Source organism: Protomyctophum bolini (genome assembly GCF_963924005.1).
Source record: "Protomyctophum bolini genome assembly, chromosome: 8".
Lineage (NCBI taxonomy): Eukaryota > Metazoa > Chordata > Actinopteri > Myctophiformes > Myctophidae > Protomyctophum > Protomyctophum bolini.
Window position 1 is genome coordinate 35,608,566 of NC_137869.1, and position 72,089 is coordinate 35,680,654.

At 42.5% G+C, this 72,089-nt stretch overlaps 2 protein-coding genes across 3 annotated transcripts in view; both read left to right on the top strand.

The window, feature by feature from the left end:
• Nucleotides 1-16,774: 16,774 nt before the first annotated feature.
• Nucleotides 16,775-41,001, top strand: LOC308320602 (calcium-activated potassium channel subunit beta-2-like). Of its 2 annotated transcripts, none has more exons than XM_080771149.1 (5): nt 16,775-16,896; nt 35,873-36,043; nt 37,221-37,391; nt 37,895-38,090; nt 39,801-41,001. In XM_080771149.1, the coding sequence occupies exons 2-5, from the start codon at nt 35,994-35,996 to the stop codon at nt 40,083-40,085; spliced, it is 702 nt and encodes a 233-aa protein (XP_080627275.1). In that variant the 5' UTR covers nt 16,775-16,896; nt 35,873-35,993; the 3' UTR covers nt 40,086-41,001. The 2 variants fall into 2 exon arrangements, with proteins under 2 accessions (XP_080627275.1, XP_080627274.1); XM_080771148.1 differs by lacking the exon at nt 16,775-16,896 and adding an exon at nt 24,367-24,494.
• Nucleotides 41,002-67,837: 26,836 nt separating this feature from the next.
• LOC308320215 (leucine-rich repeat-containing protein 24-like) overlaps nt 67,838-72,089 on the top strand; it is a gene marked incomplete at both ends in the record, with an annotated part of 11,905 nt that continues 7,653 nt past the window's right edge. The window contains 2 exons of the mRNA XM_080770533.1: nt 67,838-68,005; nt 69,694-69,780. Coding sequence (XP_080626659.1) covers nt 67,838-68,005; nt 69,694-69,780 — 255 coding nt within the window. The remainder of the gene's footprint in view (nt 68,006-69,693; nt 69,781-72,089) is intronic.

A 72,089-nucleotide genomic window follows, 5' to 3' on the forward strand; every position in this document is an offset into this window, starting at 1 on the left:
TAGTTCACATTCTGTATGTCTCTGTACTTTGGTGGTCACATTGTGTGAAAGAGGACATGTGTGGCTACAAAATGACCAAAGAACATGCGTGTAAAATGAATACTTTGGCCGGGACGACAATTTGTTTGGTAAATTTTCAAGGAAAGAATTTCAGTCTCCACACTCTAGTCAAAGAAGGCCCGCACTCTAAAATGGCACTAATTACGCGAAACGGCCTGCGATTGAACTGCGATTTCGGAAAAACCGTTTAACGTATTCGAATACGGTTTGAACCACGAAAAAGTCCAGAGTCGTGTGAGCGTTCTAAAGTTTAAATCACGTTTCTACGACAAAGTATGCCAGAGTAATGAGGCTGCAAAAGTGAGGTTGATTTAGAGATAAATCCCATACAAAGTCAATGGCAGGAAAAAACTATAAATAAAGTTAAATATTTTAAAAAGTATAAACTTTTTCAAAAAAACTTTTTCACCAATGAAAGTTCAAAGATAGATGAACATTATAAAGTTTGAATGAAGTTTCAAAGTGAAAGTATGACGGAGTAATAAGAGCTCAAAAACGTTAACTGTGAAAAATGGGACCTTTCTTCCATCGACTCTCATTATAAAGGATGTAAAAAAAAGTTAAAAAGTTAAAAAGTATAAAAAGTATAAAACTTTGTAAAAAGTTGTATGCAAGCAAGCATAACTGCAAAGAGCTGAACAGTTTGAAGTTTGAACTAAAATTCTAGCATAAAGTATGTGGAAGTAGTAGGTGACCGAAAAAAGTGGCGGAAATTGGAATAAATAAATAAATATAAACTGGGGATACCTATTGTGTGCTCGCTGTGGCGAGCCCACAATTATTCTACAGTACCTTCTGTAATTGTGTAGACTTCTTGTAAATATTAAGTAATGCAGATCTTTAACAATATCATTTAACTCTTGAGAGTGTAAAATTAAACCTAATGGAAGCAACAGCTTAATTGATTACTATTATATTTTATTCATAAACTACTATGAACTAGTATTTAATTTGTAGCGCTGATCTTTGATTTGGCCTTGTATATATTTCCCTCTAGGTGTTTGTACTGCACTTGTATGAGTGGTTTTGGATTTGTAAATAAAACCAAAGAGGGGCTTATCTCTCTATGGATAACCATATTTTTTCCAGACCTTTATGTCAGAGCACGCACTCACGCACGCACGCACGCAAATGGCAATAAGCAATTAATAGATTTTATTAGCAGTGAATTGATGTTCCAGTTCTATTTCAAGCTTCTGCCGCAGTGAGAGACAGATAAGTTCCGTCATTAGTGTGTGAGCCTGAAATATTCAACAGGAGGTAAGCGGGGGCCGGAGAGAGCGAGAGCGAGAGCGAGAGCGAGAGAGAGAGAGAGAGAGAGAGAGAGAGAGAGAGAGAGAGACTATTGCTTAAATTGCTGTGCTGTGATGCAGGGCTTCACTGATGAACCATGGGGGACAACAGACCAAATAAGACATGAGTAAAGCATGAGGTAATCAAGGGGAATCCCTCTGGAAGGATCATTTGCAGACAAACTACTGTACATCCACAACAACATAATATATGCAGACAATGTTGACATCAGGCCTGGCTTGTTCTGAGTTATTTTGTGTGATATGCTCTCTATCTGTACATCTGTAATGCACGTAACTCGAGAACCAATTCGCCCCACCGACTTCAAATTCAACACATACGTTCGACACCGCAGGGAATGCAGTGCCCGGTGTTGAGTCGGTCGGACCCACGGTTGTCCAGAACCGCCACAAAAGGCCTCTTGCCCAGGCTCTGGACCTGATCTCCATATGGAGCTGTCCTGTTCTGACATCATTCTAACATCTGCATAGACTCCATATTTGGGCATGCCTGACAAAGAACTCCAACTTGCATCGGTCCAAGTAGGTCAGAGCCCAATGGGCACTGCTCTAGAGGCTCTGCAGGGCCCCTGCACAGGCTCTGGACAGGGCCCGATTTAGCCAATTGATCACTCCTGACCACCCCTAGATCTCCATATATGCAGCTGGCCTGTTCTGACATCTGCATAGACTCCATATTTGGCCAGATAAATAACTCCATATATGGGCATAAAAGGGACACAGACATAACTGTGGTGGGGCATGCATCTCCAAGAATGCCAGTGCCCAACGGGCACTGCTCTAGTTCTGTCTAAATAAGAAACCAGAGAGAGAGTGCACCAGGATTCTGTTGGGGTTCATTTGTTCAAGTTTATTCACGGTTGTTTGATTAAAGGAAGTGAGCCTATGTGTATTTCTGTGTTTTATAGTTGTAGACTGAATATTGATAGACAGTGACTCTGACCGTTGCCGTATAATGTCTAGAACATGTGCATATATTATTGTGAAAGATATCCCCCAAATGTAAATTATTAATTTATCATTACTAGTCCTTACCCGTTCTGAATATATGAACAGCAAATGATGTTCAGTGTGGGTAATGTGATGTAATTGCGAATGCAGTGAGCACTTACTATGAGACCTAGCAGATCATGTCTGTGTGTGTGTCTGTCTGTCTGTCCGTGTGTCTGTCCCGCTATCCAAATATGGAGTGTGTTGCATCAGCAATCACTCAGCTCCATATATGGGCACAAAAGGGGCCAGGTCCACTCAGCTCCCGCTTCCCGCGTTCGTGCGTCTTACTCTTACTCGTAGAGTACTGATAGGGGGGGAATTGTTTACAGATGGTCTTGGAAGTTGGGTTGGGCACAAAAGTAGGCTAAATTATGATCCAACAGATATAAAAGTGCACAGTATTGTAACTGTTGCCAAGGCAATGCCCCGTCCGGGTGGAGTTAAACCCTGTTGTTGTTGCGTGCTAGGTAGGCGGTTAAGAAAACGTCTTCATTTGGCCACCCCGAGTCCCCGACAGATAAGTATTCCGTTATGATGGAGCTGTTCAGTGTGTCACTGAGATGAGTTGTTTTTGACGCAAATTAATGTAATTAAGATGATTGTTAGAATGTTTGGTGTGTGTACTGCAGGACAGATTGAGGTTGGAGGACAGGGCTGCACGGCGCTAGGTTCCGTGAGGCTGTCCGTGCGTTGTGGTGTTGTGAGGAGGTGCTCTAGGCGAGCAGCTGTCTTGCTCTATGCTAGGGAAGGGACAGACTGACTGACAGACAGCGTTTCTTGAATTTAATAATGATTATTTTAATAATTATTATAAATGTGCATAAAATTTGCCTAAAACTTTTGGCAGGGGGCGCATATGTTGGTCCAAAGTACTACACCCGTGGCTCCTGACATGCGTTGCCAGTTACATACGTGGCAGGTTAAGACTCACCCGTGACTCCCGACATGTGTTGCCGGTTAAAACTGTGGCTTCCCTGTGAGATTAGGGTTTGGGGTATTATTGGGGTATAGAGGGTGTCGGACTAATGCCTGTGGGACTGTAAATACGTCTGACCAAACACATGCACCTCACTGGCAGTACAGCTGTATGGGATCTCGCTCTTCCTCACCGCACTAGGTTGTGCCGGTCACCAGTCATTCCATTATACCTGAGGTGTAAATCTATCTATTTTACATAGTCCACCTAAGAAAAAAATTACCATACGGTACATCCTGACAGAACTGTCCTACGGTCAACGTCAATTATGGCAATTTCAATCACGTTACAAAAGATCATACAGCTCCAAACACAGTTCAACATTTTAACTATACAAACAAAAGCAGAAATTAAGTTGCTTAAGACTTTAAGCCATGAGTCAAAATGTGTTTCTGGCTCAGCAAACCAGAGCCACATCTGCGTCCAGTCTTATTCCTATAGTATTAAATCGGTGTTGTTTACTGATCCAAAAATCATGAATTAAACATTTGCCAAATTTGACTCTGACATGTACTTCTGATTGCACTCAAGCCAGCTCAAACAGGGACGTGCAGAGGGATTTGGAGAGGCAGGGGCTCTACTTTTTTCTTTTCTTTTTACATTACTACCCAGATTTAGAGGAATACCTCATTTTAAATGAACATATGATTATACTGAATATACTGTCACTGATGATCTATGTATGAGCAATTTGCGATGCGACGCATTGTGAGCTTGTAGATCGGCTATTTTCAAATGACTGAAATGTATATGGAGCTGAAGTGGCTAATGTATGTTTTTTAATAATACTATATCTACAAATGTACAAAGTAACTAGTAACTAATGTTTTCAAATAAATATAGTGGAGGTAAAGTACAATATTTGGATCCGAGATGTAGTGGAGTAGAAGCCTATAGCGAGCAGTCCTTTTACCTGAGGTATCCAAAGTATATGTCATCATGCTGGCTTAGCCTTACGCAACCAATAACAACAAACATGTCAAGCTCAACACAAGTGTGTTTGAAAGCTTATTTTAGATATCTTGAGAAACATCCATCTTTACACTTGCTCTATAAAAGGCACAGCCTTGCTGGAAGGAAGAAACGTCAAGCTATAGCGCTCCCACTTCCCATGAGGGCTGCCCTTGTTCACGGAAGAGTTGGAGGGTGGTGTGTGTTTTATGCTGCCTTAAAACACTTCCAACATATAAAAGGACAAAAACACATGCAACTAGAAAAGAGTTCCACAGGGCTCATACATATCTCGGCCAGGCTGGGTTGCCTTCTCGCGGCATGAAGTGAAAGCGGGTGTGGAGCTGTGCCCTATCGAGGCCCCTCGATATACAAAGTATTTGTGGCATTTTTCGCATTTAGTAGTTAATCGTACAGTCAATTTGGGATGAAATGTGAATTATCTTGATTACATGACTTCAGAGACAATGGGCTGTATTTTGCGTGTCTTAAGTACCAGGTCTTATTACTTAACTTAAGACCTGGAGGCCATTTGGCTATTCTGAGTGGCCAAAGAGCATTGACCACGCCTCCAGGTCTTAAGTTAAGTAATAAGACCTGGTACTTAAGACACGCAAAATACAGCCCAATGTCTATAATAACTGATTTGAGTGAGTTTTATACCAAATCTGTAAGTGTGTGTTTTGAAGAAATGAACATCATGAAACAAGGAATCCAGTGATTATTATAGTTCAAGATTATAGTCCAAAACCTGACAACCTGATGCGAAGCGTCACATTGCGAGCTTGTAGATCTGCTATTTTCACTAGTTTGGGTCCTGGGCAAACATCTAATCTCTCTTTTGGTTCACAAACTAAAAATTCTAGAGTTTCCAGAGAATAAATCTGGAAACCCACTCATTCAGTTATTTTGCCTCCAGAGGTACCGTCTCTGTTTTGTGTAGAAACAGCAACTCGGTTTGGCTCCTCCCTTTTCTTAGTCTACTTCCTCCTGGGTGTTTCTTTGTTCATTCCTACTAACAACAACATTATATGTTTAGGGCAGTGGAACTGCGGTTATCAAAACGTGCCCACAGCTCACCGGTCCTTCTGAGGTGCCAGCCGACGGGATGAATACTAATAAATTAAAAAAGAAAACTGTATAGCCGCCAATGCCAAAAGTTTTATTGTGGACCCAGAGACGTGACCGTTGTTTCGGACAGACAAGCTGCCTTCATCAGGGTGCAAGAAGAATGGTATGTGTGACATAGAATACCCGGATGGCACCCAATGGTGATCAGCGGGGAGTGACACTCAATCAGCCCTTTGGTAGTGGAAAATTAGAGCAGTGTAGTGCAGGGTGATGACAACTTCTGCAGTCTGGGATAGCAGAATGCAACCCCCCCCCCCCCCCCCCCGGCGCGCACACACACACACACACACACACACACACACACACACACACATGTCACACACACACACACACACACACACGTGTTTGTATGGCACAGTGAGCTGTTTGCCCCCTGCATTGCGCTGCTGTCTTCTTGTACACAGGTGATGTCCTTGGTGAATTATTTGCATCACCAGATGGCTTCCTTATCAATAATTCATCATGTTTAGAATATACTTATTCTCACTCTTTTGCATCCGATGCTCCTTTGGAATACTTTGTCCCCAAAACCCTTGAAGTTTTGACGTAAATTAACTTTTGAACGTGCCATTTACAGTCACAAGGTGGTTTATTGTTCTGGGCTTGATGCAGGGCTCAGTCAATATTGAATTCATGACATTCTATTTTTAAGTATTTCATAGTCTAGTACTTTTTGTATTTTTGATGAATCTGTCATGGTTAAAATAGTAGTTTTGAAAATGTAGTTTGAAGTTACATGGGGGCATGTCTGATAAAGCGAATATATCAACAATCTAGTAAATACTGAATCTAGCAACGTAAAAGTGCTGAGGGTGTTCACAAAAGCCAGAGTAGACGATAAATTGAGCCCACTTTTTTTTAAGGGAAATATCCCTTTAAATTGGACAAATTATTCTATTATTATCTGGCTTAATCTGTTCATGCCTCGATGATGCCCTTGATTTATGGCGGGCGGATTAGAGCAAAGCGGTTCGCAGGTCACACATAAGATTTCACTGCCCTCACTAGAAAACACACAATGGCAAGACTAAATAGATCACCTGTCCTGACAAGACGGCCCGCAGTTATTTAGCAACATTCACGAATCTCACGCACGGCTGTCGGGACTCGGGAGATCTAACGCGAGACAAAGGGAACTCTGGGAATAAAAAAGAGAGAGAGAGCACTGGAAATACTACTCTCTCACTTGGAACACATGCAGCCTCTGGTCTCCTAGGCAACAAGCCAGGTTTTCCCGCTGCAAAAAACGAGGAAGCCCATTGGTTGGTTTGGGTGCGAGAGCTCTCTGCAGCATTCCCATGGCAACCAGGCCTGCGTGTGGTTTCTGGGAAACCATGGCGTTTTTGTTTTTTTCCTGCTGGTTTTTTTGCACTACGGTCGGACTATACCCGATATACCTGATAATATACTCTTATGTTACCACTCTAAATTTGCTTTCCTCGCTTTGACACACACATGCTCATATTCACGTATATCGCATGTACAGTACATCCCTCTCTGTCTCTCTCTCCACAGTCACTCACGCACGCACAGTCGCACACACACAATTTTTACACTTGCTTGATTTTTTTCCACCCATAATTGAGAAACATTTACCTGTTCGTGTTCACTGATGTCTACAAATGCATTACTTAATTTCTTGCCAGATTGAGGTCAAGCTGTGTTAAACCAATAGATGTCTGGTCCTCCCATTCATTTCATACTGTGTACCATTTTCAATTAAAACAAAAGAAAAACACGTCCAGTCTGCAAGGACTATGACGGTCGTATGACCTGAATCCATTAAGACCTGACGCCGATTCAACAAGTGTCTTCTAAAATCAGTTTTCTGGATAAACCTATATGTTTGATATAATCAGTGGTTCTCTAACTTCTTCATGTCAGCTAATGATATGTACTGTATGTGGTTGCGGATCCAAATATTTGAGATAAAGACGTTCGCTTTAAAAAATTATAATATATTCAAAGATTTGCACACACTTTCACGATTTCTTCAAAAAATAGCAGACCCTTACAGGTCCATTTGGTTTGATTTAGCCTGGCCTATAGGGGCCTAGAGGGGCCTAGAGGGGCGGGCGCATGGAGCTTGCAATGCGCTGGAGAATATTGGTTCACCGATCTGACAGAACGCCAACGTAAAATAAAAGCCTGGGTACAGAGGCTAGGTTTGATTGTACGCTCTCAAGACTTAAATTATTGTACTTGAGTAAAACTATCAATATACTGCAATATAGAAATACTTTCATAATTTACTTGAGTAACAGTACAAAAAGTATTTGTATCAAAATGTACTTAAAGTACCAAAAGTAGAAAGTACTCTTTATGCAGAATTTGTCCTATTTCAAGTATAAAAATCGTTTGAAAATAGCCGATCTACAAGCTCACAATGCTTGTAGACCATTTTCAAATAGCCGAAATGTATATAGAGCTGAAGTGGGTAATATATGTTTTGTAATAATAATCAAAGTAACTAGTAGCTAATGTTTTCAAATGAGTGTAGTGGAGTAAAAGCACAATATTTGCCTCTGAGATGTAGTGAAGTATCGTACTTAAGTAAATGTACTTTCTTTATTTACTTAAGTACATTTACTCCACCACTGCGGACATTGGTTTGAACGTCTGCTGGAATCACACCCACGCGATTTGAAAACATACAGTAGGCTACTGTACAGCTTCGATCATAACAATGTGAATGACATTAATGCAGCACAGTATTCATACGCACGGAGAGAGCTGGGGCGAAGCATGACAAACAAGTCATCCACACAACGACCCTATATAGCCAGTAGTGTCTCTCAATTTACAATTACAATGTATTTAGGCATTCAGCAGACGCTCTTAATCCAGAGCGATTTACAGTAAGCAAGAACAAAAACATGGTAATGCATCATACATATAAAAGATCACACCTCTGTGAAGTGAGGGGCGTTCTTATCATCGTGCATCATCATGACGTAACATGTCTATTTGCTCAGACACTATGACGTAAAGTTGTCCATTCATTGTCAATGGGAATTTAATGTTCGTGTAAGACGGAAATCTACACTAATAGCTGAATATACTGTAGGAGGGGCTAGTGCCCCTCAAAAATAGTCATCATGAATCATATGTAAGCTAAGTACCTATAACAGTGGAATATCTATATAATGAAACTATGCGTATATACTATAGAGTGCTATATATATGTCTACATAAAATGCTATCAAAGTTACATTAAATTGAGCCTTATTTGCATATGCCTGTAAGGTCGTCGAGGCTAGGGCAAGTGCCACAGCTAGTGTTACGGGCTAAGTGGGTCTGCAGTTCTGATTACAATGGGAAGTGCATGCCAGTTTTGGAGCCAGAAGAGAGAAGAGTTTGGGACGTGTGGAGCGTTGTCCCAGCATTTTGAGCCCTGACTCACACCTTCGCAAACCGATTGATGTATGCTTGTTGTATAGGGTGTGATACATCTTGCCCCAATGCATTTCCAATGGGAGTCACATGGTTTGACACATTTGTGTTGTATGAGGGGGAGGGGGGCAGTCAAGCCATAGGAACAGCTTGTACTCCTTGTAGTCCAACATTTTGTATCAAACCATGTGACTTCCATTGGAAATGCATTGGGGCGGCCATGACACTTACCTGTACATCTTGCTTACATCTAGCATGCATCAATGTTATATACTAGATCAAAAGGTGTGAGTGAGGCCTTAGGCCTCTACGTTGTAGATTATTAATATTACAAAACATACATTAACCACTTGTGACTTCAGCCATAAGGTCTAAATACATTTCGGCAATTTGAAAATATCGGCTATTTTCAAAGGATTTGTAAACTTAAAAATCACACCTGTGTGAACCAAGTGGTGCAACTCCCCCCTCTCTCTCTCTCTCTCATTAGAGACACAGCACTACCCCTCTCTCTGTTTCTGGCGCCCCCTACTGGTATAAATGAGTAACATACTCGTGCTCATAGACACAGGTACACAGGTACACGGACAAAGCTGGATGTAGAAGTGGTTGCACCACTTAAAAAATGTGACAATGGGATACTTTTACTCGTATAAGTAAAGCACATTTCTGAGGTCTGCCCCTCATGGTGATAGTCAGATATGTCGACTTCAACATCTAGGCTGTGTCTGCTGTCAACACAGCCCGCCGGATAGCAACCATGATGTCACTCTAAAAGCCTGATGCCTTGTTTGATAGCAAAACGACGCAGCACACGAGTCGACACAGTACAGTAGCTTGCATTGGTTATGCCTTGATGTGATGTGAGTAGTGGTACACAATGTATTCCACAACAATGTACTTTGAGTGAACACGCACACACGCAGTTACGCACGCACGCACACCAGAGGTAGACAGGGGCGTCTTTGATCATCACAGCAAATGGTTGATGGTTCCTATGCCAACAGGCAAGATGGCAGCTTTGAACTAGATTGTTAGTTTCTGACTGATGCAACATTTACCGAAAAGAAATTGACTCCACACACGCACGCACGCACAATGCAGAGCTGTGCTGTGCCGTGTTGCTGGCTTTCCTGATGAATTTTCCAATAGGTTGGCAGCATAGTATTTAGGTCACCTCTTTTTGGAGGAAAGAAAGGAGGAGGGGGAAGATTGAGAGAAGGAGCATCCCCCCAGTAATGCATGTCATCGACTTGTTGCCACACACACACACACACACACACACACACACACACACACGCACACACACACACACACACACACACACACACACACACACACACACACACACACTCGCTGTCAGGCAGGGACCTTGTATCTCAATGTTTTTTCTTTTTCCTTTTCATAAATCGAATGCCCTTCTTCATCATACAAGAGTGTCGCACAAACATAGTGAAAACAGAAGATCTACAAGCGGTCAAGCGCGCGAGCATTGTGAGCTATTTTCACAAACTAATTTCACGACTAATAAAAGATGGTTTTGGACACAGGCTGCCTGTATATACGAGGTTTCTCCGCCACGGCAGCAACAATATTAAAGATATCCATGATGGGTTCATTGATGCTATCTTTCCCCAGCGGAGTCTCTGAAGGTAAACAGACGAGGTCATGGGGGAAAATATTTACGAGGCATGTCTCCCGGTGGTGTGTATAAAGTAACTAAGTACATTTACTTATAAGTACCCTGCTTAAGTATTTTTAGGTATTTGTACTTTACTTGAGTATTTCCAATTACCAGTACTTTTACTTCTACTGCATTACATCTCAGAGGCAAATATTATTTGCTATTTTACTTTTTACTCCAGTACATTTATTTGAAACCTTTGATTAGTTACTTTGGAGATTTAGATTATTATTACAAAACATGCATTAACCTGTACTTCAGCCCTATACATTTCGGCCATTTGAAAATAGCCGATCTACAAGCTCACAATGCATCGCGATGCGCCGCATTGTGAGCTGGTAGGGCGGCTATTTTCAAAAAGATGTTTTAAAACATTTGAAAACTTGAAATGGGACATTCTGTATAATGAGTACTTTGTACTTTTGGTACTTTAAGTACATTTTGATACCAACACTTTTACTCAAGTACATTTTGAATTCCGGACTTTTACTTGTAATGGAGTAGCCTATAGTTCCACATTGAGTATTGATGCTTGTACTTAGGTAAAACACGCGGTACCTTTTCCACCACGTTAACAGACGTCTCCTAATTTGGCCATGTATGTATAGCTCATCTCCGCTGTGCTCTCCATTCTGCTCTCCACAATGATAACAATGGTAATGATTCCCGGGCACGGCACGGCTGCGGCTCACCGCCCCAAGAGATGGTCAAATGCGGAGAACAAATTTCACTGCGGTAAAGTGTGTGACAAATCGTACGACTTTGATCTTTGACATCATCTCCTATCCTCTCCACATTTAGAGGATTCGAATGCCATCAATGCATTAAAAAGGGACAACATCACGTTTAATCAGAGTATTGAATGCTCCAGGAGTTGACGCGTCTATACTGACCTACCGGAAACCGTCTCCAGCGCCACGGTGACTATACCGCCGATAGCAGGCGAACGGCCGCTAGTCGTGAAGTGGGCGGAGGAACGTCGCTCGAAAAGATACAAATAATTAATCTTTTCACCTGATGCTCGCCCGCTGTTAAAACACACTGTAACACTAAATCTAACCATAACATGACCCTAACCTCGGTCATGTAAGTCCCCTAACCTTTTTAACCAGCCACGTTAAGTCCCCTAACCGTATATCAGTCTTAAGTTAACCCTTAACCGGCCACGTAGTCAGTTGACGACACGCATCGTGGTTGGTATAGCCATGACCAACCGCACAGAATGCAGCCTATACTGAGATCTTGGTAAGTGAGTGGACGGCTACTGAGAGCATTGAATGCTCTGATTAAACGTCATTTTGTCCCTTTCAATGCATTGTGGCATTCGAAACGGGTGCTCCACATTGTCTCCTATATGTCCTCTCCACACTATCTCCTATCCTCTCCAACAACATGACCTACATTGCTTCTTTATGTCTGGGGCCCTTTGAACCCTCTCTTCCTGCTTCTTTTCCTAATTCTCCACTCTCCCTCTCTCTCTCTATTCCACACCAATCCTTTTAGCCCTTTGACAATCCCCCCCGCCCCCTTCCCCCTCCCTCCCTCCCACAAGCACACGCACACTCACGCACACACACACACGCACACACATGCACGCATGCACGCGCAGACACACACACGTGATCCACCAGAGTGGGGTGGGGTCTGCTGGGGTCAGTAAGTCCAGTTGAAGAGCTGTGAAGGGAGGGGTTTTAAAATAGAACGCCACCAAACTATAAGCCCTACAGTATACCTTGCTTTGTTGCTTCAAAACATGACCAGAAAACTGCAAGTTGTGTGTGTGTGTGTGTGTGTGTGTGTGTGTGTGTGTGTGTGTGTGTGTGTGTGCGTCATACAGCTTCTTTCTTGTTATGTATACAGTACCCCCTCATGGACAAACAGAATAATGTCCAGTCCTCTTGACAAATGCAACTCCACACTGCCCCCTGCACATGGAATAAAGGTACAGCAGCCAGGGTCCACTTGCTTCAATGGAAGGAACTGTTCCTGAGTGTATTCTACTCCCCTAGTGGTGAGTGACAGCACTAGTCAGTGGTAGAAAAAGTACTCAAATGTTTGCATTGTACTGATAAAATATAGAAATAGTAAAAGGTTTGGAATTCAACATGAACTTGAGTAAAAATACATATTGAAAACTTTTGGTAATTTATTCGTCTACTCAGGCTTATGTGAACACCACAGACAGTTTTTCATTTGCTTGATTCAGTATTTAGATTTTTGATATTCATTTTAGCTGCCCCGTCCCCTCCCTATACAAACCCTTTTTTCTGGTGAGGGGCTAGTGGTTTTTCATTTACTGTTTTCATTTATTTTTAATATTGTTTTGGAAAAGAATAATTATTAAAATTAAATGAAAACAGTAACTGAAAAAACATGGCCCCCTCACGCATTAGGAGGGCAGTATCAGTCACAATTGTTTTAGATGAATCTATTAGGGCTAAAATGGACTGTAACGCTCCACATCGTCGGCTCTGTGCCGTCAAACAAATGCTGTTTTGACAAAAATTCCAACTAACCCTAACCCTAACCTTAACCTCAGTAAAACTATACCTAAACCTAACCGTAACCTCAGTAAAACTATACCTAAACCTAACCCTAACCCTAACCTTAACCTCAGTAAAAACTATACCTAAACCTAACCTCAGTAAAACTATACCTAAACCTAACCTCAGTAAAACTAAACGCAGTGGCATGGGGGCGTTTCCAAGAACCCGGAAGAATGACGGAATCCGCGGAAGATCCGCTCCTCGTGTCTCTACAGGGGGGCATCTTTGTTTGTTGTTGGTGCTGCTGCATAATTGTAGCCTACTGTACTTGTAGCCTTTTTCAAGCATCACTTTGTTAATAGTAGACTATTTGTTATACTGTACATAGGGGGGGTTTGAAGAATTAAGTGCGCCCTTTGGAAAAAAGTATTCCCCCCTGCTGATTTGTGCCTGCAGACGGCACTGAGCTAAAATTAATATCAAATATCTAAATACTGAATGAAGCAAAAACCGTCCGGGGTGTTCACATAAGCCTGAGTAGACGATGGAATGGGCAAAAGGCCATGTTGGCCATGTTTCTCTGGTCGGTGCTGCTATATTTTCAGGCCGCAAAGTGTTGATTGTGTCATTCATTTAAAAGAGTACCATGTGAATCTGTCTCACAAAGACCCGCACAAGGTGCCTCAAAAAGAACCGGAGACGTGGTTGGGAACATTGCTGAGCATATTTTTCAATGATGCATTTCTGTAATCCGGTCAAAACAAACAGATGTTTGTTTCTGGCCCTGACCACAGATCTACAGGGAAAACACAGAACACACGCAGTCACCACCACTAGTGTTGGGCTCATTACACAGTATATTAAATATTCTCCGCTGGTTGTGTTTAGTTGGATTATGAGCCAAATATCCCCGGTCAGAGCGATTGTGACACCAGAGTAACTTATCAACAATGTGGCAGTTTATTTCCATTAAGCCTTGGTTTATTGGTCAAGGCTGCAGAGAAGTGAGGTGTTGTAGGGTACTCAGTGAGAGCTGCATGTTCTGCATGTTGCCTGTGTGAAGGCTGGAGACTGAGTGAGGAGTGTGGGGTGAGTTGCTGCTTATATATGGCACACGCACACCTAAACGGTGATTGGCTAGTGAGTTGAGTGGTGTGATGGCAAACAGGTGCCTCATTATGGGTGCAGGGAATGGGGAATGTCCACCAGAGGCTGCCATTCTGACAGCATGCAGATCATTCACAACACAGTACATGAAATTACACTAGAGGTTCAGGCCGCTACGTGGCCCTCACATATAGGGCTATATCTTGCGCCACCCCTTAACCCTTATCCCTAAACTTATTTGCCATTTTTTACTATTTAAACAAAACTTTTAAAATAGTTCAAATAGCTGATCCAAAAGCTCACAACATGTAGATTTTTGTTCGGCTAGTTGAACTATTTTAAAAGGATTTTCAAATCATTTTTATAGCCCCTAGAGTTTAGCTCTAGCTCTCACCTACGCTGCACCGCCAATCCGACCGATATGTCTGAGTCATTGTGTAGGGCAGGGGGGTCTGCAACCTTTTTGAAATGAAGTGCCATGTTTTCATTTTCTAGAGTCTGATGACACTACATAAAACATGTTTTGATTGCCCGGGAATATAACCTTTTCCCTTCTTGTTAAATATTTTCTTTCACATTGTTATAATGATCATTGGATCACCTATCTCCCAGACTGGTAGAACTACAAATCACAGCCTCCCCCCTCTCCACAAGGAGGGGCAGTGCAGCAAAGCATTATGGGCGTTGTATGAATTCAACAATCCAGTCAAATACACAGACTTCATTATTTTTCTGGCCATTGGGTGGAAATTTCTAATTGTGCTACTGTTATCTACTACAAATACTATTAACATTGATTTACTGTAGTTTCTTCCAGTGGTGAAATGTCCCTTTAAGTGGTTAATTGGTTTCTATGAGCTAGAGCAGTGGTTCCTAAAGTGTGGTCCAGGGACCCCCAGGGGTCCTTGAGGGAGTTCCAGGGGGTCCCCAGCTAAATGGTAGTTTGGAACCAAATGGATCCTCACAGGTCTGTAACTCTGTGAGTTAAATTAACATTGATTATACAATATAAATTGGGGGTCTCAGAAATAGAAATGCCATTAAATGGGGGACGGTAGCCTAATGCAGGTCCAACTGGGGGTACTTGAAATTAAATGGGTTGAGAATCACTGCTAGAGCCGTAAAAATCTTCTCTTATGCATGGGGGTCCCTGCTGTATCTTTTGAAATGGGGGTCCGCGGGTTAATACATGTCAATTTGGGGGTACATACTAGAGCTCCAAATAGGCTACAGTTGATATACCATGTATGAAACTAAACAAAACAAAAACACACCAGTGACATCAGGGAGAAACTAAAGTGCAAGCTAATCAAATTCTCCCAACTCCCCCCAACAGGAAAGTAAGCAAAGCCTTCACTTCCTTCAATTCTTCGTCCAAGTAGGTGCCGGTCCCACTTCAACCACAATGCTGTACCGGTCGCACTTCAACCACAGTTATGGAATGCTTGTACTAATATGTGTCTGCTGTCAGACAGACAGACAGACAGACAGAATTGGACATTGTTACAATGCAATTTCCTGAGTAATCTGCTTCTGCTTCATGATCTTAGGGGCTTTAAATCATTTTATAATAGTTTTGTCATTGCATCTCTTTGTCAAGTCGCATGACAGTAAACCTTTTCTTTTTGAAATACATAGCCTGGGTTGAAAATGTATGGACCAAAATAAATTGATAGTAAAATGTACACAATTTACAAAAAATTTAAGCGTGTCGGTGTATTAAGCTGCCCTTTAGACTCACAATGAAAGATGCGATGTATTAAAAGAGCGGTCCCAACAACACAACACAACAGCCCTGCATGTTTATTGAACATGCCGTCAGCTGACAGCTCTACTGCATGCACTGTGGCCTATATTCCACTAAAGGGAGACAGAGAATATACAATTGCCATCTGACATGGTAGAGCTTACATTTAGAATGGTACTGTAGACTAGACAGTATAGACAAATTCATCTTTTTAAAAGACCATGACCAAGACCATGGTGAGGAAAAGAGTGTGCCCACTCTTTCCTATTCTCGAGGATTCAAATCCAAGTGAGAGTAAATCTTTTTAATTTGCTTCTCAGACTCCTCTGTTGAAGCACATATGGTGCACTATTCAATAAGCTTTTCAGTAAAGCTTTTCTTGAAAATGTAGTTGAAAGCAGTACAATTATCTCAAGAACAGTCGACTTTATCCTATAAACTCCTGCCCGATATGTATAAGGAAGACACATTAAGGCAGTCATAAAGACAGTTTGAACGTCAAATTCAAATGACAAAATGCTACTTAAAAAATAAAAAAAATTGATTTTATAGAACATAATCCCCCCCCCCCCCCCCCCCCAACTTCTGAATAATCACTCTACTACAATATTAAATATTGTGGTTCTTCACTTAATTTATCTCAATTGTTCCTTACAACACGACCACCCCTCCAGAACACAGTGTACAGTAGGCACACATCCTCATCATCACCAACTCATTATTAGCACACGTGGTGACGGGGCAGTGTGGGAATGTGGTCAGTCTGCAACGCTTTGCTGCGCTGCTGGCAATGAAAAGCATCCTGAGAGCCCAGGCAGACACGCACACGCACACACGCACACACACACACACACACACACACACACACACACACACACAGCCTCGCCTATACGGGAAAGGAGGAAAAGTTACAACTCATGGACTGACAGTTGAGTTTCGTCAAAACATCAACCAGTGTTGCCATGCCTCAGCTAAGCTTGCAATGGGATCTAAAAATAAAAGAACAAACATGAGCGTGCATGCCAAGAAAGTTGTTGATTTCAGCAGAAATTAAGGTAAGATATTGATTTTCAATTTTGTATTTCATTTGGCAATATGGGACACGACACTGTGAATGCAGTAAATGTGAATGCAGTAAATGTGATTGCAGTAAATGTGATTCACATTTTCACATTATATTGTGGAGGCTGAAATTATTGAAAGTGCTTGATAATAATTTATATTAATAGACCATATCGTGCGATACATATTTGAGCTTTTCAGTGTGACCTTTTGGCATGAAAGTAAGTTCCCATGGTGATGCTCTTCTATCATGGTGTGATTGAGGAAAGAGAATATATTACTGAATACTCTGCAGAAGAAGTGGTTGTGTAAGAGGTGTAGCCAATCTCTGTTGAGGCTGAAGGTGACATGACCATAATGTGAGTAAGGGAGCAGGCATGTGTACACATAGAAATCGAAGGGGGGCTTCAGCCCCTGCCCTTTTAAAAACAACTGCCCTCTCCAGGTGCATGAATGCAGCATATACTATAACAAATGGCCTCCTCTCCTTTCCATGACATGCCCGAGAATTGCTTTTTTCTGAACTCTCCTGATCTTGAACGCAGCATTTTACGGTGAAAGACTTTGTTTACAAATCCATGTCATCGCAGCATCTCCAACGAGTGCGGGGTCGCGCACGGAAAATAGCAGATCTACAAGCTCTCAACGCGGCGCAGTGCGACGCGCTGAGTGGCCTATTACGGAATTTCAGCCACTGACTGCAAAAATTGCGGATACAAGCTCACAACGTGTCACGCTGCGACCCGTTGAGAGCTTGTAGATCCGATATTTGAGTCCATTGCCTCTGCAACACTCTCTGCAGGTCCCTGTAAGAGAGGCGTATTCCTACCAGTACACAGATAAGCACAACTGATGGGAACATCAGTTAAGAACTTCACAACATGTTCTCCTCAATGGCTAAATCTTCTTATTGCTGGGGTGGTGGACAGTAACTAAGTATATTTACTCACGTGCTGTACTTAAGTGCATGTACTTTTACTTTACTTGATTATGAAAATCTTTCTATACTTTTACATCTCAGAAGCAAATGTTGTATATTACATACTAGTTACTTTTCCGCTTTTGATTATCATTACGTTATCATTACGTTTATCATTATGATATTGCTACTTTTACTTAAGTAAAGAATATTAGTATTTCTTTCACCACCACTGCTTATTACTGTCGTCTGCTGCTATCCTATACTTTTCTTTCCTTTCCTCCTCTGCCCTCTCTCTCTCTCTCTCTCATTACCTCCTCCTCTTCTCCAGCCTTCCCTTCTTATCTCATTTCCTTTTCTGTCCATCAACACCTTTTGTGGGCCAATCCTCTTCCTCTCTTTCTCCTTCTGTATTCGCACCCACCCACCCGCGTGGGAGTGAGTGTGTGTGTGTGTGTGGGTGTGTCAATTTGGATCAGCCCATGGGAGGGGCCACCAACTTAAATGATTGACACCTAATTCAAAGTCATTAACTCTCCTCACAGTAGGACCTACTTAATACTTAATTCTATGTGTGTTTGTTTCTGCCAAACAAACACAAAATATCTCTTTCTTGGTCTGTCTGTCTGTCTGTCTGTCTGTCACACGCGCACACACACACACACACGCACACACACGTACACAAATACACACACACAGGGAAGGTGTGAAGTTAGTTATATATAAATTATTCCATAAATCAGTAGTTGTTGACTGACACTGACAGAGCATTCATTCATTCATGATCTCTGTGTCCTCAAGAGAACTCTACTGCAGGCAGCTGTGTGCCATATCGCCTCATCGTTGCTGCTGACACCAGAAACCTGACCGGAACGTTGTTCTTCATTAATTACAATTATTGTGTCTGCAGTGAAGACAGTGTAGTGTGCAGGACCTGCCTGGAAAGCAGACGAATCTGCCACAGAAAAAAAAAAGAAAAAAGAAGCTCCCTGGGGAGATTGGGTCTGGCACTCCAGACTCAGTTTGAATTACATTTCGCTGCCCCCCCATGCCATAAATCACTCAATAAACGCATCATCTGATGTACACCACCCACATTTGCGTCACACAATGTGAGGGACATCTAAACGGCAAACGCAGAGCCAAAAGTGATTTCACTTCCACCATAAGCGCGTCACAGATGGCTGCTACACAATGCTACACTGTTTGTTGCATGGACAGGATTTTCGTTCACGATTTATTTTTATTTTATTGCATAACGTTTTTCGCCTATTTATGTATATCATGAACGCAACATCCAATCATACCCAAATTAGAATCACACGTTGAAGGACCTCTATGCCCCAGCCCACAAAAAGTTGTCGTACAAACTCTATTTCCCCACGACTGACTCAGCCCTGGGTAGACAACCAGGCCTGGCGGAGATCGGCACACTTTTCTAGTTTAATTTATACAACAACAGTGCCCGTTGGGCGGTGATCAGGTGTGATCAATATCGTCTAATAAAGGGCGAGATTGTGCATCATTTTGATGTACTAAACACATTGTGATGTCAGAACAGACCAGCTCCATATATGGAGATCTAGGTGTGATCAGTGAACGTTGGGGGGTGATCAGGTGTGATCAATTGGTTAATAAAGGGCGAGGTCATGCATCATTGTGATGTCAAAACATCAGGTCAGCTCCATATATGAAGATCTAGGGGTGAGCTGGATTAGGGCCCTAGCTGTCCAGAGCCTGGGCAGAGGCTTTTGTGCTGGTTCTGGACAACTGTCGATCCGACGGCCTTGACACCGGGCACTGCACTCCCTGTGGTGGTGTGGAACGTGTGTGTCACATTTGAAGTCGGTAGGGCGAACGGTTCTCGAGTTACGTGGATTACACAGACGTACAGCCTGCCATCGGACCAGAGATTTATTAGCTCCTTTATAGCTACTAAATTAAAGACCCACTTTTATAGGAAAGCCTTTTTAAACCCATAAACAATGTAATTTTACTCTGCCTTGCTGTAAATTGATTGTTATGTAACACTGTTGTTTTTATATTGTTAAGCACTATATAAATAAAGTGTATTAGTACGTACACACAGAGATATATTAGGATTTATACATTTATATTCACTGAGCAACGTTTACTTGGCCATGCAGCTAATGAGACTGCAACTAGCCTGGCCCAGCCAGCGTGCGTTCTGGTCTAGAGGGGCGGGCGCGCTTGGAGCAAGCGCTGGAGAATATTGGTTCACCGATCAGAGCCAATACTTATTATTAATAATGCTGTATTACTTTAGCTTCATATTTGAAGCCAAGTTAGAGGCCATTGACTTCTAAATATACCTGACAAAACTATCTGCAACTCTCCTCTGCCGGGTCAGGTGGACAACTGTTGGACACGGACACACACACACACACACACACACACACACACACACACACACAGTATACCCCACAGACACATGCACACATGCCACCGAAATAACTTTCCAGAACGAGATCAATGACATCATGCCCAGACAGACTGGTGTGTGCGTGTGTGCGTGCGTGTGTGTAATGTATATGCGAGTGCTCTAACCCGGTCATAGCAGCCAACACCTGTGCTGTCAGCACGCATTTTCACCTGACGGTCGGTCAAGCCTTCCAGGAAAGCTGTGAAGCATTATGCATCAGACTGACACAGGTGGCTCACTGTTACATGTCCCTTAACTCACATCACACAAACCTTGTTTATGAGCGCGCACGAGCGTGTGTGTGTGTGTGTGTGCTCGCTGTGGAATGAAGAGAACAGAATTCCTTGCAACGCACACCGCTCCCTATGGTAACACATACACATTACACAGACTTACATACAGCATGCAGTACATACACACATGCTTACACAGCATGCAGTCTGCAAGTGTTTACTGTAGGCTACGTACAGCACAAGATCATTGAGGACCATTATGTACACTCATCATAACACACAAAGGATTTAGTGGTGTACAATATAATATATTGGAGAAATTGGAGAAATTTCTCCAACTTTTTTGGCTTCAGTACCCCCTTTTCCTGAGTACAGAAACCTCATAACTCATTTAAATCCTGAAAAGTAGCCATTTTCACATATGCACCCGATGCTATGAATGAACGAAAATAACCCAGCTTTTTAAGAATATATTGAAGAGTATAACATTACAAACAAGGAGTGAAAGACTTGAAATTAGACCATCCTGGGCAAATTTACTTCCATGTTTTTTCCATTTTCCACTTTCTCTCACGTAGGGGAGAACGGGTTAAGATGAACCACTTTTTGCTTAAGTTGTCCTGGAAGCAAGGCAAAATGAGATGGCAGTAAAATCTAATGATCTACCCATATTTCAGGATGTCTTCTATCAATTGAAATGATCAGTAAGCATCTATGACAAAGGGCCATGAAAATATTACCTTTTAAAAAAAAGTTGTCATGTGGCTCAACTTGCCCCAGGTAAGGGGTAAGTTGATCCAAGTCTATTTTCCACTTCTCTCACGTAGCCTACCCCCTGTAATACCTCAGTGTATCCCCCGTTTGAGAACCACTGCAGTATGTGACCAAACACATTTCAGACCACGGCACAGTAGTGCAGCCATTCAACGTTGTGGCACGTGCATAACAACACTGACACTGGCGCGCCTAACAGCGGTTATTTGCACAAGTCGCAGCCGTTGCAGTTTGCGCATGATTGTCCGTATACATTTGGCATTGTGTGCTAGCAGCTAGCCGACGGTGGCCTGACACTCAGCCTGGACTTTCATTTCTTTTCACTTCATACTGAAAGCCCTTCCCACAGTTTCTGGGTTAGGGTTCCGTGATTGATTCACACAGAGTCAGACCAATCAAAATAGTAGCAAAGCAGATGACGTTGTTGGCAATGTGGCTAACCCGGTTGATGCTAACCAAACAAACACGGTCAACGAGCACTATAGCATGTAAACAAACACGATAAAATATGTCGGGTGTTAAAAACCTGTCGTTTCTGTAAAGAAACTATTAATCATAGGGCGATTTAATAGCCAGAGCAGTACTGTAACGTTTAGCACCCTGAGCTGGAATCGAACCCCCATCTCCAACTCTTATCTCAACCGTCTGGGCACCTAGGCTGCTGAGCCAGCCTGACGGCGTGCCGCTGGTTCCACTCCTGATCCCGACGCCCTTTCAATAAAGGCAGAAAAAGTCAAAAAGATATCTTAAAAAAAGAGAGCTAGCTCCCTTGGAGGAGCAAGTTACGGCCGGGACTTTTGCAGGTGTCGTTACACTATGCTCGCAAGTTACCTCAGTGGGGTCAGCCATGTTTGTTGTTTGACATCATCTAGCTGAAACAGCACTGATCGCGGTATCAGATTTTCAACCGAGGCTGCCATAGAGTCACCCGACCTGAATCACCCAGAAGACATTTTTGAAGGGGCGATTCAGGAGCTGGAGCCACCCAGAAGACATTTTTGAAGGGGCGATTCAGGGGCTGGAGCCAGGCTAAGCCAACGACGCTGTGGGAAAATATAGAACAATGTCCTTGTTGTCTCAACAACAGTACAAGACGTGATATCTATATTTTTAACAGCTATATAAACAGGGGTGAAATAAATAGCTGTGTTATAATGTGTGTGCGTGTGTGTGTGCATGTGTGTGCGTGCGTGCGTGCGTGTGTGCGTGCATGCGTGCACGCAAGCACGTGTGCGGCGTGCGCATGTGAGATTCTAAGATTGGACATGGAGATGAAATGTTCCACATGGACATCTGATAGGAGAGTTGTCATATAAAGGTTGATAAATGGCAGTGAGGGAAGCCCAGAGCTGCCGGCTTGTGGTCATAAGGTTGCTGGTTCAAATGTCCACACTGGCTCAGAATCTTCAATCTCCAAGCCGCTTCTTTTCACCTGACAGGGGGGAGTTTCCCCGGTTCGACGTAACGCGTGGAAGGAACACGTTATTCCAACCAGTTCCTTTCCCCTCCATCAGGTGCCCCGGCTGGCCAGGGGGAGGCAGTTTAGAGACCAGGATTACTGCATGTTTTGTGTGGGGGTACCTATAGTACCTACCCTATAGGAGACACGGGGAGAACATGAAAAAGTAAACTAATAGTTGACCAGGGTCGGTTCGAGTCCGGTATGGAGTCGGTCGGACCCACGGTACTTCCAGAACCACCACAAAAGGCTCTGCTCAGGCTCTGCCAGGGCCTAATCAATTGATTGCCATGGCAACCAGTCCACTTTTCACAGTCAGTCAGTTTGCCCTCTTCAGACAGAGGCAGACAGGCTTGTACAACAGAGATCTCCATCTGGGACACGGACAGACAGTTAAAACGGGTGCTATGACAAGTTGACAACAGGTATTATTAGGTTCCAAAGTTGCATCGTTCTCAAGTAGGCCGGTGGCCGACGGGCACATACAGGTCTAGTAATAATAATGTGAGTAGCCTACGTTTTCCACTACGGACAAACAGGACAGAAGTCACTGACACAAATGATGTTCAGAGAATTCTGAGTGACAGGACAGGGGGACGTTCTGGTCATCATGCTATGATATGCAACCATTATAAGTGTGTGTGTGTATGTGTATGTGTATGTGCATGTGTGTGTGTGTGTGTGTGTGTGTGTGTGTGTGTCTCACGTTACCATTACCTTCAGAAATCACGATGCAAATGTATCCTTTTTCCTGTCCCTCTTCTCAACACATTGTTATTCTAGCTCTCTCAATTAAGTTCAATTAACTTTATTGGCATGACGTACACATTGCACACATTGCCAAAGCATAGATCTGAGCATACCGCGCACACACACACACACACACACACACACACACACACACACACACACACACACACACACACACACACACACACACACACACACACACACACACACACACACACACACACACACACACACACACACAGCCCCTCTCCCTCTCCTTTAGCCTCTCTCAACACCTACCAACAACCCACCCACCTCCCATATACACGCCGTCACACAGCAATGCCAACAGATGCTTGTGTGGCTGACGTATGCCTAGCGTTCAGTGGCAGACAGAAACCAGTGGCTACCACCAGGGCTACACCAGAGACCTCAGCGGAGCCTAGAGGTGACCTATGAAGCAGTCGCACAAGATTAATGCTTTATATTTTTGCTTCGCTGCAAACTTGTGCCTTGATTGGTATTTGGAGAATGGCTGCAATATTTTTCAGTGATTTATTTATTGGCTACCAAGAGAAGCAAAAGAACCACGTTTTATCTCTATAAAGGCAATCCAGCTGCTCCCTGGAACTAAAACAGCGACCTAACAATGTGAATAAAATGAAAGATTAGTGATTTATTTCTTTCCATTCAGAAAGCAGTGACACTTATTAAAAAGTATTTGAGAGAGAGACAGAGAGATACGGAGAGAGAGAGAGAGAGAGAGAGAGAGAGAGAGAGAGAGAGAGTGAGAGTGAGAGGGGGGGAAGGGAGAGAGAGAGAGAGAGAGAGAGAGAGAGAGAGAGTGAGAGTGAGAGGGGGGGGGAGGGAGAGAGAGAGAGAGAGAGAGAGAGAGAGAGAGTGAGAGGGGAGGGAGAGAGAGAGAGAGATGCCCATGGGTGGAGGTGGAGTAAACGTTCTAGGGCCATGCTAGAGGACAACTGCTCTGACAGTCTGACCATCGATACATGTCCAACACCACCATCAGTGATCAGGTAAGCTATATACTTCCTCATTGGTGTGCTGTGAGAATACGAGACGCATACGAAAATTAAATGCTTGAAGATCCATTCCATTCAATGTCGATGAAAAGCTGCGCACAAGCCATTTGTGCATCGTAATTTCACATATTCCAGTTGTATAGATGATGAAGGATGGGGAACAAAGTTATTGATAGTATACTATTACTACAGTATGTACAGAATGAAGACTGCAAAGTGCAAACCTCTACAGTATGTAGTGTGGTGATGGTCTGTATAGAGGCGTATATTTTCTGTTCAGTTTTCAAAATATATTCCCTTTAAAAGCTGTGAGCACAAATAATCTGACGCACGTGGTATCCGTTGTAACACTTTAGTGAAGTAAAGGCAAAAATACAAGTGATACAAAAAAGTCTTAGTAAGGTTACATGGTCTGTGGTAACTTGAGTGGTTAACTGTGGTAGAAATAATATGTGCTCTCTCTACTGCAACTTCACAGCTTCTGACAAGCTCAAACAGGAGGACAGGAGGGTAACTTAGACATCAAAGAAAAGGAGCACCAATCACAAGCATTCAATCAAGACTGACCAATCTAAGCAAGGCAGTAAAAAGAGTTCTCTGCTGCACTAATTAAGTGATCACACTGTTGCATAGAAAGGCAATCAACATCAAAGCAATTAAGGTCATCATGACATGACCTCATAAAGTGGCTCTTACAGTCTGTCTCCTTTGGCCGAATGGAAATAGTGATCTTATAATCTATACAAAACTACACAGATCGATGATCAACTATAGCCTGTGATACGACTTTGAGCCCCCGCTGCTGCACATCACCACAATCTGGCGTAGTCGGCAGGACGGGGATCCTTGCGTGAGGGACATGAGGGACGTTGTGTGCGGTAGGCCCGTGGTGTGAAGTGTGAAGCGCGAGAACACCCTCTAAAGACAGGGGGGGGATGGGGGGAGACTGGGGTTCAATCCCCGCCCCTGCACATCACTACACACGCATATAGCCAATAGACCCTTCACCTCTGCTAGTGGCTCCACTAGGCATAGTGAGCGTGTCCTCAATGTGCACAATACACTGACTTTGACCTAAATGTCTAAATGTAACCACTTTCGTCATAACTAAGTGATTCGTCATAACTAAGCAATATGTCCCGGTCTTCGGTAAAAGAAGTCTCTGGATCAACGGCCAACAACGAAAACGATATGTACGATGTGTACAAATGTTCATGCATACAGTATGTGTAACAGAGTGGCTCACAACCTCAACCTGATGGACTAAAAGTCTAATATCTCCCCAGAGTCATAGGGAATTCCCTATGGCTTAGTGGTTGGCTTTCCACGATCGTTCTGTCTGTCTGTCTGTCTGTCTGTCTGTCTGTCTGTCTGTTGGGCAGTTTAGGGGTGGCAAATGGCACCGGGTGACACTAGTAGTGACACCCTCAGGTGTAAATGTCAAGCTTTTCACACAAGATATACCTCATAATCTATTAGGTGCAGGATGAACCCTATATTAAGATAAGCTTTAGCCCCTTTCCTCTCAGTGGTTCACTGGTTGCCAAAGGTTTAGCTCAAAGACCCACAAGAGAGATTAGACGAAAATAGCAGATCTACATACAAGCTTACAACATGTCTTCACTATTTTCTAAATATTCAAACAACTTTCATTGAATTCCCATAGTAGCCATGAGACAACATCACTGATCGACTATCTTTGTGCAGTTAAAGATGGGGTGCCAGAATCTTGTCTATTGAGGTGACAATACTTCATTAGACCGCCTGTGTGCAATTTCTGTATCTATGGTTGAAACCTTGAGAGTGAAAAGTGCCAATCAAAAAAGTGCCCCTCTGGGCACAGGTCTCCAAGGAAGGTCAGGTTGTGGCCTCTGGTGGCACTATAAAAGGCCAATACGTGAAAAGGGTGCCATTTGTTATATGCCTTTGATGGCAATTGGATGATTTAATGCATTTTGTTCCAAAAATGTGTTTTGCAAAACTCCACCTGTTGGTGGCGCTATAACAGGCCAACGTGAAAAGGGTGGGATATATTCCGGAGCCTAGGAAAGTGCATGAAAGATTTCACGTAAATTGCACGCTGCGTTCATGATTTGAGGCTTTTTGTTCAAAACGGGCCAGTCCTGCAAAATTTGAAAGCCAATGTTCGGCCTCCTGGTGGCGCTATAACAGGCCGTTTTTTGGGGCAGAGGTTCATCGTTGGCATCTAGGGAGTGTGTAGGCTATGCAATGTTTGGCATGGATCGGGCCAACGGTACCGGAACCTGGAGATTATATTATAGATTATAGGTAACAGACGGAAAAACACTGCAAAACATACTCTCCCCACAATGACGTTCCAAAATCACACCCTCCCGCTCATTATCATACCACAACAGCAGGTGTGGGCTTGGCTAATACAAACGCACGTGTAGCAACCATTTTTTACAGTCTATGGTAGCAACGTAGCAACAGAGGAAAGAGGGGGGGGGGGATTGTGGAGAAAAAGTAAACACAGAGAGAGAGCAAGCAGCAAAACAATCCATGAGACTCACCACTACTGCAGTGGATGGTTGAAAGATCAGTAGTTTCCATATTGTTCACATTGGTAAAAAGATTAATATTGAGCAATCCTAAAACGTAATCCATATTCATTCAGCAAAGATTTCCCCTAGCAGCACAAACAAGTAACCAGGCCTAGTTATCAGACTTACTGTAGCATCTCTTCAAAATAAGACTCACTGGTATAAGAGGTTACAGGTTTTCAAGTTCATAGTTCATACTGGCAAGTTCCTTAATTTCTTAAAGAAGAAAAAACGAAACTAACTTTTGATGCGTATGCACGGTCCCAGCATATGACGTCAGGGTATAACTGGTATAATTAGCTCTCAATGATGACGTAATAAAGATGTGGATTAAAGGACCCAATGCCAGAGTGTAATTGGTTTTCGATGGTGACGTAATGACGATATGTTTTAGTGTCGGGAGGATTAAAGGTCCTATGCTCCTATGTATACATGTATGTAATATGGCACCACTGCCGTATCAGGCAAAAGTAGTCATTACGTCATTTGCTGGGACGGTTCATACGCATCAAATATCGTCCTGGGCGAAACTAGCTCCATATATGGAGATCTAAGGGTGGCAGCGGGGGCAGTGTCTTCAGTGTACAGGGTTTGAATAGGTATGGCCAAATATGGAGCGTGTCTTGAGTGTACAGCTAGGGTTTGATGAGGTCAGATCAACATAATGCAATGTCAGGTCAGCTCCATATATGGAGATCTAAGGGTGGCAGCAGGGGAAGTGTCTTGAGTGTACAGGGTTTGATGAGGCCAGATGAGGTCAGTCAGATCAAAATATGGAATAAATTCTGCATTGGCCATATATGGGGCGTGTAATGAGGGGTGACGGACAGATGGACGGACGGACTTAGCAGGTTTAGCAGAGGTCTTCATAGTAAAACTCAGTAACTCTGAGAGTGTACAAATGTAACATTTATTTCCAACTAAAATATTATGTATTATCCTTTTCCAACGAACAACAAACAGCCTGAAATATGGTCTCTGTCCAACATCATTCCAGTGCCTAAAGCTGGGGACCCAAAGCCAGACATCTACCGAGGTATCAGCCTGACTGAAAAGTTTACAACCGAATGATACTAAACAGGATACGGCATGCAATCGACCCTCACCTGAGGGAGAACCAAAATGGCTTCAGAGAGGGGAGAACTAGCGTAGCACAGATCTTGGCACTAAGGAGAATGATTGAGGAGGTGAAGAAGGATAACTTGACTGCTGTACTCTGCTTCATCCACAAAAGTAATCATTAACATGGTGAAACACATCTTGATGACATCATCAAGATGTGTTTCACCATGTTAATGATTATTATTTCAGACCTCCAGTTCTAGGAAACACAGAATGGGGGGATTTTAATGAAAAATATTGAAAATGAGCCTTTATGGCCCAAGGTGTACCTCCCAACTTGCTCCAGGCAATAGAGACCATGTATGCATGCAGGAACAAGGGCCAAGGTGGTGACCCCAGAGGGCAACAGCAAGGAGTTTGATATCCGAGCGAGGGTAATGCAGCCAGGGGGACACCCTAGCCCCCTTCCTCTTCATCATAGTCCTGGACTATGCACTCAAGAAAGCCATCAGTGGACGAGAGCAGAATCTTGGCTTCACTCTAACACCAAGGAGGTCGAGACGACATCCCAAAGTAGTCCTGACAGACCTGGACTATGCGGATGACATCAGCCTGCTCTCCGACAACGTGGAACAAGCTCAGGAACTCCTGAACAGAGTGGAGTTGGAGTGTGCCAATGTTGGCCTTAGGCTAAATGCCAAGAAAACTGAGGTTATCACCTACAACATCTCACCGGAAAATCCACCTCTCACAACAACAGGAGGCAGCTGTGCTGAGCCTGAAGGAAGTCAAGGATTTCAAGTACCTGGGCTCATGGGTCAACTCAACCGAGCAAGATCTGAAAGTGAGGAAGGCACTTGCATGGAGGGCCCTGAATGGCATGACCAGTATATGGAACTCCAATCTCCCCCGTCAAATCAAACTCAGCTTCTTCTACGCAACAGTGGAGTCTGTTCTCTTATACGGCAGTGAATGCTGGACCCTGAAGCCAACCCTGCAGAAGTCCCTTGACGGGTGGCTACACCAGAATGCTACTTAACATCAGCAAGACTCTACATGTTATAACAAGACTCTGTATGAGGGATTACTAAGGGTGAGCTAGAAAATAGCAGCCAGGAGAATGAGACTAGCAAGACACTGCCAAAGGCACCAGCCAGGAGAATGAGACTAGCAGGACACTGCCAAAGGCACCAGGAGAATGAGACTAGCAGGACACTGCCAAAGGCACCAGCCAGCAAACTGGTGCTCTGGGAACCAACACACGGGCATCGATCACGAGGACATCCACGCTAACATAGCCTGGCTAATAACTAATAAGCCAGACTAATATCACACAACACAGGCAATCTTTTTTGCCAACGGCTGATTCAGTCTGGCTTATTAGCAGGAGTGCAAAGTACCAACAAACTGGCCAGATGTATGGAGATGTATGGATAACCGGGATGACTGGGAGCAACGATGGAGGGCTCGTCTGAGGACGACCTAGAGAGAAGCTTTGTTGTTGTAGATGTCTAGTGCGCTGCAGTGCCATGTAAAGATTTGATTGCTCTCAGAGCTAGGAGAGAGCTTGCTCTATGTGTGTGTGTGTGTGTGTGTGTGTGTGTGTGTGTGTGTGTGTGTGTGTGTGTGTGTGTGTGTGTGTGTGTGTGTGTGTGTGTGTGTGTGTGTGCGTGCGTGCGTGCGTGCACCATGTTTTTATCATTCTCTACAATACATAACTACCAAGATAAATGTTACCTTCTTCTCCAAAAAGCCATCCTCCCTTATTACCCTTAATCATGCTTCCATACACTCTTCAACCTCCACACACCACATGCTCTTCAGGATCTATAATCAAGCATTTATTCCAGCAGATGTTGCTGGATGTTGACCACATAAAGTTTTGGTTTGATCTAAAAAGGCAATTTTCGCTATCATTGACAAAATGTCCAGGAGATAGATAGCCTGTTATCAAGCCTTCTACAGAACAGAAAAGAATGTGACAAAATGTGCCCAAAAGTGTCTGTGACTCTGTGTGCATATTAATCATTAAAGGGAGGAAGACTGTGCTTGACTCTCTCATGAGCTTTCTTAAGAAATTACCAAACGTGTGCAACAAAAACAAGCAATTCAAGCCAAGAACACACAAACATGCCCAGATGATGGACATACTTCCTTAGCAACCTCTTCCAACTGCTACTTAAATACACACAAATAGTATCAGCACCTGCCCTTCAACCACACCGCCTTCTTCCCCTGGCAACACAAAATTATACCCTCCAAATTGCACTCAGGCAGGTCCCTAAAAACTCCCCTACACCCACCCAAGCTTTCTCTATAGCAAGGATTATATGCATCTGCTACCCATTCAAGCCTTTTGGTAAAAAGAGTAAAAGTGAGCAAAACGTGAACGTTGAGAGATTCTGACCTCTCATAAAGGCCTGCAAGCTGCCTCTAACCTCTATCAATCAATTTTATTTGTCTAGACTCAGGGTCCATTAAAAAACAAAACATAAAACACTATACATTATATCCACCGATGAATCGGTCAATATCGGTATTGACAAAAAACAACTGACATTAACCGATGGCAGTAGCCGATATTTCTGTTGTGATAAGCATACATTTTGCGTTGGCTATGTCGGTGTGTTGGTTATCTGCAGTCTACCACGATGTAGATTCTGAACATGTATTTCTTGTATTGAAGATGCATTTGTTTCCGTGGCACAAAAGGGGGAAAATAAAAACAACAAAAACAAACATAATATCGGTATCAGTATCGGCTAAATTGTTATTTTAAGTGTCGGTATTTCCATATCAGTGCATCCACAACGGACGACAACGGAAACAAGCCTAGCCGCTTTCTTGTGTCTGTATCCTTTTGAATACATTTTCAATAAAGTTTTCAATCAATCAATGAATCCCTAAAAACATCAGTCAGTCTCATTCAGCGGTATATCTCCCACATAATAAATTATTTGAGCAGATACGGGATAGATAGTTACAGGAGCTATTGGACAGGCGATACTGTATGGCGGCTAGATAACTGTAGTTTAATGTCTGCTATACAGTACATGCCGGTAATCTTGTCGTACAGTTGCCCTGACCTTCACCATGTCACCTTTGACGTGCAGAGCATGTCTTCCATTGAACCAGGAGGTCTTAAACTGTAAAGGAATGTCTGGCATGTTTCTGTACGTCGTGGTGTGATGTCTGAGTGCATATATGTGTAGCATAGCTGCGCATGCAGTATGTACATGTGGCCATATAACATGTCAGCGCTGCATGCCACCACACCTTTGTTCCTTGTGTTACAACGATATCACACCTCCCATGCAGGCAGCACGTCGTGTGAGACACACACATGCACGCATACAAACATACATACACATATCATGCGAGCGCGCGCGCGCACACACACACACACAGACACCTTATTGATGGCTGCTGAAAGTTCCCGGTTCACTTTGGGCTGTAAACCATCCCGAGGCATGCTAGTCCTGCTCAGTGGTGACACATGTGTTCACCACAACGGCCAACTGGGATCATCTTTTATGTCAGCCACCACCACTTTAGCAAAACAGACATTTATAGCCTGATGACTTAGCATGTGTTGACTAACACGTGCTAAGTGAGCGTTATCAGTATTATTGTAAATTCATGGGTATTACAGTGATGCAGAATAAGGCTATAGGCATAGGGTATAGATGCAGGGTTTGAAAGATATTCTTAACTGTATATACTTTGTTGTATGACCAATAGTGAAGTCGATCACGCTGTCAGCTTGTAAATCGATCCGATTGCCTTTATTCACGGTATGTAAAAGATGTTTTAGAATTTGTACACATTTTAGATTTTTTTCCCCAAAAATATGGACGCCAGGGTTTACAGTATGTGGTTAAAAATACATTTTAAATTAAATTATTCAATTCTGATATTATCAAACATATACATCAACATGAGGAGGTGGTTCCCCCCCAGAGGCAAAAACAAGATGGAAGATTTCATGTTTTGCTTTTGTTTTACCAAATAGGTTCCCAGAATTTAATTGAGTTTGACCAAAAGCAGGGATAAAACAGCCACTGCATGGTGTTGAGACAACTCAAAGTTTAGTGCCAACTCAGCATCAGGTGATCGGTCACATGCACACGTCATCTGATTGGCTATTTAAACCAAGCTCTGCTTACTGGCCAGTGGTGGAAAAAGTAGGCTACTCAAATGTTTTACTTACTTAAAGTATCTTAAGTAAAAGTATCAATACTGCAGTACAAGATGTACCTTGAGTTCACTCGTGAACTCAGTGAATCTGCAATGAATGAAAGTGAGTCTGCCATAATGTGGCAGCCATGTCTGTGAACCTTTTGAGGGGCGCTAGCAGACACATGCAGCTTTGTGTGTCTGCATGTGTGAACCACATTTATTTGTGATTTTTGATGATTTGTGATGATTTGATTGGCTGAGCACAGAATGTGTTGATATGGTGATAAGAGCGCCCCTCACTTCACACAAGTGTGATTTCTTTCCTTTTTTGAGGGGCTCCTATGCACTGCTTTGTGTGTTTGTGTTGTGTGTTTGTAGCACGGAATTTGATGATTTGATTGGCTGAGCACAGAATGTATGTATGTATATATATATTTAAGATATACAGGTATTTTTTTCTGCCTTTAATACTTGCGCAAGCAGAGCGCGCAAGTACTAGTTTCGCCCTGACTACTTGTGCCTGATACGGCAGTGGTGTCCCAGCAAATAGCCAATCAGATGACGTGTGCGCAAAGTAACCACAGTATACCGCTAATCAACTTACAAATGACATATACATATACATAGAGACATTTCCCGACACTATTGACTTATACGTCACCATCGAAAGCCGTCGCTTTTACCATACTTAACAATACTAATTTTTTACCTCCAAAAACTAGGTACGTAGCAAATAGCTAAACCTAATAATTCAATATTTCAAACGTTCTTACACAGAGAAGCTGAGATTTGACAGTTTGTAGTGGTCGACAGTACAGTGCACTCTGCTTGTGCACTAGTAGGCCATTTAAGGCCTACTAGTGTGCAACAAGCAAGTAGGCACTCGACAGAGTTTGATATAGTTTACACTGCAGTAAACTGACAGGAAATGGGGGTAGAGAGATGGGGTAGAGATGCAGCAAAGGTCGTCGGGATGGGGAGTCGAACCCGCAGATTCACAGCCTATATATACTGTAGGTGCCCGGACAGCCGCCTTTATTGATAGATTGATAGTAGACTCACAGGAAATGGGGAGAGAGATGAGGGGGAAGACACGCGGCAAAGGCCGTCGGGATCGGGAGTCGAACCCGCGGCACGCCGTCAGGCTAACTCAGCAGCCTAGGTGCCCAGACGGTTGAGCCAACCGCCCGGGCCACGAGTGTGATTTTTGAGGGGTAATTATAGTGGCTTAGTAGCAGTGCTGGCATTCTTCATTGCTTCAATGAACCAATTTAGAGTCTGGATTGTGAGCCACATGCTCATGGCACATAAATTGTAGTGTATCTGGTGAGAGAAGATACTGTATATATTTAACCACATCTTCCCTTCAAGTATACCGACCAATATACTGTAATTATAGGTCAGACCGACAGAAGTAAGACATCAAAGGCTGTGATGATTAGCCTTTATTTTTCCCCGGGTGAGGGGAGTGATAAAGGGACAGAGAGACAGCGAGAGAGTGATATCCGATAACCCTTCGGGTTAGTAACAGATATAATCCCAAGGGCTGAATAACTAGTGCAAGTAAAACTGTCACATGCTGAACTGTCACCATGAACGACTTCACTGTGAACTCAGCATGTCAAACATGGCTGGCATGGCAGCTGTGTTTGAATGAATGCCATTTTCTCCTTGTCTTTGTGGGTAAACTTATGGGTATATAATAGGCTACTATATACACAGTATTAAGTAACCAGTAAGACGCCCTAAAGGGCGAGATTCACATGCACGCATCCGCCTGGGTGATGGCAGACTGCTGGGCAAGCGCTGGCGCTTTGGCATGGGGGGTCAGATCAACATATATGGAATGAATTATGTACTGGCCATATATGGAGCGTGTCTTGAGTGTACAGGGTTTGATGAACATATGGAATGTCAGAACAGGTCAGCTGCATATATGGATATCTAAGGGTGGCAGTGGGGGCTGTGTCTTGAGTGTACAGGGTTTGATGAGGTCTGGCCATATGGAATGTCAGAACAGGTCGGCCAGGAGATCTAAGGGTGGCAGTTTTTTACTAAAACACAAAGAAATCTGCCTAACGATGATGTCACTGGTGGACGGGTTTCTGAACTGCCCACAGCTCTCCTATGAGACACAGACCGAGTAGACCCCCCCCCTACCCTCCCCCGTAAAAGTAAAAGTAGAGAGTAAAAACAGAGAGAAGGGCTGGAGTGGTGGCCGTGGTTTGCTCTTCACCATGGCTCGTGATGTCATGCTGTAGTTCGGTGGTCACCCCACCACCGAAAATCCAGACTATGTATGAGCCTTTAAGGTCACAACAAAAACGTCATGACAGATATTTGTGACATAAAACAAAGGCTATAGTCTCAATTGCTGATGGGGATTGGCAAACCGCCACATTCATGTCAATGACATATTGTGCTATGACTGAAAATGGTCACTTTAATCTGCTTTGGATTCAGCAGCTGATGCAAAACTTATTTCAGTTAGTGAATTATTGTTGGGCCAAGATATAGACATAGAGGCTATGCGCATGACATCATCCTACATGCAAGTTATGTGGGAACGCCTACTGAGTGGCAAAAAAACTACTTTCTGGCCTTGACAGCCGAGCCCATACATCTAAAGAGAAATCAGATTGTATTACACAACGTTAAACTCACCAACATTGCAGCTGTACAGATTCTCATTCTATCTGCAGTTTTGGTTTCTTAAAAATAGACATATTAAAATTAGTTACTTTCGGTCTAGAAATTCCATGCGGGTGATTATTTTTCCAAGTTTTCAGAGTTGGTCGGAAGTGCTTGTTTTCAATAACGCTGCGTCCTGCTGCCTCCTGCATTGTGTGCAAGTTAGAAACAGGTGGTACGCAGGACCGCTGAGTGATTTCCAACAAGCGCTTCCAAACTCCAACATGCTGCTCAATGTGTTCAGGGGGGCGTGTCCTGGTGGAAAAGCCAGAAGAGATAGTGTTCAAATTGTCTCTCAACTATCTTTCAAATTTGACAAATTTATATAGTGCTTTTATCCAATGCGCTTTACATAGATTGTGCATTATCACATACACACATACACATTCACACACAGATGGCGGAGGAAACCATGCATGTATGGGAGCAGATGTTCCCAACCACTGGTACAAGTAGCACTGGTGGATACTTCAGCCCCCCCTGGTGGTACACAGATGAGTCTGATTGGTTCAGAAACATACAGCCTTCCGTTTCAGGCGAGCATTCCGGTTACCGGTTTGCATTATGGACATTTCCATGGAATCAAACGTAATATGAAAATGGTTTTAAGGGCAGGTGTGCAACAAACAAACCGAAGAGGAAGGAAGAGGGAAAGGAATAGTAGAGTACAGACTAGAGTTAATCATTTGGAGGATCTGCTATCATCAGGAAGGTTTTTTTATGTCCAGTATCACTATGTCAGCAGCAGCATGGGGGCGGGGGTGAGATGGCATTCAGTGAGTTAACTGCTGTGCTGCCTCCGGCAATTGAATTTCCCTGGAATCTTTAAAGGTCTAATTACTATGAACACTTAAAGTGTGTACATTCTCTTGGCAGGTGGTTTCCTCAGCCCAGTGTGACCCCTTCTGGCAGCAACGGAGGACTACAATACCAGCCCAGTGTGAGCACTTCTGGCAGCAGCAGTGGACTACAATACCCACAACAATCCTCTGAGAGCATGTTTCTATGGTCAGGAGGCAAGGCAACACAGGGAGGAAGTGAGCGGAGGTACATTCTTATCAACTTAAGCTTTCACTTACAATAGGAATTGACTAAAGCCATCTGCAAACCTGACTGAGCTTCAGATCCTGTTTACAAATCCTCCTGTGGTACACATTACTTAACCATTAACCTTGCACACTTAAAGCTGACAGAGCGGGAACAGTGCAGTTGGGAACAGATCAGACAAATAATTTAGTCCTAAATCTGCTCCACAGAGGATGGACCCTATACTGACTTTGCTGACCCCCAATAGGCCACAATTTTCACTTGGAAACAAACCACTTCAGTCTGGTTGGGTGTAAGTAGCAATGAAATGATCACTTTTCATTGCCAAAGAACAGTTCACTCTGTACAACTAGTCCAATTAAGGGCTTAAGGTCACAGGGCACACTGCTGTGTTTTTCGGATTTTTAGTAGCGTTTTTCCGTCTGGTTTCCGGATCAAGGGTACACGGATCAAGGGATTGTCACTAGTTCAAGTTGTAACTAAGCTAATAATCATATCAAGATGAAGCATGGTCTTTTGCACTCTTAATCAGAATGTCCAGAGTGCACTAGCTCTGATGCTCTGAATAAACCATTAGGAATTCTGATCGTGATCTGAATTTAGGAGCAGGGTATTTTGGTGACAGCGTGCACTCTGTCACCTGGAGTGTCAATTTATGAACGTTACCCTTACCCTGGCCTACACTCAATATTGCCTTGAACAAATGTGTTCTTTGAAAAACATATCCTCTTTAGGGGTGATGTGTAAACACAAAAAATGCCATACCCTCCCTCTCAGATTACTCATTAGTCATTTATTTATTTCAGATTTTTTCATATACCCAAGTGTCTTTATTTCTTTTTCAGCTTGTAGATCGGCTATTTTCAGCAAGTGTAAAATCTGTCATTACAACAGCATCAAGGCCCGCCAAAATACATTTTAGTCGACTGAATCAACTGTAGATTTAGTCGACTAAGATCGCATGACATTTAGTCGACTAAAACTAGCCTAACGCTAAGACATTCCAGATGACTAAAATATGACTAAAAAGTTTCAGGCCCAAAGACTATGACTAAACTAAAATAGAAATGTGCTGCCATAAACAACCCTGCTTGTAACAGAGTAGTTCCACATTATTGCAGTATTGATACGACGCCCCTGTCTGTGGTACAATGTGCTACATACACTCTCGTCTCAGGTCCATCTACCAGAAGATTCGTGAGTATGAGGTGCTGGACAAGAGGAAGACTGTGACCGCTCTGAGGGCAGGAGAGGACAGAGCCATACTACTAGGCCTCAGCATGGTGCTCATCTCTGTCATGATGTACTTTGTACTGGGAATCACCATCCTACGGTCATACTCTGACAGGTATAAGCCCAAGTTATCCTTAAAGATGGAGTGCCGTGATTTTTGTATTTATGTGTTCATGAGGTGACGGTACTTCATTAGACCCCTTGGTGTGGTTGTTGTGTGCAATGGTGTATTCCCTTTGTATTTAGGGTTTCTTCCTGGAGGCTGAAACCTTGACAGTCAAACGTGCCGATGAAGAAACAGTGATATGGTGACATCACAATATCATCCTCTCCCCTAACGGTTAGGTGCTCCGGACAAGTGACTTTTGTGCCCGGACAAGTGAATGGGAAATTTACTTGTGCCTCAAGTTAATGTCAAGAAGAAGAAGGCAACTTGTTTGTCAAAACGTTGGTAACAATAAAGGGATTTTTGGCATCGGGACTACGAGCTGTGCAACCTCTCCTTTCTATTTTAAAGTTTGTCTCCCGTGGCCAGCACCTCCCTACTCTTGGTGTGCGCTCCTACCATTTTGTTTAATTTGGTGTATAAGCAGACCCAATCTTCTCTCCGTGCACTAGTGTGTGGACAGAGGAGACCAGCTGCACGGTTCTGAACTCCACCATCGTGTGGGACGTGAACTGCTCGTACAGCTGTGGTGCCGAGTGCTGGAAGAGCTCTCGCTACCCGTGTCTTCAGGTATACGTTAGCCTGAACTCCTCGGGCAAGGTGGTCCGTCTGTCACACAACGAGGAAACACAAGACATCAGCATGGAGGTACAGTATATACCGTATTTTTCAGATTGTATCCTTGCACGTACACGGCACTATATAATTATTATTAAAACGATATTGGTTCTTCTGAGTGCATATCTCTGCCCAGAGGCATACTTTTTTAATAATAAAAAAATACTTTTGAAATATATATTTTTAAATGTAGTAAAAGAAAATGGGATTTTTACTCGAGTCCCATATAAATTGGTCCGTGACCCACAATTTGGGAAACAGTGCTGTGTAGATTACTGTAAGTCCCTCGATCTGTCAGTCTAGGCCTAGGCCCTAGGGCATCATGTGATGGTTTGGGGTTCTGTGTGTGTATAAAGGGCATGTGCTATATGGGGGGAGGATACAGTATTAAGCGTTGTTATCACAACATCATTACGGTGCAACCAAAGTAGGCTGGCTATATGTAGACAAAGCTTAGGACAGTGAACGGATGGACGCATCTAAAAGTAACGTGGCATGTTGTCATCACTATAGGACAGACATGATGTTAATGTTATAGCCCAAAAGCCACAGTCCAGACATTCATAGATCATATTAGGGGTCTGCATGGACTAAACAAAAGCAGAAAATGTATGTTTTATACTTAACCCATTCTGACCTGAGATCAGATTCTACATCCTGACAGTTTTCTGAAAAAGCTATGTTTCTATGGCAGTCAAAAATAGCAGACCTGCAAGCTCGTAGCGCGCCACTCGGTGGCGCGCTATGAGCTGTAGAGCTTGTAGATCTGCTATTTTTAAATAGCTAAAGCATGACATAATGCCAACACCAAAAGGGGTTCCCGCCCAAACTAACTTAACCACTTTTCAAATGATCTGATTATAATTGGTCACTAATAAAATACCACAATTGTTTTCGGTCTCTGTCTCATAGGAGGGATGTGAGCAGTTCAGAAACCCGTCCACCAGTGACATCATCGTTAGACAGATTTTTTTTTAACAAGATTTAAAATAATATATATTTAGATTTGTATTATCATGAGAACGATGGCTTCCATTATCGGCGTCGCATTGAAACTTTTCAGTTATAGAAAGCCTGCAGTTTCTATTAGCTTGGATTCCCCATCGATGAAGTCACTGGTGGACAGGTTTCTGAACTGCCCACAGCCCTCCTATGAGACACAGACCGGGTAGAAAAAAGATTCACAAGATGTCAAATGTATAAAATATATAAACATCAAATGGCCGAAATGTACATAGGGCTGAAGTGTATGTTTTGTGATAATCAAAATCTACAAAGTAACTAAAGTTTTCAAATAATTGTAGCGGATTATAGTACAATATGTCTCTGAGATGTAGTAAGTAAAAGTACTGAAAATGTGAAATACTCCAATAAAGTAAATACCTCAAAATTGTACTCAAGTACGTACTATGTAAATGTATTTAGTAACTTTTTTACACCACTGTTTTGTTTATACCTCCACCTGGGCATGTCCGCATCAAGCTCAATTATTGTGGCACATGCCCAAATATGGAGTATATGCAGCCAGCTTGTGGAGTTCTGTGTCAGGCATGCCCAAATATGGAGTGTCAGAACGGAAGTCGGTGGGGCTAACGGTTCTCGAGTTACGTGGATTACACAGACATACATACAGACAGAGACTTGGTGCATTTATAGATATAGATATATCAACAAAGCCAGGGGGCGCCGCACGTACTGTACGCTACACAACTTTCTCCTCTTCTTGTCTCCCTCTCACAGTGCTTCTTCATCCCAAAGTGCCGTAAGGACTACGCAGCCACGCACGCCATGGTCCAGAACATATCCACGCGCCTCACAACACAACAAATAGTTCTGTGTTTCGCGGACCCAAGGGACCACGTGGAGAGCGCCATCTTGACGCAGATCTACGGCCAGGTCGCCGTCTTCCACTCCCTCTTCTGGCCCACCTGCACCTTGATCTGCGGAACCATCATCGTTGCCCTGGTGAAGCTGACCCAGTACCTGTCCATAATGTGCGAGCAGATGAAGCCCCTCAAGAGGTGAGGGGTCTCACGATGTCAGAGCGAAGCGTTGTCGTCGGAAAGACGAAGTGGCGACTTTCCGGTGCGGCTTTATTGTTCTGAGACGACGAGAAGGGAGGGAACGCACCCTTCATACTGGAATAATGAGACTCATCTCAATGACTTAAACTCCACGTCAAAGGACGACTTTTGACGACTTTCTTCCAATGGCGTTCTCTGCCAAGGACGACTTGGGCGCCTTTTTTGTTGAGTCGCAGTCCCACAGAAATGGATTTATCTCCAGTGTGTTTCATCAAGCCATGGTGTTTTCAAATGGCAATAACTCGGGAACGCAAGTTCCAAATGGAATTATTGTTTTCCGTGAACACAGCACATGTGAAACACAACAAAACGTGCCAAGACTGGAAAACTGCAGTTGATGTAGATGTTTAGATAAAGTACTAAACTGTCTAAGCGTGACATTTTTGGTCTTTTTTTCTGTGAATTGCACAATGATGAAAGAAGATGGAATATGCTTGAAAGATAAAATAGCCATTGGTAGGTAGTAAATGGTGCAAAGCTGGTTATACTTAAGATTGTTGTGTTAAACTTAAGTGACAATTCATACTCATGACAACATGACGTCACGCTGTGGTGGTAAGCGACTCACCGCTCACCCAAACACTTCTCTACTAACCACCGAAACGGTGGTCACCTTATCACCTAAATGAATATGCCTTAAGTATTATTGGGAGCACCTTACATACTGTACTTAGCCTACTATGTAATATAACATACTGTACAGGTATGAAAATACTGCCCGATCTCCCCCTTCAGGGTACTGTAAACTTATTCATGGTGAAATATGTCTATTGGTGAAACGGAAAGTTATTTCATCTTATTGCAACGTTCTGCCAACAGAACGTGAAAAAACTATAGCCGCAATAACAATCCCCCCGCCCCCCCCCTCACGCAAACACACACACACACACACACACACACACACACACACACACACACACACACACACACACACACACACACACACACACACACACACACACACACACACACACACACACACACACACACACACTCTCTAAATCTTACACAATCTCTCCCTTCATGCCATGCCCACCCTCTCAGATTACCCATTAGTCACTTCTTTCATCACATACGCAAGTGGCATCCCGGAACCAGAGTAATATAGTAAGAGAGTGGCGACACTAGCGTTGACTCCCATTGTAACAATGGAATGCGGAAGTGCTCATTCTATCTCGATGGGATAGTTCCAACCATAGGATCAATGTTTGGAACTATAGCCCATAGGCACCCGCTTTGTGGCGAGATGAAAGCAAAGATGTCACTATTCTCCTACTCTATACTCTGCCCAGACCTAACTCTGATATCATTACTACGTTCAGTTATTGGCCACGAACTTGTGTGCAGTGAGTTTGTTAAGTGTCCGCACGTGTGTGCGTATAGCAGAGTGCCTGAAGCCCAGTAGCTATATAATTATTATTTTTTGCGGCTTTCGCCTTTATTTTCTATAAAAAAAATAATAGAGGGACAGACAGTAGGCTGACAGGAGGAAATGGGGGAGAGAGATGGGGGAGTGACATGCAGTGAAGGCCGTCGGGATTATATAAATGGAATGATGGTGTGTAAACAAACAAAATAATTGAATTAACACGGATGATAGTGCTCAGTCAGTGTGCCAGTCTATGAAGCCATCTATGGAATGTTTCTAATCTGCAACAAGGACAACGCGGTCCATGTGTCAACTCTCTCTCTCAGCTAAGGGGGTCCTTGGCCCAGCGATAAATACATCCTCATAGTGCATCCCCTAGTGCAGTGGTTCCCAAAGAGGGGTCCAGGGACCCCCAGGGGTCCTTGAGGCAATGGGGGTCCCCAACTAAACGATTGTGTGGAACCAAATGGGCCCTTATGGGTCTGTAACTCTGGGTGTCCCAGAAATAGAAATACCATTAAATGGGGGTCCGTAGACTAATGCATGTCAAACTGAGGTACTTTCAATTATTTATTTTGAGAATCACTGCTACTGTAGAGCCATTAAAAATCTTCTCTTATGGTGGTCCCTGGCATATCTCTTCAAATGGGGGGTCAATTTGGGGGTCCTTGATATGAAAAAGTTTGGGAACCACTGCCCTATCTATAGTGCCAGGTGCAAGTCAACATCCTGGAAGATTATTGCCACCCATGAGCTGTTGGCTCATTTTACATTATTGGAACAATTAAACTTCAATTAGATATAATTTAACCTTTAAATGACTTGTGAGTTGTTATGGCAACTGAAAGAACACAGATAGCAATGGTTTATCTTTGTCCAACTTTAAACAAGACGGATGGTGGTATGAAATAGATATTGAAATAGATATTGCTGCTAGCAATGCGCGCGCGCGCACGCGCGGGCATGCACGCACGCACAAAAGCAAGCTGATGGACCATCATGATTGTTGTAGAATGGAGTAGATTGCATCCAGAGTCCAGCAGAGCAGTTAGAAGCTAAACACTCCAGGGTGTTTGTTGTCATTGACAAAGAATAGATGAGTCAGTTGGCTCATTCACAGTCACCACACGCACGCATTACATTGGTGAGACAAAAAAGGGGGGTAAAAAAGAATTGGCTACTCTAAAATAAAACCGCAGTTACAATCCCAGGGATGAAAGGTGACACAGCTTTCTGCAGTCTCACCTACTTGGACTAGTAACAGGAGTATTGATTGAAACCATTATAAAAACACACAATTCAATTTCAATTCAAAGGGCTTTATATTGGCATGAACAGAGCTTGTGGAACACTAATGTTCAAATGATCCGTTTATCTCTGTAATCAAAGTCTTCATTAACCACTTTCAACCTGGCATCCCTATTTTGGGAATGTCACTATCGGAACATTTTCAACAAACTCACAGCATGTACGTCGTGTTGCAACAAGACACACTTCACCAAAACAATGACGCTGCCTCGCCTTTCCTCGATGCCAACACATACAGAGGAATGCAGGTCAAGGAGATACGGGAGAAGACAAGCATCTCACAGTTATGGCAACTTTAATCCTCATTAGTGAAGTGTGATTGTGGTGTGCGTGCACGTGTGTGTGTGTGTGTGTGTGTGTGTGTGTGTGTGTGTGTGTGTGTGTGTGTGTGTGTGTGTGTGTGTGTGTGTGTGTGTGTGTGTGTGTGTGTGTGTGCACGTAGGCTATGTGTGCCAGTTTTGCCACATTGTGTGAGAGAAATAGGCAACCGGGTCTATGAAAACAAGATCAAAAGAAGCGACTAGGCAATTTGAAAATAGCCAATCTACAAGCTCACTCACGTCCAAAAAAATATTGAAAAAAGGTGACAAATGTGGAATATTTTTTTGAAACATTTTTACAGCACAAATCTGGTATGGGAGTGAGCTGGCACAAATATTTTTAGATGTAGGGTCCTTGGACAAATACATTAATGTGTGGGTCCTTGACATGAGAATGTGTGAGAATCACTGGTTTAATAATTTTAGAAGCAAGGCCCAAATAAGCAAATACACATTAGAAACAAGCACCCAACTACTATCTACAAGGTCGTTTATAATAAGCAGACATGGCAACACTGGTTGGCGAGTGCTTGCGTAACCACCTACGGTTCCACACCAAAGGAAGCTCACAGACTCTGCTCCTCAGCAGGATTAGAGAGTGTAAAGCCCGCTATCTTCAGATCTCGGAGAACGGTGAGGTCACTCAATGCAGGGGCTACTGTATGTTAACAACACATAATTATGGCTCTCTCCTGGGACACTGCTCACGGTGAAGGAAACCCGACACACTTGACACTAAAACAGACCTGATGCGGAGTGGAGTTCCTAAGTAGAATCAGAACCTGTTAATTGTGGCACTCCATCTTTAACCTTAAGAGGTGGCTTAAAGCAAACCAAATTTGTAATCATGAGAAATTATCGGCTCCTTTTCTCACATTTCACTGTAATTGTTCTGTCCCCTGTGCCATATTTACTTGTTTTTGTATTGTATTATATGGTTTTGTATAGTTGTATTACCACTTTTAAGTGCCTGCTCAGGGACTACAGATGGGAATTAGCTCCTGGCCCATTTACATGGAATTAAAAAATGAGGTGTTGATTAATTGTGCATTGTCCCTGTTAAATAAATAAAATAGTGCGTCTGCATGTGGAAGAAAGATGCCGTTTGTGTGCCTGGCTCTATCTTGTGGTTTTGATAGACAGCAGTTGCAGTGTAGCTTCATAAAGATTGTTGCTGGACATTTAAAATAATGTCTTTACTGTGTGTAGCTCCCAGACCAGATGCATGCTCAGAATAACATTTGGTGGTTATCAAATGAAAAATAAATTTTACGGGGGCCAGTTTTGAATTGCAGCCGTCCGTAGGTGCCCTTTGAGAGCGGTTTTGAAGGATTCAAGGGATTCAGATACAGTGTTTCAGAGGCGAGACAAGAGCGAGGACTCTATTCTCTATCACATGTTGGCCAGTACTGAGCCCTAGACATAATTGTAATAATAATCGGAAAGAAACGACCGATTATTATATTTCTCATGAATGCGCAAACATGGTGAAACAACCACTTTCATTGAAAATCCGATTTTGATAAACTAGAATGGTGCCCATAGGGCCTCTACAGCCCATTGGGCACTGACCTACTTGATAAGATGCAAGTTGTAAATGAATGCCCCACCCAGATATTATGTTTGTCTCCCTTTTATGCCCATATATGGAGTTCTTTGTAAGGTATGCCCAAATAGGGAGTATATGCAGCCAGCTTGTGGAGTTCTGTCTTGTGTCAGGTCCAAATATGGAGTGCTGTGAGGTCAGAACAGGCCAGCTCCTGGCATGGGCCCGGTCCAGAGCCCGGGCAGAGGCCTTTTTGGCGCGGTTCTGGACAATTACACACACACACACACACACACACACACACACACTTGGTGCATTCATAGATAGATCGATAGATAGATATTGAAAATTATATATATATGCTGCTACAGTACAAAAGCTGCAATTGATGGAGGGGGGGAAGTGTTACTGAAACGATGTTGGTGCTTCTTGCTCATAATCGGCTCATAATATCGGCTATCGGCTTTTTGATTGTCCACTAATCGGTGATCGGATATATCGGCCAAAAACCATATCGGTCGATCACAGTAGGCTACTGCCTCATATGAAGAAAAACAAATAGAATGGCCATCATGATGACCACTTACAGTAATTATGTTGCCTACCTCGTTTTCAAGTGATGTAAAGTCATGTAGTTTGTAGTAAACCATTCTTTATTTAAATATTCAACTACACCACACTACAACAATAAAGCATGCACATAAGAGCTAGTAAAACAATGCCTGAGCTAATGCCAAATTTGCCAATAGTAGCTAATACACTACATGTGCACTTCTAATGTCGCTAGGATACATACACTTCCTGTGTTGCCACTAGGCCAATTCCTGTTTATGCACTTTGTAACAGTTGGCCAGATGGTCAAGGCTCCAAGTCCAAAAATGTAGATTTTTCGTATTCATTTACCTCCAAAACTAATGAATAGCCCATGCAGGATTGTTACAGTCAAGGTCTGAGGCAAAAATAATACTTCAAAAATAAAATAAGTTATAGGCCTACTGGTCAAAATACACTTTCAAAAACAGAAAGAAACTAGAACTGCACTCTGTCGAGTGCAGACTTGCTTGTTGCACACTAGTAGGCCATAAATGGCCAACAAATTTGTGGGTTCTCAAAATGCTTTTTGTGCTCAAACACGAAGATTTATGTATATTTCCGCACAGTAATGAGCAGGATAATATGTCTAAACAGGTATATGCTACCTTAGAATAGATAGCTAGACAGTGCATAAACAGCATTGCTTTGACATTAACGACCATCAGCTGGACGGACACACATACACACTCACTCTGCTTTGGGCAGTTCAGAAACCCGTAATCTTTCTGTCACTCTGTGACCTTGCTTGAGCACAGCTAGGGAGGGTGCACACTCTTATGAGTAATGGTAACTGCTTAAAAGGTCTACTTTATCCCAACAGTGTGTGCGTCTGTAATCCACGCACCTTGACAACTGTTCACCCCACCGACTTCAAATTCGACACATGCGTTCCACCCCACCACCAGAACTGCCCCAAAAAGGCCTCTGCCTGCATGGGCTCAGGACAGGCAGAGAAGCAAGAGTAGCAAATACAACTATTTACATGATGTCTTACGTTGCCATGTAGTGCCCTAAACAAACAATTAAGTCCATGAACTAGAAAGAAAGAAAGAAAGAAAGAAAGAAAGACCTACATAGGGACATTCTTTGCCACCATGCCAATACAGCCACCCTGTCACAACGACTCACAACAAACCTCAGCTACCTTGAAACAACATACATAAACTAATGTCAATCAGTCTTCTATTAAAAATTAACCATTGGAATTGATGGCTGTTATGTCAAAGCCCAAAAGCTCTATCTCCAACCAAATGGAAATAGCAAATTCACTCATGGGATTATTGAAGTGATCAAGAGCCACATACACATTTATACTGTTCCCTGTTACAACAACTGAACTCACATACGGCAGATACAACACAACAGACACACTCTAGATTCACATGATGACTAGCATTCATTGCCACCCGGTCAACGGGTCCCAAAATGACAGCAATAGTACTACACCAGCTTTAATCACACACGCATTAAAAACACAAGCAGCAGCCAAGAAGCAAAAAACTAAAGTTCATACCTGGAGCCGTCGATTCTTCCACTTGACTTCATAAGTTAGTTGTAGTGATGCCAGGGGAAAACTGTGGCTCTCTCTCCAGTTCATGATGAGACCTCCAGCAGCTTCTCCAGACTCCAGTCATCTCCATCCTCCATACATCTGGCTGGCTAGCTGGCCATGCAGTACTCTCCTCCCAGTATCAATGGCCCCCAACCAGCCTCATTATCCTGGCTGCCTGATCTTCTCACTCAGCCTTGGTCTGGATGTTTCGTACTGTACAAGCATTCTGCTGTAGTGTCGTGGTCAGGGATTTAGAGCATAGGCTCTATAGGGTCCAGCATTCAGGGGTTTAGGGCATAGGCTCTATAGGGTCCAGCATTCAGGGGTTTAGGGCATAGGCTCTATAGGGTCCAGCATTCAGGGGTTTAGGGCATAGGCTCCATAGGGTCCAGCATTCACAGCATGTCGTGGTCAGGGATTTAGGGCATAGGCTCTATAGGGTCCAGCATTCAGGGGCTTAGGGCATAGGCTCCATAGGGTCCAGCATTCACAGCATGTCGTGGTCAGGGATTTAGGGCATAGGCTCTATAGGGTCCAGCATTCAGGGGTTTAGGGCATAGGCTCCATAGGGTCCAGCATTCACAGCATGTCGTGGGGCATAGGCTCTATAGGGTCCAGAATTCACAGCATGTCGTGGTCAGGGGTTTAGGGCATAGGCTCTATAGGGTCCAGCATTCACAGCATGTCAGGGCTCTATAGGGTCCAGCATTCACAGCATGTCAGGGTTCTATAGGGTCCAGCATTCACAGCATGTCAGGGCTCTATATGGTCCAGCATTCACAGCATGTCAGGGCTGAGAAGAAGCTGATCTTGGGGATCTGGGGTCGTCACCCTGGCCCGTGTACCTGTGGAGCAGGTTGAGAGAGAGACCATATAAGCTTTGAGTATAAGTATTGGCTATTTCCCCATATATAAGCCCACAATGGGGATTGGATTTTTTCAATTCAATTCAATTCAATTCATTGGGGGTTTATGGTAGGGGAAATAGCCAATAATGCGCTTTTGCAGAAAATAACACCTGAACCTGAATTTGGTGGGGACGTATAACTACAAAGAAAAGTAAGAAAGCCTTCTAGCATGGAATTCTCCTTTAAACCATCATTGGTAAACAGTTAAGAATGATTTGGTGCTGTGACACCCCAAACAAAACATTGTGTCTGTATATATTTATTCTATTTATGTATATGCACACATGCAGCACTTAATGCACCAGTTTGTTTTGTTTTTTCATTTCAACCTCCAGTCCCCCCCTCTCGCACAGCGCGCACACACACACACGTTAATGCTTAGCTCAGGTTTGTGTGCAATTCAGGTAACACTTTGTGCACACAGCACTTCAAGCACCTTTGTTTGTTTATTTTACCCCCCCCCCCCCCCCTTATCTATCTACCGGTATCTCTCTTTCTCTCTCACACACTCACACACACACACACACACACACACGCACGCACCCATGCACGTTAATGCTCACTTAGCATAGGTAGCTAACTCACCTGCAGAATGAAAACAAATCCACCAGTTTGTTGTTGAAGATAACTTCTCTTTCAAGCTGTCACACACTTGTGACTGAGCAGTTTTCACGTCCTAACACGCCAGACTACTCCACTTCATGGAGTGCAAAGTTACATTATAAGTTGTTTATATTTTTCACTCTGTTTACTATAACAAAGTTTGCAGCCCGTGTGTGTGTGTGACTGTGACGGTGTGTGTGCAGGGGGAGGGGGCGTGGCTACCGGAGGGTTTTAAAGAGCGCGCTTGAAGCCTGGTTAGGGAGTGTCTACCTAGTATTAAGTATGGTTCAAGTTTCTATCTATATAAGAAATACAGTTTTATCAATTTAGAAATATTCTGGATCCCTTTTTAGTTTTTCAAAGAAAAATAAACCATTGATATGTGATGAAAAAAAAGGTAACTGAATTAAAATATGTTATCACGTATACAGTAGCCTATAATTATAAAAATAATAAATAAATAAAACAGCAAATTGTGCCTGATTTGCTGGGACCAGATTACATACATGTATACACAGGAGCATTACCTTTAATCCTCCAAACACTAAAACATATCGTCATTACGTCACCATCGAAAACCAATTACACTCTGGCATGGGTCCTTTAATCCACATATTTCTTACGTCATCATTGAGAGCTAGTTACACATATACTATATATATATGCAGGGCCGGTTCTAGGCATAGAACGGTCGCTTGGGGCCACAACCACTGAGGGGGCCACGTCACAGGGAGAAGATTTTTTTCCTTTTTTTTATGTATCCCTATCCCTTACATGGGCTACTGGCCACATGTGGCCCCCACCTAGCTTCTTAATTTTGATCTCAAAGTGCACCAGATTGAAGCATTTTCATGGCAAATTTACAGAATTTTCTGGACCCCCCCCCCCCCCCTCGGCGGCATTGGGTTCTTTAATCCACATATTTCTTACGTCATCATTGAGAGCTAGTTATACATCACCCATTCTTGAGATAAGGGACAAAACTTTTTTCAAACTGGATTTCTTTTTTTTTTAAGATACATTCAAATCAAATAGATGTATTTGTAGACACAGGTCTCAACTACCAATCTTGAGAAGGAACAGGTTTTTCGCATAACATATCTTTCTAAAATGGGACATTTATGCACTTAATACCTGATTCATGTCAACTCCGTCAGACACACTAAAATCCCTTTTAATTGAATTTTATCATTTCAACAATAATATAAAGTCCTCAGTTATCTTATAATGGCTTTCAGTAATCAAGTTAAGTAATACAAATCTTTTAATATTATTTTGTTCCAATATCACACTATTATGAAATATCCAATTTCTCAAAACCGTCATTTCAACCTTTATTTTCAATATTATAACATGAAAACCATGTAAAAAAAAAAAAAAATCATCATTACGTATCATTTCAGTTGGTGTTTCAATACATAAGCACAAAAGATTTGACAGCGAATTTTCTATTTCTTTGGAAATTAACAAAAACATCACGGGACGAACGTCTGACGGAGTTGACGAACATCTGACGGAGTTGACAAGTTTAACTGATTTAGGTTCTAGACCACCTAGGATCTTGATTCTGGTGACTAATCCCACATTTTCAAGGATGAGGAATACAGTGGTACTATTTAGATTTGCCCTGTGAACATGGCAGCCATTTTTCAAAATGGCCGCCAACTTTCTGTTATTTCCCAATAACTCAAGTTCTACACCACCTAGGATCTTGATTCTGGTGACTAATCATACATTTTCAAGGATGTGGGATACATTGGTACTATTTAGATTTGTCCTGTGACCATGGTAGACATTTTTCAAAATGGCCGCCAACTTTCTGTTATTTCCCAATAACTCAAGTTCTACACCACCTAGGATCTTGATTCTGGTGACTAATCATACATTTTCAAGGGTGAGGAATACAGTTGTACTATTTAGATTTATCCTGTGACCATGGATGGTAGACATTTTCAAAAATGGTGGACCTGCTATTATTTTACCAATTTACTCAGGGAATATTATCAGAATAATATAAAATCTGTGAATACATTTCTTACCAAGAATTTTCTTCACCAATGTTTGTAAAGGTGTCTACTAACATATCCCACATTGGTTTCTATTTGACCACCCTAGGGGCATGTTTGACAGCTGCTGAAAGTTGGGTACCATCAACAACCAATATAAGGCTAAATGTTCTAAATTTCATTATGCCAAGTAGCATGTGGCATGTCAAACTAGGGGCTTTTCATGATTCTGGATCCATTCCAAGCATTAGTTTTGCACAAAAAACACTACGTTGGCTAAAAACGGCCATAGCCATCATCACAGATGTGATGAGGTCAGCACATGTCGGCACATTTGGGCAAGTGGCTATGGCCAAACTAGGGGGTCTATGGCCAAACTAGGGGTCAAACTCCTTGGGCTAAATTCGGTGAGGTGAACAGTGAGCAGTGAACAGTGAGCGAAAGACTGAAGACAGAAGATTTGGCTTCAGGACCATCAGGCTGCAGGATGTGCAGACACTGAAGGCATCAGTGTCTTTCTCTGTGTCCCCAGCATGTCAACCAAAGCAATGTTACCAAATCAAAGGAGCCTTCACCTCATGTCACCTGGGGCTGGGTGAGCAATCGTATCCTGTATCTAAACTCACAACTAAATACAGACACTTGGCCAGATTGCCGTTTGAAAGGGTCAAACCCCTCATCCTGATTGGGGAAGACCACCCCACCTAATCACACCAACCGAACAAGTGAGGTTGGGGCCTCCAGGTGGGCCAGCAGCCATCTGCACAAGACTGGGCTGGACCCTGCAGGAAAGCAATCTCCAGCCAAGACAATGTAAGTTGACTATAACAGAGCCCCAGAACACAGAGCTCAGGAGAAGGATGGAGAAACACTGGCAGGAGGCCACCAAGATACAATGCCCCAGAGACCCAGAGTGTGCCACCACTGGCAGTAAGGAGGTCAACTGCTGCAGCAAAGATGTCATGAAAGGCAAGTCTCCACCAAAAAAAACCCTGAACCTAATCGGGGAGTCAAGAGACCAAAGTTTCTCCCCCACAGTTCCCTGCAGTGGCCAGTGAAGTCAAACTGTGCATCTGTACCTGAAAGGGGCAAGTCAAAGGCCAGAAAGCCCAGCTCCTTTTAATGTCCTGTCAGTAGAAACTCAACCTGCACCTGAAATAAGCCCTTACCTCTCCCAGAGAAAGTTCATCCTTGAAAATGTAATGATTAGTCGCCAGAATCAAGATCCTTGGTGGTCTAAAACTTGAGTTATTGGTAAAATAACAGCAGGTTGGTGGTCATTTTGAAAAACAATGGCTGCCATGGTCACAGGACAAATCTAAATAGTACCACTGTATTTCTCATCTTTTAAAATGTATGATTAGTCGCCAAAATCAAGATCCTAGGTGGTCTAAAACTTGAGTTATTGTAAAATAACAGCAGGTGGCGGCCATTTTGAAAAAAAAATGGCTGCTATGGTCACAGGACAAATCTAAATATTACCAATGTACCCCACATCCTTGAAAATGTATGATTAGTCACCAGAATCAAGATCCTAGGTGGTGTAGAACTTGAGTTATTGTAAAATAACAGCAGGTGGCGGCCATTTTGAAAAATGGCTGCCATGGTCACAGGGAAAGTCTAAATTGTACCACTGTATCCCTCATCCTTGAAAATGAGGTCTTAGTCACCAGAATCAAGATCCTAGGTGGTGTAGAACTTGAGTTATTGTAAAATAACATCAGGTGGCGGCTCTTTTGTAATATGGCTGCCATGGTCACCACGAGACAAATCTGTGATGGCCCCATAGCCAAAAATGTTCCTTAAGGCATGCTCTAACTGTGTGCCAAATTAGAATACTGCCCATTATTCAAAAACAATAATTTTATTGTTTTAGGAACACTTTTGTCAACTCCGTCAGATACACGTCAACTCCGTCAGACACAAAATCTGACGGAGTTGACGTCTGACGGAGTTGACAAAATGGCATTTGTTTTCATCTTAACCCTCTTTAGTACAATGTAGCCATTTTGTTTTTGCTTAATTTTGTTAGCTAAACCTAACCCCTAAACTAAAATAATAAACATTATTTTGGAATTCTTAACAAAGATCATAAAAATGTGCAGACGGAGTTGACATGTAAAAGCTGTGACCACATTGTTATCAACATTGTTTGTTTAAAATATCAAACAATTGAATGCTTGTCAGACCAGGTACTCCACTGTTGCAACAAATATAAATGGGACTTGGAAAAGGAGTCTTCAGGCTAAATCTGTCGACAATATTTTCTGATTAATTTAAGACTTTTAAAAAAACCTGACGGAGTTGACGGAGACGTGGGACGAACATTTGATATGAGATATTTAATAGAAAATATAAATTAAAATTAACTGTGTATATTATTTGCTATGTTGTTGACAATCTACTTTAATTTAGTATGTATATTTATGTGATTGTGACAGTATTAGACACTTTTTTGGCAGTTTGAAATTGTGGCCACTTGCTGGGGACAGGCTAAATACAGGCCTTTTTGGGTACAGGGCCTGCTTTTAACTAATTCAGATGGGATATGAAAACAATTATAATGAAATTAAGGGCATAATAATACACAACTGTATTACACTTAACTTTGCAAGTGCTTTTATTTTTATGAATTAATTAATTTTTTACATAAAATAAGGCTCTTATGTGTGGGACATGTTTTTTCCACTTTTGTCCCTCATCTCAAGAATGAGTGACATATACACACCATGTAATCTGGTCCCAGCAAATCAGGCACAATTTGCTGTTTTATTTGCATATGCATCAAAAGTGGCGGGTTGGCTGGGACGGGCGAAACTATTACTTGCACGCTCTGCTTGCGCAAGTAATAAACAAAACGAAAACCTAAAGATACAGGTTAGTAGCAGGCCTCTTTCCTCAAGGCACTTGTGTGTTTTCCACTTAACAGCTTTGAGCAAACTGAGTGGGGAGCTGGAGCATTTCACTCTGCACATTTCTAACCTCCCTTACATTGCCTAGCAGGTGAGACCCACCCACAATGATTAGTAATTGGCATATTCAACTCAAACAAGGTAAACCATGATCGACCCATGAGTTAGACTATATAAGTATAAATTGCATATTTCCTTAACAGACTGAATGCATTTCAAGGCATTAAATAAATCACAAATCAATTACAATAAAATGAGGCAATTGCAATACAGATAAGAATAGGCCTATAGGGTTGCAACACTGGCTGCTACAGACAGCTTGATGACAGTCAATAATGGAAGCAGCTGTGCAGTGTGTTTGTAATGTTCAGTTTTACACTGTGAAGTCTTTAGTGTCATAACTCGTAATGCATAGATACCAGCAACAACACATGCAGTATATGGAAACTTAGACTGACCACCATGTGGCAGTAATGTAACGGCAATAACTACACAAGTCCTGATGCTGTAGTGTGGCTGAGAAAGCCACGCATTGTTAAAAGGTTTATCATTTGGATTCTCATCAAACTGTTCACCACTGATCAATGATCTCCATTCCAGAAACACACAACAATGTTTGTATTCTGGTTATAAATTACTTAATTTCTCTCGTGTACGTGTTACCTTTTAATATATCACATGATGTGCTTGCATGCTCTCTGTCAACATCAGTCAGACTTTGGACTGTGGACTTAAATCCCTAGTAGTGATCTTATAGCCTAATTATTGTCATCTTTTATTTGCGTGGAACTCCTAATTCGCACCAAGATATATTTCAATGAGCAATATTCATTTGAAAATACAAAACTACAAACCATATCACCAGATTCACCAAGTAAGAGAATATAATTAACAATTTTTGCCTCTATTTTAACCACTCTCTCTCCCTCTCTCTCTCTCCCTCTCTCAAATGCACATGCACTATGCACACGCACGAGCGTACACACACACACACACACACACACCCACACACACACACACACACACACACACACACACACACACACACACACACACCCCCCACAGTCCATGAGTCCAGAGGTCACTGCATGGTCTGTGGTCAGCTGTTTGCAGGGCTCACACTGTGTACAGTGTACACAATGACAGCTGGACTCATTATAGTCCTCTGAGAGATCGGCCGCTTGATAAAGGTTAGAAGATGAGGGGCTAAGTGCCCAGTTGGCTTAGTGGACTGGGCCGCATGCCACATGCCTGTGTGACCTGAATGGTAAACTGTCTGCATTTCTGTGGCATCTTTGTCCGAAGCACTTTACATTGTGCAACGTATAGGCAGGCAACCTTAATGCAAACCCGCTCATAGCTTAAGTGGTTAATGTCTGATGTGCTTTTCCCCGTCTCAAATGTGTTGGCGCAGGGCGCAGGAAGGGCCTCTGTTGGCGCAGGGCGCAGGCAGGTCCTCTGCAAGCTGGGAGCTAGCTACACACAAAACGTGTAACTATTTGAACTAAGTAGGGTTTACCTGATTCCAATCTTTATTATCGCAGGCATGCGCCAGAGAAGAGAAGATATTTGTTTGATTAGCCATTGAGCCAGCACAGCAGAAAGAGAAGATATCTGGCCTGAAGGCCTAGGTCCTAGGATGTATACTGTAGGTGTACATTTTGACAGTTTTTAGTTTTTGATGGGGGTAGAAAGAGCAACCATACTGTTCTGCCTAGAGCAGGAAGGTCAAAACATCATTCATTATTGAAGATGTTGAAACTCCAAAATATTCAGGTGAGTGTGAGTCACATAACCAGCAAGAAGAAGCACACCACAAATGTTTGGAGACAAGACAGTTTTATTGTAACCTATAACCCTGAGCACAATTTATACTTTGATGGTTTCACTCACAAAATAAACAATTTTCAAAGCAATCTCTTATTCGTGGCAAGCGAGCGCACAATCTTTCGATGTGCAAGTTATTCAGGCCTATATAAATGTGCCCTTTTGGATTCAGCAGGCAGTCTCTTTGATCACTGTTTCTCTGAACTGTGGATGGTGTCAGCTAGTGGCTTGCATCATCATGGAGCTCTCTAATCTTGTACTTTGTCTCCCTCTGCAGTCACGCAGTACAAATTCACAGTCATACAGTGCAGCACGTTGCTCAGGCAGAATTGTGTAGTGTACCGTTATTACAGCATTTGACATCAAACTAGTGGAATTTAAGTAACTACTACAGTATGAGACACTCCTTACCCCACTGTCAAGCTTTTGGTAAGTGTGTGCGTGTGCGTGTGCGTGTGTATGGTCATGTTTCAATCAACATTCCTGTTACTAGTCCAAGACTGCAGAATTGCTTCTTCTCATTGTGTCACCTTTCACCCCTGGGATTGTAACTGCGGTTTTAATTTATATTCTCTTATTTTAGAGTAGACAATTCTTTTTTACCCCCCTTTTTTCTCACCAATGTAATCATTATGCAAATGAATTCCTCCCCACCCACATTTCTGTGTCACTCACTGCTGTTGTATCCTACTGACTCACCCGCCAATGAGGAGCCCCCACCGGGAGGACGTAGAGACTTCGTCCTACTCCTCCCGACTTTACCACTGCGCCACACGAGCGCCTTGCGGGTGAAATTTCAATGAAATGTGATGTTCAGCTCAAAGTCATCCTTCTGTCTAACCAGGCCCTTGAAGACTTTCTCGGAGTAAAGAAAGAAGTCCCTGTTTTGATCCAGGTCCTGAGCATCGATGATGCGGCTCACCAGGGCCTGCTCTATAGCCGGCGACTCACAGGGGTGATGCCGCACTCCATGACTCACGTTCCTCAGGGGCTCAAGAACCAACAGACCCTGGTGAGCACGTTCCTTAAGCATTCTCTCTTCACTAGACAAGGTCAACACTCTAGCGGTTCCAGTAGTTTTACTGCTTACTGTAGCTGCAGCGGTTTTACCTATTTCTTTTGTTTCATTAAATCCAGTAGATCCGCGGATATTTTTAGTTTTGACAGCATGGGACACTTTTGCGGTTGCATTCCTGTTGAGTCTAGTTGGACTATCTTGTCGAGCTGCACCAGACCTGCTATTTAAGCTAGTTACATTTGTTGTAGGCCCAAAGTTGGTTGAGCTCGTCGTATCGGTCATGTTAGATCTATTGGCGCTACTTTTATTGTGTCCACCTGCACCCCTGCCTCTGAGTCGCCTGGTTCCTGAAGGCGCAGTCTCTTGGATGTTTCTGCGCAGGTATGCATTGTAACACTGGACCAGCCGAGAGAAGCCTGTCTTGTAAGAGAGACGCAGGGACTCAGCTGAGCCTGATGGCACTGACTTCTGTCGAACCTAATGGAGTGAAAATAGTATTCAATAATATATATTGTGGCCAATATAAATAAATATTGTTTACGTTTTATACAATAACACTGCATTCATGTCTCATGGAGGACGATGAGGATGATGGTATAGTGTCAGACTATAGCCACACCACTAAAGCACGAGAAGGAAATTTACTTTTTAGACAGTATGACAGTGGAAATGATCAGGGAGGATGACAAGTTTGAGCAATGGTACGACGGCAATGGTCTCTTGACTTTAAGCCAAGACAATACCAGCCAGGTAATTAGAGAAGAACTTGAACATTAACAAGGTGCATGGGCAAGGATAAAGATGATGATGCCACACCAATAAAAGACGCAAGCAAATTGACTTTAGAAGAGATGTATGAAAATGGCAGCCACAGTGGGAACCCCTCACTTCACATGATTGTGATTATTATAATTTTTTTGTCTTTGTCTGACCTGGTGAATTCTCATGTGTAGATGAACAGCTGCCCCAGCCAGCCACTGTTGCATGGACTCTGAACTCATTCTCTTCTTCTTATTGGTCATCCTCTCAAAGTGGTCGATCAGCTCTAGCTTAAGCAAGTTGTCATACAGCTCTGTGGTCTCGGCCATCTTCTCTGTGTTGTTGGCGATGCCAGGGATCTGTCTGAGGAAGCTGTGGATGATCCCGCCAATTCTAGAGGAGCTGCTGATGCCAAACATTGTGTCGGCCTGTCTTCTGTGGGTATACGATTCCTCCGCTACGGAAACTTGTGCTCTGACCTGGTGGGGAAAACGGGAAGGTTGAAACGATCACCGTAGCCGTGGCATTCTTTACGTTTTAATTTGAATAAAGTAGGATAGCCTAGTGGTCACATAAGCAAGCTAGCTATAGATAAACAGGTTTGAATTGTTTTTAAAGCTGGCAATTTCCTGGTGGAGGAAACGAATTCAACATCTATAACCACAGTTACCATGAGCAAGGTGCTGAACCACCAAACTACCTCAGTGGAGCTGGTTAATGGTTATCAGCAGAGAGGTGCAGCAAGGGCCATAATATGGCCCTTGCTTGCTGTCACACATACGTACCATATTATGGTACGTATGTGTGACTGAACCACAGAATGACTGCATAGATTTGAGGCAACCTCAGCTGGGAGAACCTGGGCATTCATAGCCGCAATTTGCAACTCTGGATTTGTTTTATAATGGGATGAATATAGAGTTGCAATACCCTCCATTGACTCCCCATTCATCCAAATTGCTTTTGCGATCTGCTTGTATTAAACGACGTTAAACTCACCAATATTGCAGCTGTAGGGAAAGCTTGAAATATCCTCTTTCAATCTGCCAAGCTTTTGCTGCATAAAAATCCACCGTAGACATGTTATGAGCTATACTTTGGAAGCAATTTGGATGAATGGGGAATCAATGGACTCTAGATTCATCCCATTATAAAAAATTGCGGCTAGGGTATTCAGTGCCTCTGCATGATTAGAGTATGCTTTATAATATTTTTTTTGTGTGATATATTGTATAAATATTTATAATCTTCCCAATCCACTGAGAAGATTACTTACCTACTTCTATTAAAGTACTTCTATTAGATGAAGACTTTAAATTAATTTCATTCAAAATCATATAGCATTCACATAAATTAGAGACCAGCCAGCCAACCAACCATCCAACCAATGAAGCAACGAACCAATCAATCAAAAAACAAGCAAGCAAGCAAAATTAAAAAATTAAAATAAAACATGTAATTGTCTTTGCACATGTGCCGTTTTCTTTTCCTACTTGTTGGGCCACGAGGTCAATGAGGATTGAGAGAGCCAGAGCGACCACTCCTACTCCTCCGTTGGAGACCCTGTTGCTTCCTCCCAGCTCTGAAGTCAGCTTATGGCTGAAGGCAGCTAGCTGCTCCTCAGTCAAACCCCGCTGTGTGGAAGAGTACTGGTGTTCCAGTGATTCCGCAGAGTCCAGGGACAGAAAGGAGGTGAGGACGGGGTCCAAGGAGATGTCGGGGATGAGACCTGCATCCCTGGACACAGAGAACAGCTCCAGGATGGTAGCCGAAGATGGCAGACAGAAGCTACTCCCCAGGATCATGACAGTGTTTTTGCCTCACTGACTAGGGCTAAGTCCCTTTTCCCTCTCTCGGTTTCTCAATCTCTGAGCTCTCAGTGTGTGTGTGTGTGTGTGTGTGTGTGTGTGTGTGTGTGTGTGTGTGTGTGTGTGTGTGTGTGTGTGTGTGTGTGTTTCCCTATCTCACTGCCAGTTATCTGTCTATCTTTTTGTCTTTGTCAATAACTTTATTCTGAAGGTTGAAAACAACAAGCATTGGAGTTTTCTTTGAACTGTAGTATTGTAGCATGCAGGGAACATTGTCCAGCAAATGATCAATATTTGATCACTGTGAAAGGCTGGGTTTCGTGGCCTCCCAGATAAAAACAAATATTGAGCTATGGTGCATTGTTTGAAACAGAATTGCACTATTCACTGGTAACGGTCAACATTGATGATCATACTGCATGTTTCAATGTTTTCTAATAAGAAAAATATTTAGGCTTTAAAGGGACTGTAAACAAAGAGAACTTGTGTGATGAGAAAGCATCCTGACGTCAATAAACTACAGCATTTATTTTTTTATTTGTTTTATCAAATGAACAATCTCTGGCAGGATGAGGTGGTGTGAGTGTGGTGCCATAAAAACCATTGGACTACTGTTGATGTTACACATGGCTGGTGGACAAAATGGAACAGGTATTCATACTGCACTATTACAACTGAGCCACCAGCTGCAAGTATACTGTAGGACGGTAAGGTTTTGACCACTAGTGCGTTTTATTTTTACTATTTTGAAAAACATTTCAGAAGAGTGAGTGAAAATAGCCGATCTCTACAATTTGAACAATTCTAAAATGTTAGGTGGCGTGCAAGATGGGGACCTAGCTAGTTTTAGTTTTAGCTTGCATTGTTTTTCTATTTAGAAGTAATAGAATATAAGGTAAGTAATAGCTTAGAGAGTCTGGGAAGTAAAATAAAAATATAACATTGTGTAACAGCACAAATGTTACTATAAATATAGTGTATAGTGATTGTGTTGCTGCACCCTTTTAAGCTAATTAGTGTAATGTTAAGAATATATTATAGGTAGAGTATTCCCCTATGGTAATAAACACAATATCATATTGTAATATGTTCATTGAACTAGAATCAAATATAGTGTGGTATTATGAAATATCATTGAATATGTTATATTATATTATTAAACAGCAAATTGTAGTAGGCTCCTACTGCAAGATACAGTGTAGTCAGACTACCCTCTTCTATTGACGATGGTTAATCTTTCTCCTGCAAATCCAACACTCTGACCCGACAATGGTCAGGTGGTCAATGATCTATAATATGTGTTGGCACTGGCAGCAACAGAACCTGCTCACATTGGTTTAAATGCTCTTGCTACTGTATATACGTACGTGACTACTGTAAAGTTTTACCAAATTTAAAGTGTGTACCACTAAATTATTGGCCTAGAGATGTATGTGTGGGAATAGATTCCCACAAATGCATGTGGTTTGGTCTGGGGTTCTTACTGGCAATGTGCTCCTGAGTGCTGTTGTGGCTGATGGCATGAGGAAAAAGCTGTGCGAAAGCAATGAGAGTGAGGTTTTGCATTTCCTAATGTGGTATTGACAATGAAGATTATTATTTTCATAAAATGAGTCTGGGATTTGATATCAAAATATATGTTTCTTTGAGGGGCATTGGAAATTAGATTTTACTATGGTGTAACCCAATGTGTTTTGCATTCGTAACTTTAAAAAATAATATAAATTAGCATATCGATTTTACAATGAGATATAAACATTTAACTGAACATTTGTGTGTTAGAATTGTTAACATTGTTCATTGAAAATCAGTAAGACATACAGGCCTATTAAACAAAGACATTTTCCTAACAACCCGCAAGATAAAAAAGTTGCCTTAGAATTGAGCGTAATCCTGAGAGACTGCACATAAAGAATTACACTTCCTACATCTAAGAGTGTGGCTGTCTTTTTACTGGGAAATCCTAAATGAAAAGCTCTCATGTCACCATAAAGTACTGAGTTGTCATTTGGCAGGATTAAAGCAATCTGGGAGCCCATTGGCAAAACAAAGGAAAAACAACGCCCTCTGAGTTAACACTTAACAGTCTGTCTCGAGAGACTATAGGGTTAAAGTAACATCCTGAAGAAAATAATTGCTTGGCATTAACCAATGTTATGTTTTGTATTGTAGGCTGTTCCAATAGCCCTGTGATGTGTTGCCCAGGACAGAATAATGACTGTGTTAGAGGCGGCTGCTACTGTGATGAAATCTGCATTCAACTCCAAGACTGTTGTTCTGACTACGGTACATAACTGCCTGTGTTGCAGATAAAACACATCTTACCATTCAGCAATCAGCACAGGAGTGTGTGAGAGCATTATTTTTATATGCAAATGCAATCCATTGTAGTGATTGAATCTGTTGAACAGTGAATACCATAGTAGAATTTTAAACATGCTGCATGACAGCGATCAAGATTAATTTATATTGTTGAAAAGATTCTCAAAGATAAATACATGTGCAAAATGCAATTTTAGCAAGGCTTTTCTACTCAAATGCTACTATCCACTTTATCGAAGTCTACAAATGCTTCTACACCTATAGTACAGTACGCCTACATTAAACTTTACAAATGCTAAAACACTTATACCCTTGCATTAACCTCTACAAAATGGTACAACACGTACCCCTGCATTAACCAACACACAACACCTACGCCTGAATCGACTGTACAGTATGTACATACATGTATAATAAATTACAAATGCTAATACACACAGACACCGGAATTGACCTCTACAAATTATGCTACAGCTAACTCTGAATTTACGTCAGAAGAGGGTTGGTCCTTTATGTCGAAATTGTCTCCTCATATACTGATATGAATTAATCTTATCCGTCTTTTCTCCTTTTCAGATGTTAAGCCAGTGGTTGTGCGTTTCAAAATCTTTGTTAGGGGCCCATCAACATCAGGAGATCCTGCCTTTCTTGCCCTTCTCAGAAATGTGAGTTTAGCTTATACTGTAGTTATTAGTTAAACATTCCACAAAAGGTCATAAAACATAGTGGCAGACTGCAGTGGCTACAATAGTGCCCTCTGTCTCTTTGAAAATGCATTTGTGTTAAGCAGTAGTTATTAATGCTGTCAGCCAGTGGTGGAAAGTAACTTATACAGTAAGTACCTTTACTTAATTACTGTACTAATTTTGAGGTATATTTACTCAAATATTTCCAATTTCCAATACTTTTACTTGTACTCCATTACATCTCAGAGCCAAAAAAATACTTTTACTCTACTACAATTATTTTAAAACTTTAGTTACTAGTTACTTTGGAGATTTAAATTTTGATTAGAAAACAAAATAGCAGATCTAGAATTGTGAGCTTGTAGATCGGCTATTTTCGAAAGATTTTGAGTGTGTGAAATGGGACATTCTGCAATATGACTGAGTACTTTATCAGAGAGAGAGAGAGCGAGAGAGCGAGAGAGCGAGAGCGAGAGAGAGAGAGATTGTGATGGGGAAGGGAGGGGCCATCGGAGGAGCGTGGGGAAATTGGATGACACGCTGCGTGCGCAAGGAGGAGGGTGACAAGAAGACATACCGTAGCTGGATGGATGGGATTTATGAACGAACGAGGATGACCACCAGCAGGTCCATGTAATTGTATATAGGTCCTATATATTATATATGAACTTTCCAGTCATGTAACATTAATATGGCTATATTGTGGCCATGCAGTGCGGGTCGTGCTTTCGGCATGGCGCTATTCTGTTAGCCTAATCTTATTTGCTAAAGATGCGATGGATGGATCCGTCCTGATGGTCTGATCGCAGCACCGTCTCTGTAGTCAATATGCATGCTCGTGGACGTGCAGGTTGCATGCACAAGGCTACTGTTTTGATGTGATGGCTTGTCAGCAAGGCTCATGTAGCCTATAGGACTATATTATATAGGCGGCTATACAAATTACATCGCGCCGTAGTGGACGGACATTCTCCAGGTTCGCCAGTGAAAAGCATCGCCTCGACATCTCCAAATCCTCCATCGACTAGCTGGGTATGTATAGCAATTAATATGCAGCCGTTCGTCTTTTATATGCATATATAAGCGAATGGAATTGTGTTCATCAAATGAATAAACATACTGTATAGGCTAATCATGGCGTGTAAGGCTACAATATGAGATTGATGTGTAATTGTTTTAATTTTAATTGAAATGCAAAAAACGCCTAATATATATGCATGACGTTAAACATTGCCATTTACATCATGATTTGATCCTGCCTCCCATACAGTTTACGTCCACATTTAAAACATTTGTTGCAGGATTGAGAAGTTCAGAATAAGAATGACAAATAATAGTAGATTACAATAACAAAAATTGGTCACTGCATGTGATCAGTTTCAGTGTGATATCTGGTAGTATCATAATTTTTAAACACATGGAAATGTACCACCACCATGCCATAACGTCTAAGTAGACAAAGGTTATAGTGTAGCCTATTGATGAACTCATTCTGAAATAATTTTCAGTAATGAATTAAATTGTTGCATTAAATGGCTTGGCAACAAATAGGCCTATTAGGCGGCCTATAATGTGAAAGCCTTCACCATGGCTTTCAGGACAACACAACCAATCAACCAACAGAAGTACTTCTGTACTAGTATGATATTGGATTGGAATATCCAGACTGTTGAATATCAGAATCACAGACAGGACAGGAGAGGAGAACTGCATGGCAAGTCAGGTCAAGTTGCCTGCTGTCCGTGCACTGTTGGTAGGCAACCTTGGTGCCTACATTGGCACAGGGGAGGGTGATCACTGGCACACTGAAATTATGTAATAGCCTATTCCAATATATATATATATATATATATATATATATATAGTTTTTGCATGTGAAGTCCTTTCATCCCACACATAATTCTGCATTCATTTAAACTACTACTAACTCTGACCTGGGAGAGATAGGTGGGCCTGAGAAGTCTAATGATCATTACACCCTGATTGGACAGAAAGTATTTCTAAAGAAGAAAAGGTTGTGGACAAAATCAGTTGGAAATATAACATTTTGATCATGTGGTGTCATAATTAATGATAATACACTGAATACCAAGAAAATGAGAACACTGCACTTCGTTTCAAACAGGTTTGACACAACGAACATAATATGTCCATTTAGTGACTTTTACTGCTAGTGCCTGTTTTGTACTGCATTTGCCATTTATAAATGTTGATGTTTGATATGAATATTTCTCCATGTTCCAGTCCAATCCTTGCACAAGCTTTGGTTTTGGCATTGAGGAAATAACTAAGTATGTGTTCTGTGCATGCATGGGTCCCTTACGTGGTCTATTTGAGAAGAGCAGGGGAAGCAGGCTGGCATGGTGCGTGTGTGTGTGTGTGTGTGTGTGTGTGTGTGTGTGTGTGTGTGTGTGTGTTTCTTCTTTCATCAACTTGTAAGATAGAGTAGAGTCTACCTTACAATGGTTGATGAATGAATGACGGTCTATATCTGATAGACTATCATTCAGCCTGCCACCCGGGAAGCTATTGAGTAATGCTACAGGATATAGATGCTTTAGTCAAGATACCCATGGTATCATGGTGGGTGGGAAAATGACACTTGTGTGAATGAAGTGAGGGGCGCACACTCTATATCAACCACATTGTGTCTTACGTTAGTGCCCTTAAAAACAAACTAAAGTCCATAGCTCTCTAACGATGTACGTCATAAGTGCCCTATAGACAAGAGCTGTACAAGAGTGATCACTACATTGCTCCAAAAACAATGCTGTGAAATCATCTCTACTCTCTCCCCCAATGTGTATCATCAATACCACAAATAAATTATATACTTAAAAGTCCCCTAGAACTCTACACATACAATGTCCCTCCACATCAAATCTCTTCACCGAAAATGTCCAATCGCTGGGGCGTGTTGCGAGTCTGTAGATCTGCTATTTTCACAGAATGTTGGCTCCCAGAATAGGGCTGCGGGCGCTGGGGGATCATGTGGATAACTGAATCAAGACTAAGACTAGAAGCATCCTATTTGGTCAAATCTGTTGGTCTGAAATCAAATCATACACAATTTCATCTGGCATTATCAAAATGATCTAGACAGAATTATTTACAAAATGTAAAGTCATTTTTTAAGTAATTTGAGTCCAGACCAATTGCAGACAAGGCAGAGATGGGATAGAGACTATTAAAATGCGGCCTGGAGACTGGACTCAAGCCACTGAGGCCAGTCTAGAGCAGAGATTCCCAACCACTGGTACCACGGTGAGCCCCCCCTCTGGTGGTACACAGAGGAGTCGCCCAAAAAAGGAGAAAAAGACAAAATATTAGGTAGTTCTTCTGAGTCTGACCAAGCAATTGGTTGAAATAGTTCTCTCCAGCCGTGCTGAAATGAGCATGACGGCACACCTAGCCGTTAATAGAAGATTTGAGAACGGATTAATCACATTAGAAACATCATCAATTGTGCCGATTAGTGATTAGACAGAGTTTTGTCAGAGCAGCAGCATTATTGGCTTAGGAATGGAACAAAAAGGGCAGTACACTCTCCTGTATTTTAACATCAGTTATTATGGTGGTACTTGGAGAAACAAATATTTTTTGAGGTGGTACTTCAGTCTAGAGGACTACAATATACTGTAAGTAAAAGAGCACTTGAAGAGAAGGATGTTACTGTAACTCATCATGCATTCCTACAGAAACCCATAACACCCTGACCCCCCTAAGACACAGTAGAACACACACTACACATCACTGCAGCTCCTGAGACTCGCAAGTCAATATTTGTTTTTCTTGCATTTATGTATGTAATCAATGAAAGCAAAAGGGCATGTCTACTATCATGTCCTTGTGGATGGTAAGAATCACATTTGAAGCAACACATACATATTTTATTGCTGAACTCGTTTATGCTTACTTTCACCTATAGAAACCAAAAATACCATATTATGAACTAATCACACAATGATGATAGTGTGATTTTGTAATTCCAGTTTAAGGAATAATGTGGGACATTAGTGTCAGATGCCATAGGGTTCTAATGGTCTCATGTAGCATTAAAATGATGTTGATAGGATGAGCAGCGGCTTCACAGAATAATCCCTCTCTCTACGTCGTCCTCAGACGAGCCAGCCATCGGCGTCTCCAGTCATCTCGGTTCTACCTACATCTGACCAGCTCCTTTGTGCTTTCCGCACTAGTATCTTTCTTTAGTACGCCCACGTAGCTAGGTGTGGGAGTGAGGGTGACAGTATGAAAGTGTGAAATATGAAAAAGCTACTACTGTGGAAGGGTTATCATGTATTAATTTACTTGTATTGATCCTATAAACAATTTAAAATAGGTCTAGTTTTTCACACCAATTATGGAGCTCTGGCTCATGAACTAAGAGCCAAAAAGAACTGAACCGGTTCCCAAACTTCCCATTGGGAACCAACCGGTGGAAAGGGGGTCTATGTGAGGATTAGAAGTGTCAAAGTAGTAATTGGAAGATTATAAGTGTATGACTCAGGATTTGCCTGAGCTGCTGGTAAACTACAAGGCTTGCGTATTAAATACAATATACTAAAATGGAAACAGTGGATGTCTATTTAACTTCAACCCATATAATAACCCCATTCACCGTCCTCAGTCCTTCTGCATGGTCTTCACTAATTGCATGTAGTGTTGAGAATGATCCAAGGTCGTAATAAACTTCTGAAAAGACTGTTGAGTTCTTAGGCTAAACAGAATATCATTATTGAAATTCCACAGTTCACACTTTGGGGAAGATATAGACATTCATGTTGTGTTTACTACAGTAGCTGATCTGCTTTGGTGCAGTTGGTAATTTATGTTTCCTGTTCCAATATTTCTCTTTACGCCATAATTGATCAAAATGTGTTTTGCCATACCCCTGTTTTAACAACAGATTTTTTTTGTAATTGATGACCCGCCTAGTGTATTAATATGAATTGAAATGTAAGTGTTACTGAAGCCGCTATAAGCTATGTCTAATATACTAATCACTGGCATGATCATTCATTTTAATTATAGAATCCATTGAAAAGCAATTATCTGCCAACATTGATTTGATTAATGTGAGGAGATAGATGAATGGTGGAGCTGCCATAATCATCTTTGTTGCCTGATCGTAAGTACGTGTATGTGTGAGCAATGAGTGTGCGTGTGTGTCTGTGTGTGCGTGTGCGTGTGCGTGTGCGTGTGCGTGTGTGTGTGTGTGTGTGTCCAATCCATACGCAGGCATGTGTGAGGATAGATGTGCAATTCAGTCAGTCTACTCTACTGCATATTAAGCTGTGGTGAATCCGGAGACTAATTTGGCATCAGTGTTTATGCAGTGAACTAAAACAATATCACATGTTTTAAAATGGAATTCATTATTGATTTATTTAATTTGGGACCATATGCTTATCGGAGTTTGCGCTCATTTAAATATGGCATTAGTGTACGTGCCACATTTATTCAATTTGTTATTCAATTTGTAGCTATTCAATTTGGAGCTATTTAAAAATCTGTTTATCGAATGTTATCCTATCATTTGTAGGTTACTGTATATACCATGATCTCATCTAATTCTCTGTCTCACTGTCTGGTGCTACTGTAGGCCTACGTTCAATACTTTTCTTAATCTTTACCTCTCCTCTCTCACTCATCAACATCTCATGAACAAATGCGCTGATAGCCTTTTTTGCTATACATGTAGTATACAGTATAGCTGCTGCTGTGTTCATGCACTACCTATGTCTAACGGGAATGGATATGCTATGTGTATGTAATGTATTACCCTCTCTCCTTTCGTTTGTTTGTTTGTTTCCATCTTTCAATGGAGTTTGCACAAAAACATATTTCATCGACTTTTGTTTTAAACCTGTGGTGTAACAATGAAAGTGATTCCGACTCCTACCCACTGATATTGTTTGTATGCACACAGACCTCCAGTCATAGTACATATTGTGCTGTCATGAATCATCATGGCCAAGCATTGATTCACCTATTCTCAGTCGCAGTGGCACATAATTGCAGAAAAGAGAAAATTGCAGTCAGTGCGCTGCCAGGAATGCAATAATAATTACTAACGTTGCATCAGCACATTTATTTATTTATACATTTTGATTGCCTCTCTCTCTCTCTGCAGTCCAACAACGCCTGTCACGATGGCTCTGCAGGCGTCTGTGGTGCTGCTGTCCCTGCTCCTGCCCCTACCCGGCCCGGGACACGGCTCGCTCTCCTGCCCGGCCGGCTGTCGCTGCTACAGCCTCACCGTGGAGTGTGGCTCCACGAGCCTCCGAGATATCCCCAAGCATGTCCCACCCTCCACACAGGTCAGTGGATATCCCCAAGCATGTCCCACCCTCCACACAGGTCAGTGGATATCCCCAAGCATGTCCCACCCTCCACACAGGTCAGTGGATATCCCCAAGCATGTCCCACCCTCCACACAGGTCAGTGGATATCCCCAAGCATGTCCCACCCTCCACACAGTCAGTGGATATCTCTAAGCATGTCCCACCCTCCACACAGTCAGTGGATATCTCTAAGCATGTCCCACCCTCCACACAGGTCAGTGGATATCTCTAAGCATGTCCCACCCTCCACACAGTCAGTGGATATCTCTAAGCATGTCCCACCCTCCACACAGTCAGTGGATATCTCTAAGCATGTCCCACCCTCCACACAGTCAGTGGATATCTCTAAGCATGTCCCACCCTCCACACAGTCAGTGGATATCTCTAAGCATATCCCACCCTTGGAGTATATATTAAGAGACACGGCACCCGGAGGAAACCCTGAGGCGAAATGGACATAGTGGCCAGATTTGTCATTGCAGCTCGCGCCTGCAGCGCTGGTCCGTTGCTATCATTGCGCATGTTATTGGGTCCATGACATGTGAACGAATGTTTCATACGTGAACGCGCGCAAATGCCGCAATGCTAGTCAACTGTGTCAAGTGTGTTCATGGGTCCAATCCATCCCATAATGCACTCTGTTCCTACCCGAAAGGAGGAGTGAGTCATGCGCTTTTGAGCAACTTAATGCAAGTGGATGGGAGGATAAATCTGCCGTCTCTATTAATATATACTCTCCACACAGTCAGTGGATATCTCTAAGCATGTCCCTCCACACAGTCAGTGGATATCTCTAAGCATGTCCCACCCTCCACACAGTCAGTGGATATCCCCAAGCATGTCCCACCCTCTACTAGCGGCTTCGGATGTTATCAGATGACTTAATCTCCATCATCAGCCCTTATCAACACCATGCAATGCAGCCAGTATGGACATTTCCACATACTGACGTTGTTGTCAGCCAGAGCATGTGAGCGGCGGGGAGCGTGAGCAGCACGGAGCGTGACCGGCGCGAGGAGTGGAGCGGGTGGATTTTAAATTGAGCACTGAGCAGAATTTAAAATGGTTCAGAACGGCTTACTGTCTCTGCTGTGTTTAGAACCTAAACGCTTGGATTTAGTGTGTGCAGAGCACATTTACCAAAAGTATGAAAGTGTGCCGAAAAATTGGAACATTCATCAACGCGTGACTCGTGTGGCGACCGACAGTGCTAGCAACATGATCAAGGCAGTGAACATCCTCCCTGACGTTTTGAAGGAGAAGTGGAGAAAGATGATGATGATGATGATGGTGGTGGAGGAAGAGGAGGAAATTGCGGAGGAGGAGGAAATTGTGGAGGAGGAGGAACCTGCGCTCTCGCAAAACCAAGTGGACGCGGTTACTAAAAATGTAGTCCAGGGGGGGGGGATCAACACGAGCGGGACAAAAGCCATCGAGAGCGAAGAGCGGATTTCTCGGCCGCTCACATGCTCTGTTGTCAGCCATTGTCTGACATGTCTGTTGGTCGCGTTGTCCGACTATTACTAACCCTGAATCTAACCCTAACTTCAGTCTTAACAGGCTATGTGGAAAAGTCCATTTTGCCTGCAACATCGTTTTTTTCCTGTTTAGATTGATTGATTCGACCATTTCTGTCATCTCATCTTTCTCCTTACTCTTTCCAGACCATCTTCCTCCAGGACAATGTTATTGGTCAGATCCGTAGACAGGACCTCTCTCAGCTAGGGAGACTGCACTATCTCTACTTGCAGGTACTGTACCATGCTCATGCTGCGCACGCACGCACACCCCTTGCCTTTAACATACTGATAGCCTCTATGCATGTCTCATGAGTTTTAGGATTATGGAACTTAATCTGCATGTACTTAAAAGATTTGGTAGACTTTCCTCAAAGTAGGATGAAAATAGAACAAAAGCAACAAGGTTTGCACACAACAGCAACGACTTACTGCCCTATGAAACAAAGCAAATGCAATTAATTCAACAAATGTCGGTAGTAGCAGCTGATTAATTTGGGAGAAGATAACAAAAATACTTTAAGGATTAGAATAAACAATGGGTCGGAATAAATCACTGTGACTGATTTAAAGGCCAACAGAGATTTAGTTAACTCTATGATTACTCTATAAAAACTCCTTTACAGCTAGTGTATAAGTTGCTTCACAACACAGTAAAAAAAAATACAAATTAAATTAAAAAACATTTACAAACCAAATGTATGCCAGCACTCGACCAGGCTGACAACCTACTGTATCGTTCCTGAAAATCCAGAGTTCTGAAGTGGTTACTGTATGTCTTGTAGTAATTATCTAAATCTACAAAGTAAGTAGTTTTCAAATAATTGTAGTGTAGTAAAAGTACAATATTTGCCTCTGAGATGTAGTGGAGTAGAAGTAAAAGTATTGAAAATTGGATGTACACAAGTAAAGTAAAAATGCCTCAAAATTGTACTTGGGCGCCATTCCCGTAAATCACCGTGATTTGGAGTAGACTGGCCCCCCGCCATGAACTTAGAATTACGGGAATTGATCTTTTATACAGTGCGCCATCTTGAACTGCACGCGCACCCATTCTATCTGTTGCTTTCAATCGCCTTTATCTACAATTCCTTGTCCCAGATGGCGAGGTTTGTCCACGGCAGAATGCCGACGCTTCTCATCGCCCAGCGAGAGATCAACATCCGGTCGAGACAACACACACACACACACACACACACACACACACTGGCAATATACAATATAAACAATTATTTAATTAATTGTGGCGGGTCAAGGGTTAAGTACACTACTTGAGTAAATGTACTTAGTTACTTTACACCACTGCTTTTATGATAGAGTGCAATGACACTACAGCAATAGCTTTGTCCTTTGAGACCACCAGTAACATGTTTGCAGAGGGAAGCTTATTACAGCCCCATATCAACTAGAGCTGTGGTGACCTTCTGCATATTTTAGAATGTAGACAGCCCATGCTTTGAAGGTAATTTTGCTGAATACAAATCAGTTATTGCACCATTGCAGAAATGTAACATTCTACCTGTACAGTACTGGGCTTGCACAACATGCACCCCTGTAACCTATTTTCATAATGAACACTTAACTCACTGAAACAAGTCTTTGATGATACTTAACTACATCAGCGCGTGCACACACACACACACACACACACACACACACACACACACACACGTCTGTACCATGTAATATGTGTAGTAAGTTAAGTATAGCATACTACAAATATAGTAAATTATTCTATGTGGCTGTGCTTGCGTATATAAATAATGTATGTACTGTATGTCTCTCTGTCCGGTCGATGCGACAGGAACGGTGAGATGCAGACTAGAGACTGACACGGGAGTGGATTTCCACTCCTGTCCTGTCCCACTCCCACAGAAAAAATCCTGTCCTGTCCCAATCCTGGACCAATGTAAAAATAAAAATCCTGTCCTGTCCCACTCCTGTAGAATGACTCCTGATCCCATCCCGCTCCCACTCGAGATGACTCCCACTCCCATCCCGCTCCTGTTTTTTTTTTTTTTTTTTTAAATACCGCATTGTGCCGATTATAGATTATATACCGCATTGTGCCGATTATATGACTCCCACTCCCATCCCGCTCCTGTTTTTTTTTTTTTTTTTTTAAATACCGCATTGTGCCGATTATATAATAAGATGACCCCCATTTTTAAAGACTAATTAGTGAAAAAAGTACATTGAAATTCAATGTACTCAATATACCATACCTTGCTAAAGTTGCTATGGTGGAATGTATGTCAGTTAAAAAACAAAACATTGGTCAGTCACACCACGCCTATGGTAACAGTACCTTAGTTGAATAAACCCAAACATGGTATTTAATGTTTTATTTTATTAAGACATTGTTTCCTTCTCTCAGTCCCTGTCGCAGGGTAAACAAAACGTCATATAGCACATGGCTAATTGTACCGTGCCAGGGAGGAGGAGGAGGCGGAGCGGCTGTAACTTTCTCCAGGCCAATAATGGATTTAATCATTCCAAAAAGGTCTCTCCATTCATTGCTACGGTCGACATGCTCGTCTCAC

What these genes read in the sequence shown, in the direction of transcription:
- LOC308320602 (XM_080771148.1), top strand. Translation starts at nt 24,427, where the DNA reads ATGCTAGAGGACAACTGCTCTGACAGTCTGACCATCGATACATGTCCA. An exon ending in CAGGGAGGAAGTGAGCGGAG is followed by an intron (nt 36,044 to 37,220) that starts GTACATTCTTAT and finishes CTCTCGTCTCAG; the next exon opens with GTCCATCTACCAGAAGATTC. An exon ending in CTACGGTCATACTCTGACAG is followed by an intron (nt 37,392 to 37,894) that starts GTATAAGCCCAA and finishes TCCGTGCACTAG; the next exon opens with TGTGTGGACAGAGGAGACCA.